The 72,089-nt window shown below is 42.6% G+C and overlaps 1 protein-coding gene across 4 annotated transcripts; it reads right to left on the bottom strand.

The window, feature by feature from the left end:
* Nucleotides 1–19,566: 19,566 nt before the first annotated feature.
* A1CF (APOBEC1 complementation factor) lies at nt 19,567–71,455 on the bottom strand. Of its 4 annotated transcripts, none has more exons than XM_044420581.1 (12): nt 71,339–71,455; nt 61,181–61,325; nt 59,617–59,751; nt 52,958–53,088; nt 49,759–49,997; nt 49,013–49,177; nt 44,283–44,380; nt 42,637–42,907; nt 38,894–39,102; nt 36,510–36,646; nt 35,298–35,428; nt 19,567–25,992 (listed from the first exon to the last, which is right to left on the bottom strand). In XM_044420581.1, the coding sequence occupies exons 2-12, from the start codon at nt 61,277–61,279 to the stop codon at nt 25,847–25,849; spliced, it is 1,761 nt and encodes a 586-aa protein (XP_044276516.1). In that variant the 5' UTR covers nt 61,280–61,325; nt 71,339–71,455; the 3' UTR covers nt 19,567–25,846. The 4 variants fall into 4 exon arrangements, with proteins under 4 accessions (XP_044276516.1, XP_044276515.1, XP_044276518.1 ...); XM_044420580.1 differs by lacking the exon at nt 71,339–71,455 and adding an exon at nt 70,971–71,007; XM_044420583.1 differs by lacking the exon at nt 71,339–71,455 and adding an exon at nt 70,971–71,007 and having other exon boundaries at nt 38,894–39,078.
* Nucleotides 71,456–72,089: the final 634 nt, after the last annotated feature.

Below are 72,089 nucleotides of genomic sequence, written 5' to 3'. Positions count from 1 at the left end.
TGCAGCTTTCCCCCACTTTCTCCCCTTTTATTGGAGATAAATCCAAGGAGACAACTAGTGACAGCCACTCCAAAGTGCACAAAAAGCACATTGAAGAAGTTGTTCCCTGTTCACCACTTTTCTTAAGTGCAAGAAATTTGTGTAATTTTTGTGTAAATCTTTTCTCTTTTAATTAGTTGGTCTTGAGTAAATGTAGAGGTACACCTTTGCAATGTGCTGAAATGGGAAGCTTCATCTAGGCAATGAACAAAATGTTCCAACCTCAAAGCACAAACCACAACAAAGGATTAAAAATGAAATGTTTCCTCAAGAAAGTAAAATGTCAATGTGTTATTCATTGCAAAGAACCCTGTCATGGCATTAAAAGGCTCCTGGTGTGAGGCAAACAAGACCGGGTTCATCAGAATTCCACACAAGGTAACAGAAATAGCACTTCAGCCCACAATGAGCATGCCAAAATGGATCCAGTTGGATCCTTCTAGCCATCAACTCTCCAAAGTGTCTTAAACTCTGCAAACATTTTAATTCGCTCAAAAATCAGTCATGTTATGCTCTGCCTAATGAAGAAATTGCTAGAGCTTAAATAAACAGGGAGGAAAATCAAACAAAATTGTTTAGCACAGTAGCTTCAGCACTGAAAGAACAAAGACTCTCCTTCCTAATCATGAGTCCCGGAAGAAAAATAAAGGGTGTGTTTATGAAACAAGGAAGGGCAGTCAAAGAAATACAAATCCTTTTAAATGTGTACATCAGTGAAACAGTTTTGAAGACCAAAAATTATACCCTGTATCGAAGCAGGATAAAAGAGGCATTGCCCTGGGTATGAAGGAAAACATAAGGACCTTCTTGAGTACTATTAATTTTAAGCAAAATGTAACTCTGCATATTACGTAGTTGGCACTGCTTATCAATTAGAAATAATTATACCATCTAAGCCAAAAACTAATTCCAGCTGCCATCCCTAGGATAAACACTAACAACACGTAGGTGTGTGAAGGGTTATCACTCAGTAAAGGGTTGTGACCAATTTCTCCCCCAGCAGTGGAGGAAAGGACGTTGTCCAATGGAGCAAAGCTCAAGGTACCAGCTTCAGCCTGGATGTCAGAAAGTACTCGTACCTCCTGATGGTTAGGACCCCTAGGATGGGCTTCCATGGGAGGTGGTGGTGGCCCCATCAGTGAAGGTGTTCAAAGAAAGAGTGGACAACCACATGTTGGGTATTACATGAACAGAGCCAGCTTGTGCCAGGGGTCAGACTAGATGTCTCAGGAGACCCCTTCTGACTCGCTATGCTTCTATGTTCCTATCTCGTGAGTGGTCTTCTCTTCTTCCTCTGCACAACCCTCCAAATCTGAGTCATAGGATCTCCCAACCCTTTGGGGCAGAAATGGCACATGTGGGGCAGTATGGGGTCAGGGGTATTTGTTTCTCAGTGTTGTCCTTTCTGTTGGCAGATGGTCACAACTGGATATGACCCATAGTAATAATGGAGAAAAGAGCGATCCTGTAAATGGAATTAAGTTACAAATGCAAATTCCACGTGCAACAGCAGCTTTGGGCTTTTTATTTTGGAAGTGATGGCTGTATTTTTTACACCTGTGGCCATGCCGCTGTGCAGGTCTGTGGCGATGGCTGGATGAGGTCCTGGCAGCCTGTGTCTGGGAACTGTAAGCATAAAAATTTAGCCGGAAGTGGTTGTCAGACTTGTGTCCATGGGAAACATTTTTGAGTGCTTCTGTGGTTTGATACCTTTATTTGTGCTTTGTATCTGTGTTTCAACAACAGTTCTGGCAGTGAAGTTTGCCTCTGTCTCCAATGGGAAGTAGGGAGAAATGTGGCTGAGCAGGATGGAGGACAAACAGAGATTAAAACTTCCTTCTTTTAAATGGTGTTTTGTTTATTTGCTTCTATGGGAGTGTATAACCCTGTATTGTCAGACTCCTGGCCTATGCAGATGTGTCTCGGAGCAGGTAAGGCTGAGGAAATTCAGCTCTAGATGGTTTTGCAGTAAAGCCCAGCCACCCTCCCTTGGTCAAGAGTAGTAATCAAAAAGCCATGGAGATCAAAGATGCCAGCATGACTCCAAACTGGGCTTCCCTTGTATTTGAACTCAAGGGGACTTCCACTCCTGATGCCCTTAGATTACAAATTAGTCAGCTGCAGTAGCACATTTCACAGTGACCTGGATGCCCTAGAGATGTAATTCCTCCATCTTTTCTGGCACGTGTTTTATCGTCTTTGCAAAGATTGCTTCTTCCTTTTTATTTTTTCTGGATGTATTTGCACTCAGTGCCCAATGGATTCTCCATGCACCCCACTAAAGTTGGAACCTAGGACTCTAGCAAAAGAGTACACCTCCATCTAATTATTAGATTGCACCATCATTAAGTTTTTTTCTAAACATACAGGTTCTAGTCTAAAAAACTACCTCAAACAAAGCAAGAAAGCTTTGTGAGTACCTAGAACTGACTGGACAACTGTGCACCGAATGTTTCTGGCTTCCTGTTGACTTTAGCCGGCATAACTAATGGTACAGACGGAAGCATTTGGAAGGCTGCAAGTTGTCCATCCCTGAGCTAGGCTGCTGCTGAACTATGCAGAACAGAATGGGTTGAATCCAGACTAAAATTGCAGTTCTATTTATCTATCTATCTATCTATCTGCAAGGAACACAAGACAGTTTATATAATCTGCCTCCTTCTTTCCATCTTATCCCCACAACAAACCTGCAAACACTCAGATCTCCTGAGCCCAAGCTAGGGTCCAACATTCCAGTCACTAGTTGCACTGTCTTTTCTGGGAGTAAACTCTATTAAATTCAATATGGCTAGTTCCTCAAAAGAAATGTATAGGATCCAGCTGCTAGTTATTCTTCTGTTTCCACAGAAATCAATGAGATGAGTTAGTTTTTATTAGATGCGGGATAAAGGATCCCAGCTCTGACATACGTATGTTAAAGAAAGATCATTAGTATATTTATAGCATACAAAGTTAAATGAAGCATAAAGGCATTGGCATTAAAAGTAAAATGGTACAAAGTGTTGCTAATGAAGTCTGAAGAAATTCTGTCTTGGTCACAGATCCATTCTGAATGGCTATCTACATATTGCCAATCAGCATCCTTCACCCAGATTCAGCACAGAAGACAAGCTGGTATCTGTGCAAGCAGAATCTCTGTGGATGATATTTCTCAACACCTGGTTACCCAAGATAAAAATTGGAATGCCATGTCTAATGTCATTTCTTTCTGTAAAAAGGGGATGGGCACTTCTTTCATGGCATGGGACACATTCGATTTCCGAGCAACCTCTTGGAGGCTGCATTTCAGCGGTGGGTAGGCCATAGGCAATCAACAAAATCACAGGCACTTCTTTGTTTAAAGCCCTTACCACCAATAGTTAAATCTCAGGAGAGGCATTTCAATCTTTTGGAATAGGGAAAAACTGCACAAATTCCAGCAAACAATCTGTGGTCAGTGGGGGATGCACTGCGGTTATTAACTAGGACTGGCCCTAGAGAACACATCATGCTGGTCCTCTGCCAGTTGCGAAGTGCTCATGTGAACATAAAAAGCCTTAAATAGCTTGGGACCAGGCTATCTAAAGGAACGACTGTCTCCATATATCCCTACCAGACCAGTCTGGTCATCAATGGAGGCCCTCCTGCATGAAGCCCCCCCCCCCTTTGAGGTGAGAGGGGTGTTGATGAGGAAAAAGTTCTCAGTCGTCACACCTCACCGTTGGAATTCTCTTGCAAGGGAGGTGTGACTGGCACCCACTTTATCTTGCTTTCAGCTCCCAGTTAAGACTTTTTTATTTGGTATCTGTTTTTAGATTAGATTTTTGGTTTGCTACTGGTTTTTTGTTTTATTGTTCAATTGGTTGTTGTTTTTTGGTTATATTATGCTTATTTTCCTCCTGTTTCCTATTTATATGGTTGCATTTATATTGTATTTTAATTCTATTATGTTTTATGGTTAGTTCATTATTGTTACTTATTTTTATTTGTTTTATATATATATATATATATATATATATATATATATATATATATATATATAGAGAGAGAGAGAGAGAGAGAGAGAGAGAGAGAGAGAGAGAGAGAGAGAGTACTGTGACCTGCCCAGAGAGCTATGGGGTGGCATACAAATGCAATAAACAAACAAATAAATAAATGGGATTAGAGAAAGGGTGCAAAGCCACTGGGGAAACCCAGAGGACAGATTTGGGCCACAGATCTGAGATACCCCAATCCTCTGTAGAACCTAGCTAGTAATTTGAAAAGGCTGGCGCCATACCCATGTTGTCCTTCAGCCAGGGCCATTGCTCTGCTATTATATCAAAGATCTGCTTAGAATTCACAGGGTCATTTTTTAAAGCCAGTCCTAATTTCTTCTCTACAGTCAGTGGTAGAAGTAATTAACGATTCGCATTAAGGAGTCTATGAACAACAGGAACAACATTCATTTTTTCGGCCACCTGGTCATATACATCTGCAGAAGGAGCCTTGCTTAATGCTAACATCACAATAGGGAAAATTGTGCCCCTTGTGCTTATGTATTACACGCCAGTCAGATGTGGAAATCAGAGCAGGATCTCTGATGTGTTGGTAGTACTGCTCAGGTTGGGGCAGACAGGAGGAGATGGCTCTGGAAATCCTCAGAGTATCAGGGCTTTTGGCAGCTCTTAGGAAGTATACACAAGCATGATGTTCCTCTCCCATGGTTTTTCCTCCCTGACTGATATCCAGAAGAATGTTGCCCTGATAGCATACTGCCAACATGGCTAGTAGCCATTGATACTATTTAATAGGCTTAAAACCACCCCTATGCATGTTTAGACTGGGAAAAGACCTACAGTTCCCAGCCTATGGTTCCTTTTTGTGTCTAAACATGTGGCTTTATCCTTCTTGAATTTGTCTGATCCCTTCTTTAAAGATATCAAAGTTAGTGACTGTCTTCAAAGTTGGTAGTGAATTCCATGGTTTAACTATTCACTGGGAAAGAACTGCCTTTTATCTGTAGAGAATTTTCTGCCACTCAGATTCAGTGAAGTGGAATGATGGATTCTCGTAATCCTGAGTGACCCATGTGATGCTGAACAATGCTGTTGGGACAGAATGAGACACAAACTCTGGTCAGCCCTGTGCGACCAAGCAAATTCTCCAATGTGCTGGGTGCTGACAGCAGCCTGAGCCTTCTGCTTGCCAAGTTGAATTGATTCTCTGTCTTCTGTTTGATCCTTTACATTTAGTTTGCTGCTGATTTTCTGCAATGTATTGTTATACACCTGCTTTAGTGCTTAGTAGTTGTCTTATTACATTTGATAATTTAAATTTCTCTCTGCCCCCTTTGATTGTGGTTAGCCAATCTGGGTACCTTACTCCCAAAAAGTGAGGTAGGAATCCAAATAATAGCGAAGAAAAAGATAAAACCCATTAAAATACTGGCAGGAAAAAACAAAAACCAGGGGACAATTTAAGACTGTTTTTAAATGTAGAAATAGCTACACAAATGGATAAATAAGGTCTGGCATGTTGTTGTATGATGTAGCTTCTGCCAGAGTGCTTTTGGAAGAGAGAAAAAGATCATACTGTTTAATATTTACTTATTTATAAAACATATATCCTATCAGCAATCCAAGGTAGCTCAGAAAAAAAGTTTAAACATATAAATATTACAAAACAAGCCCATTCTAAAGTAGTATTTGAGCTAGTCAGTTGCAGTACAAACAACAAAGAATCAAGAGTCTCCTTAAAGATTAAGGCTACAATTCTATTTATGTGTCAACAGAATAAAGTCCTACAATTTTCAGCATCCGTCAGCTGGCCATGCTAGGGCATGCTGGGAGCTGTAGGACTTCTGTCTACACATGCATACAATTGCATCCGAAAACAATTATGGCATAAACCTGCCTTCTTCAATCTGGCCCCCTCCAATGTTTTGGAATTCAGCCCCCATAAGCTAGCATGGCCAACAGTCAGGAAGGAGGGCAGCTGGAAAACATCCAGAGAGTGGCAGCTTGAATCAGGCTGTGCTAATTCACATCATTAGCATAGACTAAACATTCCAAATTCAATAAATAGCAACAGCCTAAAGAAATTAAAACAAGATTGCATAAACTTTTTCAGCCTGAGGGGCTGAATTCCATTTAAGGTCCACATACTAGTGCCGGGTATAGCTGATAGCAAAAGGTGACAAAGCTCATACTGCCATTGACTATGCCTTAGAAGAGGTATTTCAGCCATCTATGGCGGGAAAAATTGTACAAAATTCATGGAATCACCAAATAAGTGGCAGTTGGAGAAAGTGAGGACAATGGGAGACAGGAACCATATGAGAAATCCTTGAGGGGCTGGTTTAGGCCCCATGGGCCTTAGATTCTATATTCCTGTGTTGAAAGTTAAAATCCCTCAGAAATTAAAATCTGTCTGACACTGAAATGATGATGAATTTGGTGCCAGGCATGTCGTTGAGGAGGTATTCTGCTGACAGGACGCTCCTCTTGTGTAGGCTTCCCCCCTCACTGTCACTCACTCCTTTCTTGGGAGTGGAAGCTGGCATCCAAAATAGCTCTCTGCACATGGGTAGCCTGATGCAGTTCAGCAGATATCTGAGTTCTAAGACACTGGGCAGAGTCACACAACACAAGAAGCCACGGTGAAATTTTACTGTTCTGGGCCTGTTGTGTCATCCCGACCAAGTTCCAGAGTTCCTGCTGTGGAAGGATCAGTTTTCTGAAACCACAGAGAGAATCAACAGTCTATATTAAGGTTTCCACCCTTTCCCCTGGCTTTTCCAGTTGCCCAGATCCAGGATCACCATTTTACCACTGTTGGTAAGGGAACATCATTGAGTAGCCTGCCAAAAGTGGTCACAGAAATGGCTACTTCTAGCCTTCAGTCTCTATGCCCTCAGTTCCCCCAAAAGAGATGCATCACCACTTTATTTATTCCTATGGGCAAAGCAATGTGTCCATCTCTGCGCTTACTTTGAGAGACAGAGAGACACTACAAAAATGCACAGATGGAGAAGGGGAGAAGCACCTGGGAAGCACTGCAGACGTTCAGGAATGGTTACGTGTGAGGAATCAGATGCACAAGTAGCACCTGGCTTCTGCATCTCATGCAAAAGCGTTTGTGCAGCACACGATGTGGAAGAAGGTTGTTGGTTGAACAACCCTGGTTGCGTGAGCACTTGTGGACTTCCTCTTACCTTTTCTCACTTTCTAAGACAGGGTCAAGCATGAAAGGAAGGGGTGCATTTGTTAGGACCCTTCATCAGGAAGAGGAGGGGGAGTCCACCTCAGGTCTGCAATGCACCATTCCAGAGGAGGCTGCCACAGTGCGTAGGGAAGAATAGGGAAAGGATGGAGATTGTGGGTGCTGTTGGGAGGCATGGTGAAGCCAGGAGGACAGAGTGGGAAAATTACACCTCTTGCACCAAGTAGCAGCTTCTTGTTGTTTTGCCCCGCAACTACAATAAGGCCCAGCCAGCATGGCCCGTGACCAGGGACAAAGGCAGTTGTGATCAGGAGAATTAAAAAAAAAAACTCCTTAGAAGCTCCTAAAACAAGCTAGGAAAAATACAATCAGGCAGCAGTTTGGGATGAATGTTGTTGTATCTCAGAAACAAATGAGTGAAAAAGTGCCAGTACTGGAGGAAAGGAGCAAGCTTCTTCTGGCATGCAAAGATGTATAGACTTGGGAAAAATGGCAATGCTGTACTGAGTCCAGTTAACCACTGGGTGTCACTGGCATTCTACATAAAACTCAAGTCCTTCCAGAAAAGGTCCCAAACAAAGTTCTCACCAGAGGGGCACCCTTGCACAGTCCTTTTCAGATTCGGAGCAGGAAAGCCTTAAACTCGACACTGCCTGAGTCTTTTCTCTCAAAGCAACTCAGAAGAATCCCACAACAGGCCATGCAATAAGTCTGAAGAAGGAAAGTGTGGTGTTAGAGCTCCTTTGACAAGCCAGTCTACACGATCCAGAATCATGGACAGTTAATGGATACCTTTCTATCTGATATGCTGGTTTGCCATACGAGAAAAGTACATGGGCCAGTTCTCCTGCATCTTTAGGTCTAACATGGTGCAGATCACAAGCAGAACGAACACATCAGTGATTTGGCCTACGAGTCTCCCTTCGATGCACGAAAGGGTTCTGAGCCACAAGAAGAAAGTTGTGGGATGGAGTGTAGTAATGAGAAAAGAAAGGTGATGTTTGTCAAGCTTCTTTCCAGTTATTTACACATGGGGCGCCCACAGCAGTGGTTTTCCGGCTGTGTCCTTGGATGCACCTAGCTGCCTACCATACACGTGGAAGTGGTTTGGGCAGGTTGTACCCTGCTCCCTGGCTTCCTTGGCACCAGCTGAAACTACCTCCCAAAAGTGGGGAGCAAACTGCATAAGATGTAAAGGAGAAAATTAGCTTCCAGCACAATAAATACAAAGGTAAATTAGGAGCAGCAATATCTCCACCTGGATGGTCCATCTCTGCTCCATTTTCTCTCTTGCAGGTCAACACTGTATTTGTCTACTGAGCAAGAAGTCCCATTGAGTTGAATTGAGTAAGTATAAGTGAGTATAAGATTGCAGTTAAAGGCTGTAACCCAATTTGCAGCAGTCGTATTAAACTTAATGCCTTTTGGGTAGACATGTATAGGCTTGTCAGTTAATGTAGCTTCTGCTGATACCTTGCATGATGGCTAGAAGGCTATGGATGAGCTGATAACCCTTAGGATATGCCTCCAACTGTGCCACTGCATTTTCTGTCCCCAAGTAAGCCTCTTAAACAGGACACCTATGCTATATAGGCCAATAGGGATGGAAGGACTTTACTTATTTCCTAGCGTTGTATTTTCAACGTAGAATTAAAATTAAAAATCTGCAGGCAATTTTAATTCTGTGTCACATCATGCTGAAGGCATGATCTGCACAAACTACCCTATTGAGGAAATGTGTCTTACCCTTTTCTTAACCTGTATAATCCAAATTGAAACTAATGCTGTTTGGCAGGATAGAAATGTGAGAGGCTCCATCCCACAACTATTTTGCCCAAGTATTTGGGCATAGCTCGCTAAATTGCCAAAGGCACAAGAGACCATCAGAAAAATGTAGATCCTGGATCAATTCTGTCAGAAATTCACCTGTATGCAAAACTGATAAAACTGAAGCCGTCACACTTTGAGACTCATGAGGAAAGGCACTTTTAAGACTCATAAAGACTCATGAGGAAAGGCAATTTTGCTAGGAAGAATGAAGGGCAGAAGAAGGGGAAGGCCAAACATAAGACAGTTCGATTCCATAAAGGAGGCCTCAGCCTTGAGTTTCCAAGAACTGAGCAGGGCTGTGAAGGACAGCAATTTTGGAGGGTGCCATAAGCTGAAGATGCGTCAACAGCAAGCAACAAACGAAACAATTATGATTTGGTCCAGAATGTCTCTGCCTCTCCTTGAGGAGTGTTACGAGACCAAGGCGGCTTTGGATTCTGCCCAAACTATGCACCCCCCCCCTCCCCTCTCCCTACATCAGAGCTCTGACACTGGGGAGTTGAGTAAGGCGGGACTTTTCACAGGAGCTGAAAGAAGAGGGCAGATCTGAAGTCAGAGCTCACTCTGCAGGTTCATAGACCTCCAGCCTGAATCCATTTTTACTTTTAGAATTTGTAGGACTCTTTTTGGCAAAACTTCCCCAGATTTTTTTTTAAACTGTCATGTACAATGTAAATTACATCAATATGTAGTCCTTATTGAGCAAATCGCATTGCATACATAATCTAACAGTGCAACTCTGTGCATATTAACTTGGAAGTCAATTCCACTGTGCCCAATGGTGCTTACACCAATGGTGAGAGGAGGCGGCGTAAGAAATGCTTATAACAAGCCTTATATATGTAGGCTGCTGCTGCTGCTGCCTCATCCTGTCCTGCTACGTCACGCAGGACAACTGAGGTTGACAGAGGCCGACTTTTCTAAGGCCGTCTAGTATACTGTTGACTGAGTTCACACTTCGTGGCTACATTGCACCAGCCCTCATTTAAACAAGGGGAGGCTGTGCCCATGTACCAACAGAACAAAATGAGCAGAATAAAAAATCGGACAGAACAAATTATTAGCAAAGGGAAGTAATACACTTTGAGCTTTCCCATTTGCTTCCCAGGTAACTTGGTTCTAAAAGCATTTGCTTGTAAGATAAACTGGCTACAGTTCATAGGGAAACCTTCCATGTGAATCACATTAACCTGAACAGGAACAATGGGCGAATGTGGCTCCTCCAAACTCAGTGTTAGGTAGTTCAGTGGCACAGTAAGAGGACTTCAGATCTTGGGCTTAGTATGGTCCCACTTTAGATGATTTCCCCAACTGGTGGCCCAGGTTTGCAGCCCTGTTCTAAAATATGTGACTGGTGATGAGGTGGAGGTGGGGGGGGGGTGGACAAGCAGGAGGTCATTCATTCCTGCCTGGTGGCTGGTCCCAGTTCCACAGCCTGCTCTTGCTCTCAGTAAACTGTGGTGTAGTGGTGAAGAGCTGGGGCTGGGACTCAGACGATCTGGGTTCGAGTCCCCGCTCGGCCATGGAGCCAACTGGGTGACTTTGGGCCAGTCACAGACTCTCAGCCCAACCCACCTCACAGGGTTGTTGTTGTGGGGATAAGATGGAGGAGGAGATGTAAGCTGCCTTGAGCCCTTTGCAGGAAAAAGGCAGGATATAAATAAAAAAAAAAAATAAGTGGCACAACAAGGTCAGGTTGGCTTGGCTGCATACCCCAAAAGAGAAGGCAACACAAACTGCCATGATGGAACGGAGAAAGTGTTGGAGGAGAGAGGGGGATGCTAGCAAATATTCCTGCATCACCTGCCTTGATAAGGTCACAAACTTTCTGGAGACTGAGGGAGGGTAAACAGTTCACATTGCAGTGGGGCAGCTGATCCAAGTCAGGAATTGATCCTGTAAGCTCCTCAGGCATTCTGACCGGGTCTGTTTGGAACTGAAATCCAGAACTTCCAAGGTGGGTTTAGATTGGGAGTGGGCAATTTGTGTCCCTCTAGATGTTTTGGCCTAGAATTTCCATCCTCTCTCACCATAAGCTATGCTGGCTGAGGTTGGTAGGTCAAAACATCTGGAGGGTCACAAGTGTTCATCCCTGCAGACACATACCAGATGTTTTCATTCACAGAAAACTGTGCTGTATTTGAGAACTCTCCTGTCCAATTCCAGGTAAGGCAGAAGTTGTATGAGGAAGATCCTAAGATCTGCTACCCATCAAGAGTTTGCAACTGAACAGCAGACTCACAAATGGGCACACAGGTCTCTGCCATTCACACCTGGAGGAGATGTAGTGAGCAAATCAGAAGGCATCTTTCTCAATCTACCCCTATACACAACTAACTTATGAACATTTTATGCCAATTTGCACATTTTAGTGGTGCATTTACTCCTTTTTGGCAATTCATAAGTGGCCACCCTACCAGAAAGTTGGTGGATATGTTGAAACCTGGCAGAGTAAAAATATTCATCATAAATAAAGATACTTCATTAATGAGGCAGCGAGAACCTAATTTTAATGCTACCCATTCTTCCCACTGGGAGACAAAACACTTGGCTCACTGCAGACTTTGGAATTAATGCAAGGATGAGAAGCTGTAAGTATTCAGGCAGGTTAGAACATTCCTCAGCCTGTTTTCCTCACTTAGTTAAGTACAGGGACAATTAAGCAGAATTTACTTGCGATTAAATGGGCAAAACTCCCAAACGTTTATTTGGAATTATTTCAGTGGGAATTTGCTTCTGTGTCTTGCATTTCTCATTTATTTTGTGCATTAAGAGTGTTGTTTGGCTTCTCCATGATCAGCAACTTACAGTTAGTGGTGAAGCTCCCAGACTATCCCTCTGAAGGGCGGAGGCAAAGGTTACAATGAAATACGGAGACCTGTGAGACCACTTTTCTAATTTGCAAGTCTTGTCAAGAGAGTTCATTATTAGACTCTCTCTGTTGCGAATCCAGGTGGTAAGTACAGACAAGTTCGGAAACAAACAGGGACCATGAAATACCATGTAGCCACCTGCTCAGGAGAACTCCACGATTTGCAGAAATACAAGCAGTCTTACAAAAACCAAAGGGTGTCGCTCCTTTACTCAAAACAACACAGTCAGAGCATGTTCGGTAGCTTTGGAATCTTGAGTGGCAGCTGGAAAAGAAAAGCAGGGAGCCTGGGAGAGGGGAGGCGGAAATGCATACCGTTGGCTGGCTGGAAAACTGAATAAGAGCAATGCCATGAGGTGGCGTGGATACACTGCTGCAACATTTTGCTGCTGGTCTCACCTGTATCCTTTTAATTCAAGAGACCATAACTCAGGGGTGGAGCTCATGCTCTGAAGGTGAAAGTGTGACAATTAGCATCTAACTTTTCCAGGTAGTGGTTCTCGAGTAGCAGAAATAGAAAAGGCCTCTGCCCTGGAGGAGCTGCTGCCAGTCTGAATAGGCAACACTGTACCAAATGGATGGATGGGCCAATTCAGTGTGCAAAGTTATTTATCCTATAAGAGTAGAAAAGGTAGTACAGTTTTGATGTCTCTGCCAATGCGGGAATGCAGGATTTAAGTGTCTGATGTCTCTGATGGTTGAGGATCAACAATCTCCCGTTTGATCTCAGGGACAGCATGTGCGTCCACTGTCAGTGATGCCTGATGCATCAGCTTTTTTTCTGAGCTTATTAGGAACTACCTAGTGCTGGACTCCATCCCCAAAATGCATCCATCACCATGGAGCACCAAGGATGGCCCAAATTAAAAATGCATGTTGAATATTTTAAAATGAGAGTAAGCAGAACACCACTGACCAGCCACCATATAGAGAAAGTTTCAGGTGCTATTCTTGTGGTGTTCGTATTGGAGGTAGCTGGTCCATAAAGAGGATACCTTTGCTAGTCGGATATGGCTAGGGTGGCCACTTTTGAATCACCAAAAATAGGTCATGTATTTCCTCTCCCCGCCCCCCCCCCCCCCAAAGCAGAAGACAAAAATGGTCATCATTTTGCATGATGACCTAACTATGGTGTCATGATAGATTTTTGTGCATATAATTGTACAAGTTACACTAATTGTAACTTTGGTGGAAATACACTACATCTCACCATAGTGTCATGTTTTAATTGTATTCTTTTTAGTCCCCAGGTTATGAACATCTGGATTACAAACAGGTGGTACTTATGAATGTGTGGACTGCCGTTAGTATTTCTAGAAAAAAGATGTGAATATCTCTAGGGAATTACAGAACATGTTTGGGGCTGCATCATCAGTGGTCACATAGTTCTCTAGAGTTATTTTGTTAGAGATATTCACAGCTTTTCACTAGAGATAGCCATGGTTATCTCTAGTGAATCTCTATTTCTAGAAGCTAAGTGATGTATCTCTAGGGAACTGCACAACTGCAAGCAACCAGTGGAAGTTCCTCCAGTGGTAATCTATCCTCCACACTCTCCAGCAGCACAACGAAACCCTGACTTTCCAGCACCAGGCTCATCTCTGTCATCCTCCAGTAATGCTGGGCTTAATGTTACCTCAAGAATGTTCTAAACTGTTTTAAGAACTTTCTTTTATTTGCTCCTTACAATACTGTATACCTACACACACATACAGATTCTCTCTCTCTCTCTCCCTTTTCAGTACCTGTAGTTACTTTATTATCACTGTATTAGTATCATTATTACAATGCTGCATTGTGTTTAAGATTTTTTTCAGTGAGTATGGAAGTGCTTCTTAAATGTTTTCTATGCATAGAAAGGTAAAATATATACATGTAAGGCAAGCATTTCACTTACTCATGTGATCCAACTTGCATACACTTAAGGATGTTTTCAGGAACTGAGTTTGTACTTAACCTGTACCCGTAGTATAAAACAATTCAGATAAACTGTAAATATATTATGAAGCAAAGAAGACTTATCAACAGCAAAATTCATGCTGAATTAGCTGTGACAGAATCAGTAGATTCTGTGAGAACATTTAATCAAGGCCCTTCAGTATTTGAATATCATTTAGAGTTCATTGCCTTCGTTGGCTCAGTCTTAGTAAACTGTTTATTTCCATTGTATATACCCCTTCTGGCCAAGTACTGGTGTTTAGTTATACCATTGGTCAGTGATAGATGGCACCCTGGCTCATGTTCCTCCTTTCTTTTAATATTAGCCAATTAGCCAAGTTGCTTTTTTTGTTTGGCTCATTTGTCTGCTATCTGGTTTCTTTCCTAAGTTAATGTTATTGCCTAGCTAGATTGCCTCTCCAGAACGACCTAATCAGCTGCCATTCTCCCAGGGTGCCGCAAAGGAGAGGGGAACCGCCAGCTCTGCTGAAAACCAAGTTCCACCAAGCTCTTTCTTTCCCTGAATGAACTCCAGCTGGTCATAGGAAGACCTATTGCCCTTTAAGAATTGGAGTTTTCTGCACAAGATATTTGTTGTGCATGTGTGATTCCTGTCTCATGGCTGTTTACAATGGGGTGATCCTCCAGCTTCTCTTCTGTTCCTCTCCCACCAGAACATTCCCCTGGGTTTCAGAGGTGTTGATAGCGGGTGATTCAGAACAGCTAGAGATTGGATCCTTAAGTCTTTGGGATACCACCTGCCCCGGCTCTCTGCTGTCCATGGGCACTCGCTAAAATAAAGGTACAGCAGCTGTGATTGGGCTCAGTTGCATTGGTTCCCCCAGAATTAGTTGGCCTTTTGTTTACATGCTTTCATCCTCTTTGCCCCCCACTGCCTTGAAACTTTATTTCTGAGGAGTTTTTTTCCTGAAATCAAATACCCTCCTCTCTCCTGTCCGCACATCCCTTCTTACAAATCGGATTGACCTTAGACATCAAGGTCCTCTAGGAAACTTGAGGGCATAGGTAAAGTAGTTTAGGCAAATTCATGCCATGTTTTTGTTCTGAGAGCCTAAACCATGCATATTTCCCTTACCTAGCAGTGCTCCCGCTGAGCTTTTTTGAGCAGAAAAAAAGTATTAAATTACAATGGGGAAAATGGTGCTTTTTCTCCTGGTGTATTTATACTATTTTGCTACCATGCAGCCTCACCTAGAAGTTGCATATCAGAAAAGCAGGAAAGGAAAAGGTTTTTTGGGTAGAGCTCTTCATGCTATGGCAAAAACAGAAAGTAGATACAGAGTTAACAGACTCATATCTGAGGACAGGCAGTATCTTGTTTACATGGATGAACTTGGAACACCTTGTGACTCTATGCTCTTTGTACCTCTTGGTATGTTTTAAAACAGCACTCCCCAGCCTTTTTGGCAACAGTGACTGGTTTCGTAGAAGACAATTTTTTACATGGACTGGCTAGGCTAGGACTGGCTAGGATAGTTTCAAGCACATTACATTTATCGTGCACTATTTATGTGATTATTACAGTGTAATAAATAATGAAATAATTATACAATTCTCCATAATGCAAAATCAGTGGGAACCCCGAGCTTGGTTTCCTGCAACAAGATCGGAGAGCATCAGTAAGGAGCCTGCCACAGAGATCCCTTGAATGTGCAGTTTACAGTAAGGTCTGCGTTCCTCTGAGAATTTAATGCCTGGAGATCTGGGCTGGAGCTGAGGGTACTTAGGGAGTTGGCAGGGGTTCTCTCACGCCCGCTGGCCTCCATTTTTGGGGCCTCGTGGAGAACAGGTGAAGTTTCAGAGGACTGGAGGGTGGCATCAGTGGTCCCAATTTTCAAAAAGGGTAGTAGAAGGGACATGGGGAATTATAGACCTGTTAGCCTTACGTCCATTGTAGGAAAAACAATGGAAAGGCTCATAATAGAGAGAGATCTAGTGATGCTAGATAGGGAAGGGAGGCTGACAGCCACACAACACGGTTTCCGCAAAAACAGGTCCTGCCAGACAAACCTTGTGGAATTCTATGACAAGGTTTCGAGATGGCTAGATGGAGGGGATGCAGTGGACGTGGTCCACCCTGGTGGAGAAACTGAGGCGTTTTGGGATACACCAAAGCACTGTCCAGTGGATTAGGGCACGGTTGACTGACCGAAAGCAGAAGGTGACCATTTATTTATTAAAACATTCATTTATTAAAACATTTTTATGCCACCCCATTCGCCGAAGCCTCAGGGAGGCTTACAACATTAGTGGGGAATCATCGGGATGGTGGCCGGTGACTTAGGGGAACAGATGGGGACTTAGAGGCACAGATTGGAGTCTCCCCCCCTTGAAGTCGAGGGACTCCTCAGGGCACTGGACATTACAAAGGCGCCAGGCCCTGACGGGAGCTGAGGAGGCGAACCTCGTGCCAGGGAATAGCAAACACAGGTGAAGCTTTGCACACTCGCATGCTGCTCACCTCCTGCTGTGCGGCCCAGTTCCTAACAAGTTGGGGACTCCAGTTTTAAAACACTTCTTTGTTCATATTTTACAGTTTTAGATGTTTTACCTTGGGGGTTGAACAGCCGAAAGTCTGAACCTGAAAGCCAGCCTGTGGGCCACACTTTTTCTATGAAAAAATCCATCTCCCCAACTTTTAGGAAGAAAAAAAGGTTGCATCCAGAGTGCTCTGGAGTGCTACAAGGGTCAAAGGCAGGTTGATTTTTTCCCCTGCCACCACTGAATATGGATGGAGATCAGACTACGTGTCGCACAAATTTGCTCCACATTTCAGAGTGTCACATGAAAAAACCCATCAGGCAACCAAACCACTCGTGTTTACAGGTTGAGGGGAGAAAATAAACCCATTTGTCCACTAGATGGCACAGTTCGTTTTGGTCATCATGAAGTACAGTAACAGATTATTAAGAGCCCAGAGAATTTCAGCTACTGGGTGGTATATGGATGATGAAGCTGATGATGTAGATGGAGAGTCTATGCTCCATCCAGTTGGGGCCTTTTACTCAGTTTATCTGAGCCACTTTTTTGCTGTTTTGCGGCGCATCAGAGCTTACAGTGGAAACACGCGTGCGTCCATCCAAAAAGGGATGTGACTCTTGCTGATGTTTGCAGATACATGACGCTTTTACAATGTGATAAACATGGAAGTTCAAATGTAACATTTGGCATTTTTGCTTTTTAAAACAATGTACGGGCCAGGCATTCAGATGGCCGCTAAGTATGATGAGGTGGCACACAGAGAAAATAGCCAAGAGACTAGTGCAGTCCTGGGAACAGGAAAAAGCTAATTATGCAAAACCAGAAATAATGCTACCAAGGGCTGTCTCTATTTTGAAAAGCTGCCCACTCCTACTCCAGTTTAAAGATAAAGAACTGTGAGAAGGAAGATGGAGCTTGAAGTTTCCTATAAGCAGCATTTGAACAGGTAATCGGTCCATAGCTGCCTACACTATAGTGAGAAACCTACTGCATTGCTATTTAAATTACCTTCACTATTTCTAAATTTGCATCTAGGCATATTAGAATATGCACATATGTGCATACTAGTGTCATCCTTTTGCTAAATACTAGGCAAGAGATCTGGCAGGGATGCCAATTCATCAGCAAGTGGCCCAGATCCTGAGGGCAGCCATCAGACTGAGGTGCTCTTTCAAAGCTTGGTTAGCATGCAGCCATGGTCAGAACAAGTTGTTTCCTCTCTCCGGGTCCTGGGCCATCCTTTCCTTCTCACTTACCTTCACATGGATAGGAGCAGCTGGGTCAGGCAATCTGCTCCTGGTCCCAAATGAATGGAATATAAACTCAACCACCACCACCGCCGCCACATCGTCATCATCTTCTCCTGACTTGACCTGACCTCCTGCTCATCACCATCATTTATATACCAAGCAGTAGCCAAAGTTCTCTGGGCTGCTAACAACCACATCATTTCATGATGAACAAAATGAACCTGAAGTGCCCTGCTTCCTCCAGGTTCCACTGTGGGCTAAGCCTTTGCCAGGAGTTTACATTGTACTTTTGCATCTTTCAGTTAGTCATTTTGTAGGTTTCAAACTCTTGGGTATAAAGTTTGCCTTTGACCTAGCAAACTTTTCCCTTTTCTCTTGTTTTGGCACCTGCTCTACATAGTTGTCAGGACAAAGCAGTCAACTCTGCCAACTCCTCATCACAATCAGCAGCAGGTTGAGTCCTGTGATGAACAGTCAAGTCTGTTATCACTTCTGCCTGTTTTGCTTCTGCAGACACTGCCTCTGTCTATATTTCATGCATTTTAGGCTGAAATCCTGTGCATGTTTAGGCAGAAAAAGGCCTACAACTCCCAGTATGCCCCCACTGTGCACGGGATTGATGCAAAAAAATCAAAGGTACTTCCAGATCTCATCGTAACACTAAGCTAAGTGAGCACTTGCAGAAAGCTAGTTCAACTAATCATGGCTAGTTCAACTAGTCAGTGTGGACATGGCTCTTTTCTCCCAGAGCCATTCTTTAGGGTTGGAGATGTCAAAGAAGTCTGCAATGAATTAAGATCAGTTTCACCTTGCAACATTCCAGACTCCCAGTATATTATATATACAGTCTTAAGAACTAAAATAAAAATCAGGAGAGCAAGGAGCCTGGTCAGTACTAAGAATGAATTCGATCGGCACCGCACTGGAGATCTCAAATGAATGGCTGAAGTGCTTTTCTTTAAGAAAGCATTTATAATCAGTTTACTAGCATGTCTGCACTTGCACATTCAGGTGAACTGAATACCACTTTTGCACTTTTAGCACTTTTCCTTTAGCACTTTTGCATGGGCTGGTATGCATGCAAGCTCTTTTCCATACGACCTGAAATCCTGAAAGCTTTTGCATTCATCAGGAGCCAGTTGTACAGGTCTTCCAGAGAGGTCCTTCAGAACAATGGCACACCCATAACATACTTTTGAGTGGTAGCTGTTCCATAGCAACTTCAATGAGATTGAAGGTGGCATTAGACGTTCCATGCAGGATTCCCAAAAGAAATTTTGGAAGGAAAGCTTTATGCTTTACTAGCACATCTCTCAAAGAAACCAAAGCAGTGTAGGCTATTGCAGAGTAAATGAATGCAGCATTTAGCAGGCAGAGAAGAAACTTTAACTACATATAATGGTGGACAGGGCAGTGAAATGAGTAGATTAGAAATATACAAGAATTCCCATTGTCCTTGGTGAAGTGCTGAACTGTATGGTTTGAAGTGCCAGGACAAAGGAAAGCTATTAATATGCAGATAAACAGAAGCAAAGATGGTTACCATGGAATTAGAAGCACATGTTAAGTGTGTGGATAGAATAGGCATGGTAGAGACACTCATTTAGCTTCCATTTTGAACAAACCAAGCTAATGTGCGTGTCCCACATTCATTCAAAATCCACTGATATGTGGATTGGATCATAGTTATGCTTCAGATTGAACACGTCTCCAAATTTTTCCTCACAGTTTTTAGACCAGAAACTGCATACATAATGCACACATTAGGGAAAGTTGCACACAGAAATATATGCATTAGGTCAAGCTGAACAATAAGGTACATCCTTAAACTGAAGATCTTGGAGAATGGATTTAGGATTGAAGATATGTGGAACTGATGTGGAAAGGAAATAAATTGATTCATTTGTCTCTGTAGGCTCTTACACAGTAACATTCAGGCCAAACACTTTGATGTTATTTTAGAAAATTTAATAAATTCTTAACATCAATTTGATCACTATTGATTTAACAAAAGAACTTCACAAAATTTAATCTGATTTATTTTTTTTTCTTAATTCATGATTCACAATTCAAGAGTTGCCAACCTAACAATGTTTTCAAAACAACTCATTGTTCCAAATAAAACTAGTCATCTATGATTTCACAGTGCTGTAGTTCTGTACAAAGACTGTATTACAAGTACGAAAAATATAAGTGCTTTTAATGCACACACTTCTTAATACTGCTCCTGGGTCTTTGGCACCTGTTTTATCTTACCATCTATAAATAGCTTGTATGGGGGAGGGAGAAGTATAATGCAGGTAAGAAATGATTTCAGCCAAAGCAAATCATTTTCAGTTAACATTAAACACGTAAATGCGGTGATTCTGGGCAACTTTTACAAAAGTATAATTAACAAGAGTGACTGAGCCTGAAAAAGACAGACCATCAAGGCAGACCACATGTGTTAGCACATTTTCTCCATGCTATTGTGCTGGCTTGGAGAGAAGCTTGCTATCTATGCTGTGTTTCCACTGTACACAAATGGATTAATTGGGAGTAGGGGAATGTCCATTGTACGGTCAGAACAATGTGGGAGCTGAATAGGGAAGTGAAAATCTGTCTGTTTTGTTTTCTCCCCACTTTTGAATTTTTTGAATCTCAAGTTCTTTTTATCCCAAATATGGAGAACTTACTGAATTCTGTAAATTCTTACAAAAGACTGAAACCAAATGCTCACCTGCCTGCATAGGCTAAATTCAAGAGTACACTATTCCCAGCATGGAGGGGACTGTGATGTACCTGCCTGCCATGCAGCTGTAAAAGATGAAAAGCCTGCCAGAAATAAGAGTTGGCAACATTAAGGTAGCTAGTATTCACTTGGCTGAACACACAGGGATTCAAAGCCAGACTTTTAAGAGCTAAGCTATCAAATTCCTGGGCCTGGGTAGATGTATGAATCAATTTCAGTTGCTCCTGCATCCAAAATTTTAAAATCTCAACTTCCTTTTTTCTTGGACAAGGAGAAAATGGTGATTTTGTCAAATTCAAATCAAAACTGGACAGAAACTCAATCTTCATCCATCCCTAGCATGGCATGACATAGGGCTGGGGCCAATGTTTTAGGAGAAGGGCACATGCTTTGCTTTTTTCTAAAGATGTGGTATTTCCAGTTGGGGAAAAAAGGAGAAAATCTAGGATCAGACTCTAGATGACCATTGTCAATTGAATAGGCAAGTGGTCTGGTTTGGTAATTTAATATGCTTAGACATGACAAGGGAAAGTAGAGCTGAAGTACTGCAGCAGTGTTTAAACCCCTGAGTACAACAGCTTTGGTTTAAAGATTTTTCTCTGCTTTGTGACAAACTGGAAAAGTTTTGAAACGTATGAAAGGGAGCCAGGAAGGGAATGTGCACTAAGTTAAATTTGGTTCTATCTACCAAGTCTTTACTTTAGAATAAGCTTATGTAGCTGACATAAGACAAAGTTAGGTTGTTTTAACAGTGGTGGAATAATGCTGAAAACGCATATTATCACTCCTGAAGCTCTGGGGTTGGTTTCTGCTTGCCCCAAGAAGTATCCAGAACTACAGTATTGATTGATGTTGGGACTTTAATGTATTTTTGTATTCTGCACTACATAATACATCTTTGGGTTATATTAATTACATGGGCCCACAAACACACTACTTGAGATGCCTGGATCTAAATATAGATTTCTCCTTGTATTGCTGGGTTATTTACTGTGCTTATGAAAAGCTGGACAACTGAAAATCCCTATGTCTTTCTCCTTTGGTTTATATTTTACGCTTTCTTTTTCAAAATATAGTGATATACTTGGCAAACTTTAAATAGGGCTTAAATAGGTGAAGAGAGCCCTGCCTCTCCTTCATAAGTGGCCCATGCACTGAGCATCAAGATGACGAGTGCAACCTCAGAAGGCATATTCTTTTAACAAAGTGGTTAGCCTGGAGCACAGACAGGCCTTCTGTACCCCATCATCCTCTATGTTTGCACACCTGCATCCATCCATGCAAACCATTGTGGGGGAAACCATGGGTCTGGAGGAAACCATGGGTGGATTATGTTCTGCAAAATTCCTATGCACACAGTGGACTGTTTTGAACCAAACCCTAACCCTATCTCTGACATTTATAATAGTATTTCTTTCAGTAAGGTTTTCCATATCCTGCTGAAAAGTACTGCAAGGATATTACAGGTTCTCCCAAAATACTCTTTCTGAGAATGTACTCTGCCACCAAATGTTAATAAAAGTTGTTTGTAGCAAAGCACTGCATATGCTGTGTATTTGGGGAGACTAGTTATGCTTAAATGGTCTTAATTTGGATACAGGCAGCATCCTTTATTGTGGGAAATAATTGGGGGCAAACTATGTGGCAGCAATTAAGCTTGCTACGCACCATGTAGGAAAGATCTCTGGTGGCTTTAATGGTTGTGCAAAAAAAGAGCAATGCAGCAGGTGCATATTTTCTTCCCTGGGCAGTGTAAACACATCTTACTAAAAATCTCCTAAATAATTGTAAAAGGTGGATAATTGTCTCTTGCGTACTGCAGACTGTTCAGATGGATTCATCTGATTGTGAGAAGGAGGCAGGGATAGCAGAAAGGACCTTGAAATGCCAGGGTTGCCTAGTGAAGTTTTTCAGCCAGAGCATGAGAATCGGCCTGCTTTGGAAGGGGCAGAAAATCCGAGACCCAAGAAGAAGGTGATGATAGGCATTAGCTGCCCATTTAGAGGGTCTTTGTCATTCCTACTGGCTTGCCCTCGATCTGCTAGAGCCACCCTGAAGGTGATGTCAGAAACGTTACTAAAATGGAGAGACAGTTTGGATTCCACTCTTTACACGGACAGATGCTTCTCCTTCAACTTTGGTAGAAGTCTGTTAAGACTTTTCTGTAATTGGTTAAGTTTCAGTAAAAGAACTGCACTTCAAAGGATTGCCTTGAATTTAATAACAAGAGAAAAGAGGGAAGGGAGCAGTTCATGACAGCAAGGATACAAGATGCAGGATCTTATATAGCATCTGTTGAGTCTAGGAGCCAGCAAGGTTCAGCACTCTGACCTTGTTTCTCACCAGAGAAGCAAAATAAATGTGGCCCTTTTTATTTGTTGTGCACAAAGGAAATTTTACAAGGGAGAGACACCAGTCCCAAGACGCTCTTGGCACAAGATGCATTCTAGCACTCTGGTTTGCTTCTTGTCCCTGGTACTTTTCAAGGAAGAAACAAAAACAAAACCTCACCCATTGTTATTACAGTGGTAGATTATACAAGAGGATTTCCCTGTTTGTTATTAGAATTAAATTTTAAGTTTATGGCTGCACAGGCTTCTCAGTGACAGTCTTTGTGGATCATTGTTAAAAGTTTGAGTTGATACTCATCATCATATAGTTAATAGACTGAAGAGCACTGAGGATCACTTGAACAGTTATTATCTTTGGACCATGAAAGGATTACTTTCAAACGGAAGCTCTTCAGAATCTGCTGAAAAACACCTTTACTGATTCACAGCCTTAGTAAAAAAAATTAAAAATAAATACAATTAAAAATTAAAAATGCTAGGATGTTTTATTCAGTCAGTAAGGCCATTCATTTGAAAGAACAGCAGGCAGATGGGAGCCAAGAACATGCTGGATACTCAGTAAATGGCACATTGAACCTGGGCCAGAAAAGCAATAAACAAGATTGTCATTGCTTTGACTGGAAAATCGCATTGATATGTCAGAGTTGCTGAGCACTCTTTCTTCTCAATCAAGCTCATATTTCTGTTCTTTTGCAATGCAATCCTACACTTACTGACCTGGGATTAAGATCCATTGAAGTCAATGGAACTTGTATCTGAGCAGATGTGCATAGGATTGTATGGTGAGTTATTTGCAGCAGGACATGGGAGAGGGGCAAACTGCTGTACTTTCTATAATGTGGGGTCTTTCAAGAATTGATTTTACAAACAAGCAAAGATGACAGAATTGGCCATGTTTGCCCTTTTCTGGAAGTGACATGACTAAGTTGTAATAATGGAACATGGGAGTAGTTTGTGCAATGGAAGTAATAGTGTTAGCTACTCCCATTCATTGCAACAAATCTACTCTAAGTAGGACTTACACTGGACACAACCCATTGTGTCCAACCTTAGCCTTAATTTCTTTTTCACCAAATCTGCTTTGATTTTCTTTTTTTAATTTTTAATTTTACTGCTTTGATTTTTTTCAAGCTACATTACAACAAAGTCTTTGTTGTTTTTGGTTCTTTTGGCTGTGTAGAAAGGAAACCCATATAATCCTTGAAGCCCATGTACAAATCAATTTGCTTAGGGACATTTGTGAAGATGCTAAGACCACTTTTTGCTTTCAAAAGATAGAAGGCAGAACCATTTAATATTATATACTACATTCTAGTCTTTGTAGCATGTTCATGTGGTTCACCAAAGTTTCTAAAAGCTACAAAACACATATTGAAACCCAGTTAAAACAATTAATCCAATCCAGTCCAATCCTGGAAGTAGGCATCACTAATGGGTCTTGCTTCTAAGTAAAGGTGCACAGGATCAGGCTGTGTAGCTTGCTTGAATAATTGAAGCAAATAATTCCAAATAATTATGCACAAGTGTGAAAAACCACAAGTGTGAAATCTGAACATGAACACGGGGACCAATAGATTTATCCTGTTTTCATGATTCTAACCGCTTTCCCTTCCCTGGCCCAGATAAGGGACAGAACACTGTTTCTTGTACATTTTTAAAAAAATACAGTTCTCAAAACTTTAAAGGAAACTAACACTTTGTAAAGGCACATTCCCCATTGTGCCTTTGAAAGTATTCCCTGTTTTAGACTGTAGTCCTACAGCTTATCTAGGAGTAATTCCACCTAGGCTGGTGGGGCTTACTTCTGAGTGGACATGTCTAGGATGGCACTGCTTGGGTAATGTCCGGTGTTAGTCCTGCATAGGCTTGACATACTGGAATGAGGGGGATAAAAGATAAGTCTCATTCCTTTCAATGGACCCACGCTATCCAGGACTAACACTGGATATGGCCTTTTGGTCCTTTGTGAACAGTGGTTACATTCATACAGAGTAAGTATTCTGTGGGCTGAAGTACATGGACTGCAATCTGATGCATGCCTACCTTGGATGATGTTCTACTAATATGCGAATGTTGCTCTCGGTTGTAGTCAGTGGATATGGCTATAAGGGTTAATAGGGACCAAACGAGACAAGACACTAAGTGTGACTTTGTATTGAATGTGCACATTAAAAAATATGTGAGCATAGTTTTTGGGAGAACTGATAATTATCGGAATTGCAGCAGGTATGGAGGCTTTTAACACTCTCCTGACAGCTCACCTCCAATAAAAAAGCAGCTTCAAAGACATGCTTTCATGAGGATTAAATTTTTCTTCCCTGCTGGAAGCCCCTGAGTGGCTGCTATTTACATTCTTAAAAACATGCAGTAAATTCATCCACAGATTTAACAGCACATCCAAATTAGGTCCTAAAAGGGATACAAAGGGATGCAAAATCCAGCCCTGCTAGGGTCCCACCATCTTCCCTCTGACTGCCAATTGCTTGTCAGTTTCCCAAATTGTGCAGCTTTCCCCCAAATGCAAAGGCTGAAATACCTCTGCTGAGGCTTAGTTACTGGCAGAATGAACTGTAAGCTCACAGATGCTGCATTTTCCATAAACTGGCCCCTCTCCTTTTGTATCTGGCCTTGCTCACCACTGGATGTGATCCCAAGAGAGTCCAAAAGGGAATATGGTCTCTGGGTTGAAAGTCAACACCCCCTGGATTATGGCGATCAGGCAATCATATGCACAACTCATAACTATATTAAAAGCTTTACAAGAAGATCCAAGCAATATAACAACGTCAACTCTTTGCACTATTAAAAATACTACTGAATATTGCTACAAATTATTATTGTTCGTAAACACAAACTAAATAATGTGTATAAGACATTTTCACTTCCTTCTGAGTTATGGTTATTTTCCTACTGTATCAAAAACATACATTAAGGCTTTTTAAAATATGTATAAATTGTTTATCATCATTTACCATTACTAAACTGCTAATTGATAAGCAAAGAATTCTGTGCAGAGCAGAATGTGTCCATCATTAATTCAAAATCATGAGATCCAAGTAATTACTAGCATGAAGTATCACCTGCCACAGCTTGAGTACAGGAAAAGCATTTCTTTAAATAAAATGGGAGGGGGGAAGGGGAGAGAGAGAGATTAAAATGCTCCATATCCATCACTACGAGTAGCTACTGCAAATGCTGGATAAGGTTCATATGTTGTGTAGGTTGCCAGATCGGGTCCGAGAGTTGCTGCTTGCTTCAGCTGAGTTGCTGGTACTGTTGCTGCATTAGCAATGTATCCTGCAGAGAAATGTGAGAGCAAGCAAACAAGTAAATAAAAAGAAAACACTACCTTACTGTACATCAGAGGGTGTCAGGAATGTGTTATTCTTGCTTCATTTGAGAATAGCATAAACATTGGTTTCCAAGTACTCTAATTTAATTAAGAATGTAGTTTTGGGCATTCTTGTCTTTCTAATAATAATCTGAATGGGCACATATCTCTAGGCATAAACACTCTAAGGAAAAAACACACCCTGTACTTGGTTCAAATAGGTGACCATTTGAGTTTAAGCGAAAGAAAGGATTGTATCTATATTGGCCTGACTTAGACCTGTTAATATGAATAGGACTCGACTTAATGAACTATGCATACACTCCACAGTAGATTACTAGTCATCTAGTCTATCACTTGGGGTACAATCCCATGGCCTTCTCACATTGTATGGGGAGAGTGAAAGTATTTGGGGTCCCAGCTCCAAGCCCTGTGACCTCAGTGCTGGGACTTCAAAGGCCAAACCCCTCACAGCCAGTGCCAAGGGTACTGGGCCACTGCCTCTGCAAGGTTGGAAACTGGACTTGGAAAGGAGGAAAGGGGGTGGCTAGGGAGAGGGAGGGAGGTTCCTGGACCCAAGAACTTACCCTGAACCCAACAGGGCCCCAAGCTCCTTCTCTCCTCCTTTGTGATGCTTCATCTAGATGGCCCAAGCTGGCGTCTAGATGGAATACAAGGTGCAAGGCATGGTGGCCATGAATATCACTGCCATGTGCCTTGCACCATGCCTTGGATGCACATAAGCTGGGAGGCATCCGAGCATTGAGGGTGGGGGTGATGGACGGCAGCCTGAAGGCTACAGGCTGAGACCAGTTTCTCTGCCACAGGATGGGCTGCAGAGCAGTGCAGGCACACGAGTGTCGTGTGCCAAAGGACCCAGGTACAGGCGCCGGCGTCTCCAGGCAGAAGAGGAAAAATGGCTGCCGAGAGTGCTGGAGCCAGTCACTGCCAACAATATCAGACTGGGAAAACCGAAGGTCTGACTCCACAGAAGGCAGCTTTCTGTGTTCCCATTGATGTGCGATCTGAGGAGACATGTGCAGGAGAAGGTCTCCCATGGTTAACCAACAGGTTAAACAAGCCAGGCTAACCCGTGACATTTTCCTGCCGTGGCCACAGTGGCAGCCTGCACCAGGTCAGGGTGGCTTCTGTCCAAAGGTCATTGCAATTAAGCTTTTTTGCCCCAGAAGCAGCAGATCCTATGGCTGAAATAAATGTTAGAGCCAACAATTTGCCACACGCCCCGAAATCAGGGACAAGACGAGGAACTCGGTGAAAAAGAAGGGCTGGGGTCCAACAAAGATTGTGGGCTGGTGGGGAGTGATTTAATTACGTATCACACACAGCCCCTTGATCTTCTGGTTTAGGAACTGGAGAGGGGATGTGTACAGCCAAGCAACTCCCTTTCTGCAATGACCTTGACTACCAGAAGTACTTCTGTCTTTCCTCTTATGGGCGTGGATTGAAATATAAGGTTTCCCTAGGTATGTTGCATCAGGAATGATCTGAGCAACACTGCAATGAGAATCTAACATATGGATGGCTTTCCTTTGTTGTTCAGGGGCCCACATACGGCTAGAACATAGACAAGTAGCTTCCGAACTGGATTAGTCAGTGGGAAATATATTGGTAGCCTTGCTCTGTCTGACTTACAGGCGTCTTGAGTTCTCTACATAGGCAAGTGTCCCATACCAGGCAGTTCACAGCTTTCTCTGATAGGCAGCACAATCCTTTATTTGATTCGCTTACCTGCAGTGCTTTTAAGCACATAGGATCACACTGTGCTGGCACTTTATTGACACACTACAATCCAATACGAGTTCTGGGAGGATTGGATTGTACTGTGACAGTAAAGGACTTTTCGGCCTGATGTCTGATGTATATTTGTGGCCCCATGCAGCCACCTGGGACCGCAAATATACCCCACCACCAAAACCACTGCCACCACTGCCAGATTACTGCCCAGTGGCCTTTTGGGGGTGCTGCACTGAGTTCAGTGGGACCTATTCCCATGTCATATGCCCAGGACTGCAGCCTTAGCTTATGTTATTTTGCCATATATTTATAAGACCCTTCCTTACATATTTTATATAGAAAAGTGGCAAATAAGTGAAATGTAAATAGATTGGGTCTAGATAAGGCAAAAGCAACTGTTCCGGTGATACAGCCCCCTCCCACCCATAGTAGCTCCTCCGCCCCCCCCCCCAAATGCTTTGGGTTGGGGGAACTTGCTCAACAGGGTGGGGGATTGCCAGAAATTAGCCAACAGCCTTCCATGAGCTGAGCTCTTTCCATTATGCCAGTTGCCCAGACCTGAACGCAGAGCCAACCCAATGTAGTTATTTAGCCAGCACTGCTATCAAGATAACCTCTCCCCCATTCGTACCAGCTCAAACACACTTTTCTGCCAGGAAGATGCAATGAACTCAATGGGCCTTTCTTCTGGCTACACATAGGGCTGGCTGGGGCATGCTGGGACTTATAGGCCTTCCTAAACTTGGATAGGACTGTGCCCTTAAATACGTTTTTCAATTAGCTTTGTTTTAACAACAAATATCTAGACATCTTCAGTCCAAGGAGAGGGGGGAATGGAGCCATAGTTCAGAATGATGCATTTTATATTAACTTTGGTGAGTATAAGAGACTGCATTTTACTGGATTAGCAGAGCCACCTGAATTGGAACAGACAGCTTCCAAGTTATAATATAAGGGTAGGTGAAGGTCATTGTAATTAAGCACTAAATGGTTCTGGGTTCAATAAAACATCAGTGTGTCTTACATAATGCGGAAGCTTGAATAAACCTAGACAAATTGATTTTTCTCTGTGGCAGGAAGCTGGATGGATTTTACATTTTTTAAAAAGCTCTGATGTTCCTGAATAATTCTATATTAATCAACTGTACTGATTGGTGTATATTTCCAGTAATGTAAAAGAAAGCAGCATTGTTAAAGTAGTCCAACAATGGTGCAGAAAGTTTTTGTTGCACCAACTGTAAATGGAATTGATGTCTTGGTTCTATATATCCCTTTGTTTCCATATTATGCCTTTTGCACATTGCTGAGACTGAATAAAGGCTAAGACTGTATAAATTAAGTTAATAAGCTATTCTAATGGATTCATTCTTATGGGTGTTATCTTATGTATGTTTGAACAGAAAAATACATGTCCAGGATTTTTTTTTGCTTGTACATGTATAGGATTTTGCCCTAATTAGGATTATGCCCTAGTATACTATCAGCTGGTCAATATGCCTACAGCATGTAATTCCTATGGTTGTTTCCTCCCCGTGAAATGACTCGAATTTTGAGTTCCGAAGAGACTGTGATACTGAGCTCCAGAATTCCTTGCTCTCTAGAGAATTCTTTCCATATGGGCATTCACTGGACCACTTTCTTTTTGGATTATCTTGGGTGAGGTAGGAGATCTGTACTAGTCAGTGGCAGCTCCGAATCATAAAGGTCTATATTAGAAAGCTGTGTTGGAAAGTAAAACCCTGTGGGATGCATTCTTCAAACAAACATCGGGATTTGTTGCATTCCAACACCCAATGGTTTGGCTTCACGTCGTCCATGTGACCCATCCCTCTGGCCATCTTTGAGGGTTCAGAATAGTTCTGGGGTCCCTGGCGATGTGCTGCTGTTCTTGTTAGTAACTGCTGCTCTCAGGATATGTGGGACTTCGCATTCCATCAGCCCTGGACAGCTTGGTCAATGGGCAGGAATGTTAGCAGATGCAGTCAAAGCATCTGGGTGACAACGGCCTGCAAAGGGCTGCCATCAGGAGAGCTGTGCTGGATCAGGCCAAAGGTCCATCCAGCCCAGCATTCAGTGACCAACCAGAACCTCCAACTCAGAGCTCTTTTGTTTCAGCATGGGACCAACTTATGGTCTCTCACAATTGAGTTCTTTTTGCTGGGCCCAGCTAGCTGGGACCTCAGCACTGAGTCCAGGGATCGGGACCTCTTGTGTTCTTCTTCTCACAATCAGGACTCCCTTTCCCCCTCCATCTTTCCCCTTCCTTCTGGATTTCCTCACTGTCTCCTCTCTTTCATAAATTCTGCAACTGTTGACTTCATCGTTTGTTTTGGTTACCTTTCACTTTTAAGCCTTGTCTATCCTCTGCAATTGCCTACTAGGGCCCCTGGACCACCTCCTCCTCCTCCTCCTCCTTCTCTTCCTCCAAAGACAAGATGCCTCCCTGGCCCCAGCAGCCTGTGACATGAACAGAAGCCTGCTCAGGTAGGCAGATAGAAGCCACATTAACCCTGGTGCAGCACCAGCACTGGTGTAGATACTGGTGCAGATGCGGCCTGCCACACCTGAGGACAGCAGCCTGCCTTGGAGCACAAGTTGGGCTGTGCAGCACACACAGCCCCAGAGCCTTCTCACTGATGTCTGAGCGCTATCCACTGGGCAGCACCATCATGCCCCTCCTGAGCAAAGCAGTGAATGTAAATGAACTCAATGGATTCTTCTCGGAATGTGGCCCAAGCCAATGTGGCTTCTTCTGTTCTTTGCTCGCTTGCATGACCAGAAGCCTTTCCCAACCACATTCCCTGTGATGCCCTCAATGGCTGGATTCAAGGCTCACATCAGAAAAATGGGAGGAACTGGTGCAGGTAGGGGCATGGGCAAGAGAAATGGCCAGGCTGGATTCAGGAGGAATAAGTGAGGGAGTATTTTCCATCCCTAACATCTACAGTCCAAGGTATCCAACCCCTGAATGCTAGGGCTGGCCTGGTCCTCATCCTTGACTTCATCCTGGACCACATTCAGGTCCTCTCTTGGATGGCTCTCTCATCTCACCTCCCTCACAGGATGCTGGGGTGATGCTCAGGTATCCTAATTCTTTTGCCTACCCTAATTATTTCCCAGGAATGTAACATTATTTGCCTTTAGCTGATAGACCCCATTCCTGCATTTAAACAGTACTTTTGTTCATGACATCAGGGAGTCTGAAACATGCTGAAATAGTCTCTCTGTGCAAAAATCTCTCTATGCATGTCTATTGGAGAGTATTTTTTACAATCTAATCTGTTTCTGTAAGCTCAAAGAGCACAGCTGTCCTGCTTGGGTTGGCTGCTTTTTTCTGTGCTCTGTGGCAGGGAGAGGCATGCCATCCTAGCAGCAGCCAAAGCAGTTTGATGTTGGTGACACAACTGCCAGCACAACAGGCGTGCTTTTTCTACCCTTCTGTGAGGTCTTTTGCACAGGTGCTGCAGGGTTTCGGCATATTTTCAATCTCAGCAGGGAAAAGTCGTTTTCTCATTTCAGGGACAGAGATGACGGCAGACACAGCTGCAGTGCGTGTTTGCACTGAGATGGAAGATGAGCCATTTGCTCCTCAGAACAATGTTGCAAATGAATTTAAACATGCCTGATTTAAAAAACCACAATGAAAAACACATGAAAAATAAATGCATGTGCCTATTTAGAAAATGCACACAGTTCAAGGCTTCCCCTTCATCAGCATTGCTTCTTAAGCTTGTATGTAAATACATCATGCAATGAAAGCCATTTGAGTTGCATGGGAGAAACTGCACAAAATTCCAGTGTACCTACCATCTGAGTTGCTCACCAACTTCAGAAAATGAATGCTTTGGATGTGAGTGCTCAGCCCACATTGAGACGGTTTATGGTAGTGAACAGAACCTGTCCATGAGTCAAACAACTGATTCACCACAGGTAAATAAGTGCCACAAGCAGTATGGTTTGCGCATTGGCTCTAAACTGAGACAGTCTGTAATCTTTGCCTTTCCACCATTTAAACATTGGTAGAGGAGCAAAATGCCACCTTTCACCATAATTTTAACTACCCTGACCACATGACTAGGATTATATGCCCATACCAGAACTATAATAGATGTGCTATTTATGTTTTGCCTCAATGAACAGAAATTTCATTAAGTTGTTTTCCCCCACCCATCCTCTATCCCCTGGGCCAAAATACATATTACATTGCATCTATAGTGCGTTGGTGATCCTATATATTTTTTAACATTTGTGTAAGTGTATGGCACCCTGATTGTGCATGGAGAGAATGCTAAGCCCCAGTCACTTACTTCATTCTTCTTCCTCCCTCCCCTGTGCATGGGGGCTAAAGAAAGACAGACAGAAAGACAGACCAAGGTCTGTTTGGATCAGAGCCCCATATGCTTAGGCAAGCCTAAAACAAAAAGTGATGATTGTCTACATGTACATTTAATGCAGCATGTACTTCAGCTTCCATTTGTGGTTCAGGGGAGGCACCCTGGAGATCTCCCTTGGCTCGAAAGTGTCACCGTTTGAAGCCCAATTTGTTCACTCAGTGAAACTGCCATGCAATTGACTGCTTGAAATGCTCCTACATGTGTCAAGTCACTAGTGTAAACAGCATTCATGTGTTCATGCTCATTTCTGGCTCTATGATGGCACCTTGCGAGGAATGGAAGCTGGCAAAGGAGTGTGTGCGCGGAAATTGCATGTCTGGCTGCTGCGCATGGACTCTTTGCCAAGTGGAGGAGGCACCTCCATGAGGTTCCATGTTTAAGTGATTCTGATGTGCTTGACTGCATCTGTGAACTGGGATTTAGTTTCTCTAGAGCACTTTGCTCAGTGTTGACATGTTCACTCTGTGATCATGCCAACATCTGGTTAATTATGCCAAAGACATGATTTACGCCTCCTGTGTTAAACTATGTCAGGCTCTCAAATTTTACCTTTAGTCTCAACATCAGAATACTTTCACTTTTGTTAGTTTACTTGTGGTTTAAGCCAAACCTGCCAAGTCAGACTCCTCCCATCGATGGGAAATTATGCCCATTCAAATTTCCATTCCATGGCTTAGACAAATCATTAACACTTGTTTTGAATAAATATGCCTTCTTTCAAACCACCTCACTTGAACTTTTAATGATGCCCGTGTGGTTAAGCTGTTAGACCATCAAATAGTTACCAAAATAAATGGGGGTGTATGAAATGAAGACTATAAAGTGAAGGAACTAAGGGCCAAATTAAATGTTCAGCTAATGACACATATTGTAAATATACAGGGATCGTTCTCCTTGTTCTTGGGTGAGTGGACACAGCCCCATTTGGATTCAGGCCACAGTGCTCTGGTAGACTTTGCTTCCCTTGCTGTATCAAATCTTACATTTATTCAGGGCCCCCAAAAACTATAGCAGCTTTTCAGGGCAAAGGAAAAGCTGGCAGTGAGAAACTTTCCTTCTGTGAACTTCCTTAAGTTAACCTAGCTTAACTTAACCTCAAGGCTAGAGCAGACTTTACCTTGCTGTCTAGCAGCTGCATTCCACCCCCACCTCCAAGATCCAAGAGACTTTGCCTCTCCCCGGCCCCACACCATTCCATCCAGCCATGTTATGTGCACGTGCATTTAAATAAGGGGGGAGATCCTATTGGAGTCAAGAGAGATGATACCTCATTTTTTAAATCCCTGGGTGGATTTTTTTGTGGGGGAGATGTGGGAAGGAAGCTTTCCTTCAGCTTCGGCTGATTAATCAGCTGCGCCCCTACCTGGAGTACAACTGCCTGGCAACGGTGACACACGCGCTGGTGACTTCCCGCCTTGACTTCTGTAACGCGCTTTATGTGGGGCTTCCCTTGAAGACGGTCCGGATACTACAATTAGTTCAAAATAGAGCTGCCAGGTTGCTGACGGGGACGGGGCGTTATGTTCACATGACTCCAGTCCTCCGACAGCTTCACTGGCTTCCCATTGAAGTCCGGGCCCAATTCAAGGTGTTAGTTATGACCTATAAAGCCCTAAACGGCTTGGGTCCTGGTTACCTGAAGGAGCGCTTACGTCCATATATGCCCACCCGCCCCCTGAGATCTGCGGGAGAGGCCCTTCTCCAGGAACCCTCCATGAAAGAAATTAGGAGGGTAGGTACTCGGAGGAGGGCTTTCTCTGCAGTGGCGCCCAATCTATGGAATGCGCTCCCCAGAGAGGTCTGCCTGGTGCCGTCGTTATTTGTTTTTTGGTGCCAGGTGAAGACCTTTTTATTTAAACGTCATTTTAATTGCTAACAATATTTGCTTATTTATCTGGCCAGGGCAACTTCTTTTATATTTTATATTTTTTATTTATTTTATATTGTTAATTTTAATTTGATATTGTTATTTTTGTATTTTATTGTATTTTATTGTGTTGTAAGCCACCCCCAGGCTTCAGCAAGGGGCGGCATAGAAATGTTCTAATAAATAAATAAATAAATAAACCTCCTCCCTGTCTTGGAACACTGCGGTCCAAATCTGAATGAGGGCTGTACATGCTCATGAAAGAGTAAGGTGTAGCCATGCTATGCATGATCAACCGAACATTTGGTTTGGTCCAGAAATACCACTGAAGATAGAAGAATTAAAAGTTGGCTTACTTAGGTGCCTTTAATAGGAAATTAGGGATATAATGCTACACACCAGAGTGCTGAGCAGGGCCGATCCACCCCAGCTGTAGCCCTGATCCAGCCTTCCAGGTTTTGAGGTAGTTATTTGATAGTTTTCCAGCTTTTGCAGTAATTGTGCTATTCTAAAAAGGGTGAAGTACATCTCCTATGGCAATAAAAGCTGCATTCCAGTGGCAGCAAATGGAAAAGTCAAAGGCAGGGGGATGCCAACATTCCCAAAATATAGAAATATTTCAGCTTAAATCTCTCACTGCCAGTAAGTGAGCTTTAGTCACAATTTTGGAGATGCTTTGGTAGAGTGTATTTGGTTCCCAGGCTGAAACAGGTTTGATACACAGTTACTTAGAATTAACCAGCATTGACAACAGAACTACATCTGAGTAGACATAACATAGGATTGTGCTGTAAACAGTTTTAAAAAGAAAATTACACAGATCCCAAATTAAGCTAATTCAAGGAAGTTCCTGAACTAGATTTGCTTCCCTTGCTGTATCAAATCTTACATTTATTCAGGGCCCCCAAAAACTATAGCAGCTTTTCAGGGCAAAGGAAAAGCTGGCAGTGAGAAACTTTCCTTCTGTGAACTTCCTTAAGTTAACCTAGCTTAACTTAACCTCAAGGCTAGAGCAGACTTTACCTTGCTGTCTAGCAGCTGCATTCCGCCCCCACCTCCAAGATCCAAGAGCAGGTGAAGGTTCATGCACATTTATCAGGATTCTAGTATGATCGGTTGGGGACATGATTTTAAGGCCTGAACTGAGCCCCCTACAGTTGCTTTAGTTTAGAAATGAGTGATGGGGGAATGTAGCTGTTAGATGCTGATGTAGGACACTGCCTCTCTGGTCAAAGCCTGTATAACTGGTACATACCTGGAAACGCTGCTGCAGCAGGGGTGTCTGCTCCCTCCACGGGAATGCCCAAGGTCTGAAGAGTATATTCTGCAGCATAGGTTTTGGCTTCATCTACATAGGCACTTAGCTTGGGTGGTGTGAAGGGTTGCCTATGAATCAGTTGTATTATCCATATATAAAAATAACAAGAAACAGCAGTTAGCCACTGACACCGTGGAAAATACTACCAGTTGGCAAAAACATGTTAACAGTGGAGTGGGCATGACTGTGGGTTAGCACAGTCTTGCATTAAGGATGCTATTCTAAGCACATTTACTAGGAATCAGCTCTGTTGAAAGCAAACATCTGCTTTCAGCATTCATGGTGTGATTACAATATTTTCTCTCACTGCACACAAATTAGTAGCCCAGGGGAGAAAGTGGTGGGTTTGGGACTAGCACCGAACAGTAATACCAGCTCTGGAAGAAGTGGCACGATCTCCAGGATGCCCTGATCTGCCCTGTCTCAACTCTGAGTTCCCTGGGCGGCTGTGGCGTTCCCTCCATGTGCCTTTCATACGCTTCTGATCTTCAGGCCAGGGAAGAAATGGGCAAAATGCATGGGCCCCATTGCAGCCCCCACTACCCAGTGCAACAACCAATAATCCCCCCACTCCACACACACACACCTCACAAGAAAAAAAAAATTGATGAAAAGAAGGGGCCTTTGGAGCAGTACAAGGAACCAAAGCAGTGAAATCAAATTTGATTGCAAGCCAGAGCTGACCCTTCTAGGCAGCTGTGACACCTGCGGGAAGGACACATCGAACAAGCACAAAGCCGCAATGTTGAAGCAAACCAAATGATTAAAGCCAAACATTCTGTTGTCGTCATGTGCCATCAAGTCATCTCGGACATACGGTGACCCTCCCAGCCTCCTATAGCTGCATATGGTTTTCATGGAACTACAGAGGCATAAAGTTTGCTGGGCCATTTTGGCTCGATCTCTTCCCACCTGCCCAATCAGGGCTGGTAAGCAGAATTCATATCCTGATAATAAATAGCATTTAGTTCCTTACATATTGCAGATACGTATCCATGTCACTATAGTTTTCTGGTTGCTGCCAAGTTGGAAGGATGGCAACAGTATGGCTGTGGGACTGGTAAACACATTGAATAAGTGCTTCCATCCCTGCTCTCCCCAAGGTGTCCCAGTCCATGAATTAAACCCAGTAAAGCAACAGTTACGCACAGAGTATGGTTTTGACTGGCAAGAGCAGGAACTGTGATTTTATATAAGAACAGCTGTCTTTGGTCTTGTCCAATAGCAGAATGAAGCTGGTAGATGGGCTGCCCCCAGTTATTCTTCTGGCAGATCTCTTCTAATACCTAGAATGAATATTGCATTCTGTGACGATAGAATATATAATTGCAGTATTAAAGTTATTGCCTACTATTCCTTCAACAGAGTATACCAAGAGGGGCCTGCTTCAGTATAGAATCTGCATTTACAAGATAAGCATCTGATGGTCCAATTTGGTGCTTGTTTCACCAGTATTCATTGTATATATTTGAATAACAATGAGGGTAGGGCTTTTTCTGTGGCGGCTACCTGACTATGGAATTCCTTCCCAGGAATACCTGTTTGGCACCCACTTTTCTTATTAGGCTCTGGAAAACTGAACAGATGAAACTATCAGAGTTACAATGGACAAGTTCATATGTCATGCTAATCACTAACAATCATTTTTTGTTTGCTGAGATGATTGGGCTCACCATAGGTTGCCCCCCATCTTCTACCTCAGTTCACGACCTTTTAACCCAGGGTACTTGATAGCGAAAGTTGCCTGAACTCTTCTCCTTGCTGAAATTAGAAGTCCTTTTGGGTTGCCATGGTTTCCCCTCTTCTTTCTCCCCTCTTTTTGTCAGAGATCATGTTTTGCAATCTTCACACCAGCCATCAGTGACACCCTCTTTAAAGTGCTCAAGCAAGACACCAGGGAGACTGTAACTGGTTTGCCATCCCTTTTTAAATTATTGTAAAGTGCAATAAATCTGCACACTTTTTGTACCTTAAAAAATTAGCCAGACTTGTGTAAATGTAAAGGTGTGCATTTGCAGGGGTCCCAGTGGGCAGCCTCCCCTGGACAATGCCCTGGGACAACAGGTTTTTGCTCTCAAAGTGGAGCAAGCATCCACCTTGAACATTGATCCAGAGAGGATGCAAAGAAGTCAGTGGTTCACTTTGATTTCCTCTGACATCTCGCAAAAGGTGAACTGTCAAGGAAGAGCAAACCCCAAGGGATCTTTGGTCACAAAAAGGAATGGCCAGTAGATTAGTGAGATCCTCTAGTTTTAGTGGTAGATCTGAGTGTCATCACACGTTTTCATCCATTCCTCAGACACAAGGTGCTCAGGAGAGTGGAAAGCATGTGCCCTTCCATCTATGGGAGGACAGAGTTTGACAGCTAGCTGTCAGAATTCAGACTTCCCTTTAAAACAGGGGTTTTGGCAGGGTAGCCAGGATTTCTTGCCAGGGACGGAGATATATATGTATGCATATCTCCCTGACAAAAGACGCTGCCCTGTAAATGGGGTGGCTCACAGTTTTCTTCTTTTCCAAGCACCCAGTGTGTTTGGAAGGGGTAAAAAAGTGCAAGGACAAAGGAAACACTCATGTCCATTCAAAAAAAAACCTAGAGGATCTCACTGAAAAACTGATGAACTACTGGCCATCTCTTTTCATAAGCAAGGTCTCAGGGGTTGTCACTGGCTTTCAGCCTGGAAACCAAGGAAACAGCCATGGCAAATAGAACATGATGGCTGCTCCATCATGTCATTTGGGCATTGGTGGGATGGCTGTAACAGGTTAGGTCAGAGCAAAGTCAGCAAGAGTGGCATGTGGTTTTGGTTTTGGTTTGTTTCTGCTGCTTGTTAACCACTTCCCACAGCGCATGATGAGACTAATTTTCCTGCATTTGGATGACACAACAACTTATCATGGGTCCAGTAACCCCTGAACTAAATAATGGGTTTTTAGGGTAGATACATAGAATCATAGAATAGTAGAGCTGGAAGGGGCCATGAAGGCCATTGTGTCCAACCCGCTGCTGTTGCAGGACACCAAGTTGCACCATCCCACTCAGAGGGCTGCCCAGCTTCTTTTTGAATGTCTCCACTGTGGGAGAGCCCACCACCTCTCTAGCCAGCTGGTTCCACTGGCGTATTGCTCTGACAGTGAGGATGTCCAGCCTGAATCTGGGTTGTCACAAATTGAATTGATTATTCCGTCTCGTACACTCAGGCATCCTCATGAAGAGATCTTGACTTTCCTTTCTGTGACAGCCTTTGCAGTATTTATAGAGGGATATCATGTTCCCCCTCAGACTAAAAAAGCCACACTTCAGGAAGGGGTCTGAGTTCACATGACATGACAACCCACTGTGGCTTGTCACCCATGATAAATCATTGCATTATTCCCACCCAGCCAATATGTAAAGGATGTGCCTGTGTGTATGTGTGTATGCACACACACACATTATATTTACAGGGAAGACACAGATCAACTTCAGGAATGATTTTTCTGTGTACCTCCTTGCAGATCTAGAGCTACTGACAGTTCTGTCTTCTACCCACCTGTGAAGCAAGCTTAATTCCTTGTGGCTTTAAACTGACATGATTCATTGGTGTAAGTTCCATTCCTGGCAAAAGGTCATACAGTTTTTCTTCCCCACGTTTTTCTCCTTTGAGCTGGTATCCACGCCCCAGAGCAGGGTTAGCCAAGTAGCCACGGCCTCCTAGTCCTCTAACTCCAGCAGCCCCTACAGGTACATTCATGTAAATTTCTAGGAATGTAAGAAGGTATTAAACTGAATCAAATCACATGAAAATCTCCCTGATTCTTATTGTATTGGAAGGCTTGAATCCATATACTGATACTTGATTCAGAGATTGAAGGGGGAATTGGCCCAGTTCAGGCAGGCAGATTTTGGCAAAATTTGGCATTTTTTCCTTAGACAATAACATTTCTTGTGCTGTCTCTGTTGCTTTATGTTTATGGAATATAATTCATTGAAAAGTAGCAAAACACAGAGCATACAATCCCTTTATTGTCTTTCAAGGGGATGCTTATGGATATGAGCAAGTACCAATTGGGTATAGGGCTGTATTGTTCCAACTTCCATTGTATCTCGTGGGCTTTTTGTTATTTTAGTATCTGCAGTTTTAGCCTACAAGCTTCAGGCTCCCTCCCCCACCCTCCACTTTTAATGTTTCAGTTTAGAAAACATGGCGGACCAGGGAATTGCAGTCTACTTCAGTGTATATTCACAAGGTTTTTACCCACAATGTCTAACAGTATTGCTTTTGAATTTCAGCAATGCCATTATTAATATCAGCCAAATCCTCATTTTGTGAAATTCATGAGGATACTTTGATTAGAGAACACAAATTAATTTGAAATTACCATCACTACTTATCTTTTCTGTTTGACTTAATATGATGCTTCCTTTTTCATTGAATTTGGGCTCAAATTATCATGTGTGTGTGTGGGGGGGGGCAGTGAATGGGGACACATTTCTACATAGATTTATATTCAGTGGATAACATAGAAACATAGAAAACAGAGCGAGTCAGAAGGGGCCTCCTGGGCCATCTAGTCTGACCTCCGGCACCAGCCGGCTGCGATCACAACATGCCCACCATGTGGACATCCAGTCTATCCTTGAACACCTGCACCGATGGGGCCTCAATGACCTCTTGTGGAAGCCCATTCCACACCCTCGGGGTCCTGACTGTCAGGAAGTGCTTCCTGGCATTCAAACGAAACCTTGGCTCCCTGAGCTTTGCTCCGTTGGAGCGCGTCCTGCCTTCCTCTGCAGGGGAGAACAGGTCTCTACCCATCTCCATGTGACAAATGTGATAAATATCAATAGCAACAAATTAGGGTGATCAATGTTCACTGGTATAAAATTAAACTTCTCATTTTTGGTATATGTATCTGATTGACCCCATTCTTACTAATACTGAAACAGAAAGCTTTGCTCACTATCAACCCCATTCCTATCACACATTCTAGCTAAGTCACTCCAGATGAAATTATATATGGTAAGGGATTAAAGAATAGTCCATTTGTATTTCACCTCTGAATTTTTCAACACCTAATGACACACAACAGAGTGAGAAAGTTCACACGACACTTCAGCTTATTAAGCTGTACATTCTGGCATCTTTGTCCCAGGGGCCTCAATGTGCCCAACAGAATGAATCACATCACAGTTGACTGAATTAGTTAAACCATAGCTTATATGCATTAGTTTAAAACAACAGGCTCATCCACAGTGACCTTCTAGCCATCATGGCTTGGTCTGTTGTGCAAACCTAGTCAATAACTCAGTTCCTACATGTATTTATTTGATTTCTATCCCACCTGTTTAAAAGAACTCAAAGCAATTTACATCACTGTCCTCCTCCTCTCAATCTTATCCTCACAGAAACAACCCTGTGAAGTACTGGCCTAAAGTCACTCAGTTGGCTTCATATTTCAGCAGGAACTAGAACCTAGATTGCCCTGAGTTCCACTCCTGCACTTTTAAATATTACATCACACACATGACAAGCCAAGATTTTTTTTTACCATTGTTGGGCTGTCTGAACCCAACATGGTATTTCACCATGATAAGTTTGGCCTTTATGAACCATGATTAAGAAACAATGATTTGTTCCATGGTTTCTCCCTACCACCATGGCTTAACATGTTGTCTGAATCCAGGATCATGGTTTCCATGATCCTGCTGTGCAACGACTGCAGATTTCCCTGGGAAGAGCAGCAATGACATAGCCATCCTGCCCCTATGTACAGACCAATAAGGAAGAAGCAGAAGGCTAGGCAAGGAGTGACGCACCTTGGGATTTAATTTCAGGCATAGTGGCTGGGATACATGGCAACAGGGGAGATATTAGAGGGAAGGGCGAAAACTATTATAAGATAGAAAACACTTGATTGTCTGTCAGGTAGATCATGGTAAAAAACCATGATGAACCATGATAACTACACAGGGTGGCTTGACGTGTTGTGGAAAGCCACCAATGTGTGATCTGATTCCACTGAGCATCATGAGGTTTGAGATAACATGAATGTTCTGTCCATTATGCTTGATCTGTGGTGACATAGTTACACATTAGGGTAACCATTTGATGCTGTAGTTGCAGTATGTATGAATTTGCAGTTGTTTACTTCATTTGAACTTCTTAAATCTTTTCCATCAAAACACATCAGTGGAATTTAGAACTTAATCCTATTGGCTACTTAAAGTAATAGGATTACAATCTGAATGGGGTGCAAAGAGAGTGAAGAAAGAGTGGAAGTCTCCCTGTATAGATTACACAAGAGTAAAACCAAAAGAAGCTGAAATGATTATCCAGCTGTGTCATTCCTGAGATGAGCTATTTGTACCCAGATTGCATAATCTCAGATTCTTCATGCAACTCTATATTCATTTGGCTAAAACTGGCCCATACATTAAAATGTGTGGAATTAGAAGAGTTATAAGTGGAACTGGAAATATTGATGACTGTGTGTTTGTGCATGAGACAGAGAGAGAAAGGGAGATAAATTTAAGGGGAACCACCATCCCTTGACAAATCATTTAAAAAGGAAGGATGTGGCACAGGTCAACTTAAAATTGCTTTTGGCACATTGCAGAAATACAAAGCTGCTGACTGCCTCAGTGGCTCATTCCATCAAAATAGCAATTCATATGGTTTAAGGATACATGGGGCAAGCAATATATGCTACATGGTACATTCAGGGCAGGACTTTGGAGCATATGTCCAAGGCCACACTGAGCAAACTGAGCCAAATTGTCCTATTTTGAAAAAAGTAGAATAATAAGCATTCCCACCTAAAGTGCTGCCCCCTGCATCAGTAAGACCAATGGGCCAGACTTTAAAATTATGTAGCTTCACCACTGCTCTCATAATGTGGTTCCACAGTCTGCTGGGATAGACAACTGTGTAAAGGAAAACATTTTAGAAAGACTTAAGCTCCGAGACCTTCCATATCGGTCTGCTTTCAAGCATGATTCAAAGTATCGCTGCTTGCCTTTTAAGCCCTGTGTGGCCTGAGTCCAGGCACTGGGAAGAGGGCTGGTTCCAACCCGCCTGTACACCTCGGCCATCAGGGGAGGCTTTCTTCTGGTGATCTTCACATTCTGAAGCAGGGTAAGTGGCCACCAAGGAGAAAGATGACATTATTTTCCTTCAACGATCACCCTACTTTCAAGCCATGGAAGATTTAAACAAAACTCCCCCAGACATCCATTGTATGGCTGGCTCATAGTCTACATTTGCAGCAAGCAAGAATAGCTTAGTATATTTACCTCGAATGGATGGAGGCCTGATCAGGCCCCTGTTGGTGAGATGTCCTTTAGCAGCAGGAAAGTGAAGGTTGGGAATAGCAGCATAAGCTTGAGGTGCGTAGAATACTGGTGCTCCCAGGTAGGCTGTAGCAGGGTCATACACATGCCCCAGAGTATACGTATACTCTGGCAGCATGGCTCCTCGGCCTCCCGTGCCCCTTGTGTATCTGACATAGCTGTCTTTGTCTACTGGCTTGGCCAACGTGACCTCAATGGGAGAGCCATCCAGCACCTTAAAACAAAAAAGGAGTAGAGAGAGGGAAAGGAGACACATGGGTGCATGCACGATGATGTAGAACTATAGCCCACTTTTTAATAGAGCCCTCAAAGTAGCTGCTGGTATTTGCTAAATACAACAGCTACAGCGGAACTGTATTGTCAGTGCAACTCCAACTGCACAGGAGCTGATCTGATGTTCCTACAGAGCAGCTGATGTCATTTGGGCCTGGGGAAGGCAGCTGTCCAACTGGAGCAGGCTGTTCTGTTCACTGCAGTCTGCATTTTTATGTCAGATACTGAACTCCCCCAATCCGGGACAAGAGAACTTGAAAGAATGCCTCCTCCTCCTCAGTAATGCAAAGTCCCAGTAATTCAAGGTCATGGGGAAGCCTTTTCTCATTTCCCATCTCATTTCACTCATGTAGAAGGTCACTTGCTCTGCATTCCTGTAACAGCAGATACATACAGGTATATACCAAAAGGAATGGAAAGCAAGTCTCAGGATGTTGAAAGGAAAAGAAGAGTTTTATTCTATGCAGTAATCAAGTATATTTTGCAGGATTCCTTTTGGAGACAAACCTTGCAGAGATCTCTAGAAGCATTATTTGGAGAACTGTCCTCTGAAAAAGGCCCAGTTATATGATACGAGGCTCAAACACATCGGGCTCTTTCAAACAAGGAAACAATACGTGTTTCTTTACCCTCTGGAGAGATAATTTCATTCTCTTGGGTTTATTTTAAAGTCTTCCAGTTGTTGTTTTTTTTTAATGGTGGCATTGGAGTAAATACCCTCTGGAAGCTCCTGTCATATGGCTGTGTGCGCCGCTGCCATGCCAGCCCTGTGCTTCTGATGTGCACATCAGGCACATGACGGGGTCGGTCCACGAGTCCGGTGGCAGCCCAGTGCTACATGACGCCATCACCACTCGAGGGAATGCCTGGGCTCACGAGACAAAAACTGGCCTCCCACTATTTCCTTCAAGCAGACCGCACACGCTCGAAGTGCAACAGCTTAGGCTGGTGCTTTGCTGTTTGAACATTTATGAAACTATAAATAGCAAGCACGCTTTTAGTTTTACTATAATGGTGTTCCAGACATCTGAAGAGCCAAGCTTTAACAATGTATCACAGATTTCCATGGCCAGAATATCACTGCAGTGCAAAACCCAAACATTCAGGTCAAACCCTCTGGCCAGCCTTTTATTGTTGGCATGTGTGCGCTCGGGCGGGCGTGCACACACACACACACACACACACACACACACACACACACACACACACACCCCCCAATCACATACATACCTACCAGCATCGTGAAACCCTATTGTGCTATATACAAGCAACCTTGTATATGCCTTTCAGCAAATGCTAAACCAGTCCAGCCTTACCTTCCCATTTAAGACTTTCATGGCTTCCACTGCATCTTCTCGGTTATTAAAGTGCACAAATGCATAGTCTCTGATTTTCTTTACTCGCTCCACTGCCCCTGTAGAACAAATTTGGAGGTTAGGTCTGTCATGGATATTGCTTGAATGGAAAGCATGTGCTTATGTTCTGTCCTTGGGCATTGATCTTTCACTCTAATTCAATTATTTTTTATTATTCTACAGTAAATAAATATTAGATCCTGGCACTACAGACCATGAACCACTTGGCTGTTCTATTTGTATTTATTTATACTGGCTTAGTAATGTGCACTTTTGAGTTTCCTTTGGTCCATTGCGGTCTGATTATGGCTGCTCTGGGATTTGGAAGTAGGTTACTAAAAATTAGTATGATAAACCCCTTTGCACATGTCCTATTCTGCAGAGTGAGAGGAAGTATCATGCAGGCATAAAGAATCCACAAAGTGCATGTGCAAACCTATCTGTTGTGATTCAATTGTTTGTGGTTTTGGCCTGGGCCAAGTAACTTAAGGAAGGCCAGGTGTTTTGTTTTGTTTTATTTTTAAAATATTTATAATTTTCACTTGATGTTTACAACCCCCCAACAAAACCAACATCTGTGAAAAACTGCTGAGAATAAAAAAGAACGGTAGAACCACAAACACATACCCAGAAAAAAGGGGAAAACAAAAGAAGCAAAACACCAGCTGCAGGTTAGACACAAGGAAGAACTTCCTAACGGTCAGCAATAGGACGGTGGAACCAGCTGCTGGGAGAGGTTGTGGGCTGCCCCACACTAGAGGCATTCAGGTAGAGGCCAGACAGTGATCTGAGTGGGACGGTATAACTGGTGTCCTGCACCAGCAGGGGGTGGGATCTGATGGCCTTCTTGGCCCCTTCCACCCCTACTGCTCTCCGACTCTAAGAACACAAAAAAGAAAACCATATCGCTGCACAGTGACAATCAGGGATACATTGAACCGGTCTTGCAAGCATTTCTAATAATATGGATGCATACATACATGCTGACATGTATGCATAGAAACGGTCGAAGTTCCTGTCCCACATCACCATTATAGGTTGAGGTAGGTTGACAAAATATTGTAATGAGTGTTGAGATGAAGTTGTCACTGGTAGATTATGCCCCCATAGGATGCTGCTGTATCCACAGGTTCTCAGTCCACTGTGTGGGTGAAGGAAATAATTTTTCCTTCCTTCCCTTTAGTACGAACTTAGCCACCATGAGGGCTCATATGTTGCAGTTGCCTAAGGATGGCTTCCAGGAAGTGGGAATGTAATTCAGCAATACATTAATATCTTTCAATGAGAATGAGGTATTTAGCACTGCACTGATGTTTCAAACAACTGCTGTCCAGAGGGGAGGGCATTTCCACACCATGTACAATGATGATGCCTCTGTCATCCCACATCACCAGCATTTATTAGAGGGAAGTAGTTTTTCTGAAACAGGCACTGGAGTTCAATATGCCCGATAGAGCAATTTTTGCTGTATAAGGCACAGTTCCAGGGTTTAATTTAAATGCAAAATATGATCAGATTCACATGGAATGACAACCCACAGCATGACTTGTTGACTTATTCAGCATTTATCCATGATTTGCTTGCCGTATGATTGTGATCAGAATCACATAACATAAAAACACAACTTAGGAGGTTTTATTTATTTTGGGTTGGTCAAGACATCTATATTCTGCTGTTTCAAGACTGGGTCTGGGACGCACTAGGCAGGGATTGCTTTGGAGGCTTGCTTCTCCTTGGTGACAGGTGCGGTCATCATAAATATTACAACAGGGAAGGGGTAAAGATACAACATGTATTCAAGGTGCTACTGTGATGCAGGATAGCAGAAAACCAATGGGAGTTGAAGTCTACAACTTCCAGAAATCTACCTTCTGCCTATTCCTGCTCAATTCATGGGCCACCTAGCCCATGTTTGGTTTAAAGTCAGAGAATCATAAGGAGGGAGGGCAGCACAGGCCCTGAAGGTGACCATCAATGGAGTATTTCTTACTCCTAGCTTTGGCCTGGTAATGAGCAACTGGAGAATTTTTGCTTTGACTTCTGTGCAGTGGGATTGAGGCTTTATGCCTGTTAATCTGTTTTGATGGCTGAATACAACTATAGCACATCTACTGTAATGTTTTATGAAATGACTTTAGAGGGTTCAGGCTGCTAAGATGCCAATTAAGCTACTGGAATTGCACAAACAAAGTGGTCTTTGTCTAGGCATGCACTATTAACTTAATGTAGGTTTCAGTGGGTTTCTTGCTTTCCTTTTAATTATTTGTTTATTTAGAAGATCTACTGCACCATTCCTTATGTAGATTACAAAAGTAATCCACTATAACTTCACAAATAAATAAAAGGAAAGGACAACAACAAACAACAGCAAGGAAGCTGTTTTAAAGTAACCAGAAGCTACCATACTTCAGACACATCATGAGAAGGCAAGACTCACTGGAGAAGACAATCATGCTAGGAAAAGTGAAAAGCAGAAGGAAAGGAAGACTGTATAAGACAGTGATGGTGAACATTTTGGAGACCGAGTTCCCAAATGGCAACCCAAAACCAACTTATTTATCGCAAAGTGCCAACACTGCAATAAAACCTGAAAACTGAGGTTTTAGTTTAGAAAAAGCACCTCACAGTCAGTCCAAGCAAATATATACATATATCCTTGGCAGCACACTGACCGGCCATCTGAAAGCTCAGATAAGTCGCGGCCAATGAGATGCGGCTCATGACATTATTGCCTGGTGCTGCTACTGCTTTCTGAGCATGCACATGGTCCCTCTATCTGATGCTCGGCTGCTGGGGCGCTGCTGGGGTGACTTGGCTCACATGCAGACAGAGAGGGTTCTGTGTGTCCGCTGTGGCACGTGTGCCATACGTTTGCCATCACTGGTATAAGACATGGATTGAGGTCATAAAGGAAGCCACAGCCTTGAATTTATTACAGATAAGCATCGATGTCATGGATGGACATTGTGGACAGCTTTCACTCATAGGGTCACCATAACTCAGAGACGACTTGATGGCACTATATGCAACTATGCGAAGCAGCCTTAAATAGAAGAAGCAGCCATCTTTTCCTCCCAAGAACACACCTGAGCTATGTGCTGCTTATTATTTTGCATTATATTGTATTTTAGACTGCAATCCTATGCCCAATAAAAAGCCACAGAAAAATTTGGAGCCCCAGCTCCAACCCCACCAAGGCACTCTAAAGTTAACACTGGAGTCTATAAACTTTCTCTATAAAGAGAAATATGGGCATCCAATGGAGGGTGTCTGAGTTGGGTCATCAGTTTCACCAGAAATCAACTGCAGCACTGCCAAGATTCCTCATAACCTATTGGAGCCTCACTTTCCCCCTCCCTGCACCCCAGAATGCCCCAGTTGTGCATGTGACTTCAGAGCTGCAGCTGGCACAGGAGGGAGGATACATGAAGAATGAGCTTCATGGCTGTGTGGGGACTGGAACCCTGGTCTCCCAAGTCCCACTCTCACCACTGTGCCACATGGAAGGGACAGAATTCCATGGTCCAGAAGCAATAGAGGAGAAAGCCCTAGCACATGCCACTGACAAATGCATTCTTTGAATGATGTTGTCCTCAAAAGAGTTGTTCTTAGTAAATGGACTAATTCGTAATGAGACATGCAGTCTCTTAGATAGCATGGCTGAAAGCTTCAGAGCATCAAAGGCTAAAACCAACACCTTAGATGGGGCCTAGAAAGCACCCAACCACTAGTGTTGAGCATCCAATCCCAAGGTAGCATGTTCTTGATGCAATGCGCTGGTTAACAGCATAGCTGCTGCATTTCACATTAACTGAAGCATCTAGACACTCGTCAACAGTAGCCCCATTGCATGAAATGGCATATCCAATGCATGGGGAACCACTGCCAAATAAGAGCAACTCAGAAGAGTTTGCAGGTGGCTCCTGAAAAGCAAATGCACTCTTTGCCACTGCCACCTAGTTCTAGAGACCCCTTCGGAACAACCTCAATCCCGATCTCTGAGCCAGACTTCCTGTTCACAAACAGCATTTCCCTCTCACCCAGCTTTAATTTATTCAACCTCCTTGAGCTTAGGCAGCATTTAAGGGTATCAGCTGCTTCCTTGATGTTAGGCATCAAAGAACAAGAAAGCTGAGTGTCATCAGCATGTTGGTGGCACCTCAGTTCCAAAGCTCCAGATGGTGTCTCCCAGCAATTTCATGTAGATTTGAAATAGCACAGGGGACCAGATAGAACCCAACAGAACAGCATAAGATAAAGGCTTCTGTACAATAGTCCTTCACCACTACCTTTAGGAGACAAGAAGATGAAAAAGCACTTATCAGCCCTCACTGATGGCCACTGCCAGTTTGTCCCATGAAACATATTTATTTTGAGTTTCTTTCACCAATATTAGGAAATGTATTTTATTATGATTACTTTAAAAATCTTTTTATCATATATAAAGACAAAGGCTTTCCAAGTATTTAGCCTTATATCTTGGTGGGGAGCGACTAGCATTCCCACGGTTGCATCTAAGTTGTGAAAAAAAATCAAAACTTTCATGAAAATAAAACTGCTGCATCATCTCTTTCCTTGCATTCCCAAATGTTAAAAATATTTCACCCAGAATTAAATTTTTCCAGTTTATTATGCACCCTCTAATGGTTTGCTGACAAACTGAAGAAGCTGCCCTTTTTCCTTTTTGTTACCTGGTTTAACATTGTTGAATTCTTTTTCAATTGTCTCTTCAGTGGTCGATAGCATAAGGTTCCTCACATAGAGGATTTTAACTGATGACATTGTATCTTCATCAACCTCAACCTCAGGTTCTGCCCAGTCTACAGCTATAGGATGTCCCCATAACTGGATCCTTCCTGTGAAGTAATCGGAATCCTAGAATTAATTAATATATTTCTATTATATAATTCATATAAATATAATTACTCACTGGTTTGGGAAAAAGGGGGAGGAAAGAGGGCTTTATGGAGATGTGTGTCAAAAATGAATTTGTACTTTGCTACAGAGATGCTCAGACCTATTAGATTCCTGTTCATGTTCAGTTGCACTTGGTAGTTTTTCCTGATATTTTCTTGACATCTTGGCCCCAAGGCCAAGCAGCTGCATGGAAAGTTGCCCAGATAATGCCCTGGATTGTCACTGCAGGGCTATGTGATTGTGAACATGCTTCTTCCATTGGTTAGATTACAGGGAGCTGTTCCATGGAACTATGGGCACATGCGAATGCTACCAATCCAGTCCAGAGGCTTCGTGGAATATATGGCCAATCCAGAGCCTGAGGGGAAATATGTCCCAACACTGGATTGTGTTCCCTTAAGTCTCTCACACACACATGCTGGTCACAGTATATCTGGTTGTGTCCATTCTGGAGTTTTGGCCACCTAAGTTCCCTTTTTATTCCGAATACTAGAATATTACAATAATTTAGGCCCATTACCCGGTAACAGTTTCCGTCTTGCCATGGCTGCAGCCCGATGACTTTCATATTCCACAAAAGCGAATCCACGGTTTTTTGCTTTATCAGCTGCACTGGGATACACGATGACATCAACAACACCATCTGTAACTTTCCTCATCTCTACTAAAATTTCTTCCCTTTTCTTGGTTTTAGGAATTCCTCCTACAAATAAACGGCAGTTGTCTACACTGGCACAAACCCCTAGGAGCCGACCATTCCTGCATACAAAGAACAGTTCCATTTTTGTGGTGAAACAGGCTTAGTTCTGTAAGAAAATATCACAGTTTAGACATTTCACCGCCACATCAGACTCTCCAAACAGCTTAGGAAAAGCTGAATGTTATGCAAACCAGCCCTTAAAATATAAGGGGCTTCCGAAATTGCTTATCATCAGATTTAGATGTGTGAAGGTGGGGATCTATCTCTATATTAATGGGGTTATTAAAATTTTGCTTATACAAGTTATTCCCACTTATATATTTAAGTGCAGTTTTTCTACAACAAATTAATCAGGATTTGTTATACATAACTATTGTGCATGTATTTTCCAGTTATAATAAATTCTTAAAGCACTTACTTTCAATTAGGTGTCATAATTTCATCCTTATCCTAACAGTAAAGTCCTAGACACCAATTCTGTTTGTGGATATGAGAACTGAGACAGAGGCTAACTTCTAACACTCCCCAGGTGGCCTTCTGGAAAATCCGTGCACAACAAACGCCACTCTCCTCATATAGCTTCTTGCCTTTGGCTCTGAACTGTGGCCCTTCGCGTGAATGGGCCCAGTGCCTTTCCATTCCCGATCCCTGACATATACTCTTGCTATGCTGGGTGCGTCTGGGTGGGCTGGCATGGAGAATCGTGCTATGATCACCATGCGCAGGGCTCTGGGGGGTTTTCTGGCGGACACGGCTGCTGGCTGCCCCGTCAGAGCTTTGGCCGCTGTTTGGAATACAGGAATGACCTGGGCGGTTGCCACAGTCGCTCCTAAGCACCCTCCCTGTTGTAGAGCTCATATAGTCCCATGGTGTACTCCAGAGCTGAGAGTGTTGAAACAAGTCAAGAGACCGCTTGGAGAACTCCTGTTCTCGGAGAACAGGTGCAAAACTCCTGTTCTGAATGGAACAGAAACCTGGCATGTGAGTACAATTGGGTATATATCACTGCCTCTATCCAGTCCTCACTTTGCCACCCAGCAGAGCTTTTCAAGGTTGTCCAGGGCTCCATACACTCTGACCCCAGAGATACCTTGGGACCATCTCTGGCATGCTGAAACTACTCTCTGGGAACTTCCAGGAAAAAATCTGTTGCACCCACCAGGATATGGACTCCAGTGATAACCCCTGACACTCCAGAGTTACAGCACTGAAATTGATGGAGCTATCCAGAGCACGGTCTTGTCCAATTTTTATTGGCTGTTTTTCAGCTTGAGGATGTGGACAGGTTCACGCAGCTACCTCTGTTCTGGTGCCTGGCCCCTCCTGGCTTATAACAGCCAGAAAGGAAGGAAGGACTGGCTAAGTCAGGGAGGTGATCAGTGCCTCTGTGCAAGAGGGAGTGCTCCCATGCTGCCTTAAAGAGGTGGTGGTGAGACCACTTCTCAAGAAACGCCCCCTTGACCCAGAAAATTTGGGAGTGACTACTCCTTTCCTGGGCAAGGTCCTAGAGAGGGTGGTTGCCAATCAACTCCAGGCACTCTTGGATGAAACTGATCATCTGGATTCACTTCTACTGGGGCTCAGGCCTGGTTTTGGCACAGCCTTGGTTGCCCTGTATGATGAGATGTGCTGGGTGCAAGAAGGGGAATTGAGACTTGGTAAATACTGGTCAGCCCAGTGGATTCTTCAGCATGGAGTCCCTCAGGGGTCTGTTCTGTCCCCCATATTATTTAATGTCTACACAAGACTGCTGAGTGGGGTCATCTGGGATTTTGGAGTGTGTTGCCACCAGTACGTTCATGACACGCAGCTCTATTTGTCCTTTTCATCACTGGTGAGGCTGTGGATGTGCCAAACCAGTGTCTGGCTTCAATAATGGACTGCATGAGCATTAACAGGCTGAATTCAATACAGACAAGACTGAGATGCTGTTTGTGAGTGATTCCTTTGACCTGATGGGGAGTGTTCAGCCTGTTCCAGATAGGGTCGCACTCCCCCTGAAGGAGGAGGTTCATAGCATGAGGGTGCGCCTTGATCCATCTTTGTCACATGAAGCTCAGGTGACTTCAGATGTCTAGTGGCATCCCTACCTGGACAGGGACAGCCTGGTCAGGAATTTGTCTTCTGATCATCTCTAAATTGGATTACTGCAACACATTCTATGTGGGACTGTCCAGATTAATAACTGGGACCTGGAGGTCCAAAAGGTGGTTCTGGCTTCCTGCACTGGCTGCCTGTATGCTTTTGGTCCAAATTCAAAGTGCTGGTCTTAACCTGTAAAGCCATACATAGCTCGGTACCACAGTATCTGTTGTCATGCCTCTTCCAAACCCAATCTACTCAGACACTATGTTCAACCTCTGGGTCCTTCCTCAAGAGGCTCAGAGGGTGGCAACTCAGAAGAGGACCTTTTCTGTGGCGGCCCCCATCTCGGGACCATCCTCCCTGCTGTGTCCTGCCTGGCACCAAATTTGCCATCTTTTCAGCTCCAGGTTAAGACAACCCTCTTTGCAGAGGTATATAAATACCTCCTTGGTCATTCTGGGGCCAGATAAATTTAGTCAGGTGCCTTTTATTCCTGGCCAAGTTTTTTTAAATTGTATTTTAATATTCTTTATATTATTTTAAAATTCATGTTAATGTTTTTATATATTTTATTTTATTGTTTTTATACTTCACTGTAAACTACCTAGTAAGCTCCAGCTATGGGTGGTATAGAAATAAAGTAAATAAATAATAGAAACCAATTAATACGGAAATATCTACAATTTCTGGGGAAGGAAACTGCTTTTCTAATTTGGTTTGACTCTTAGTTATATAATGCCACTGTTCTTGGGGAAGGAGGGCAGCCGAAGTATCTGTACATCACAGGGTCACCTACAAGCAACTGCCCTGTGGGGAGAAATGTGTTTTAAGAGCAAAGTTTGTAGCATGCTTTAATATTAGGAACCAATTTCAGAACATCAGTCAAAAAGTGGGACACAAATCCACTAAATCAAAATAAGCTAACTAGGCTTACCTGATTTCATAATTGTTCAGTTGCTTGATTGCATTCTTGGCCTCCTGTTTGTTGGAGAACGTTACAAAAGCATATCCCCTGTTGTTTCCATTGAAGTCCATCATCATCCGCATTTCATAGATTTTGCCAATCTGTGAAAATAAAGGATAAGCTCTGTAAACATGCTAGGAAAGGGAAGTTTTCACAGAAGGTCTCTGGACAAAGCCCCACTGCTCTTGCAACTCTGCCTGTGTGCCTGTTTCCCTACGGGGTAGCTTGATCATTGTCCCTGAGCATAAATCTGAGTATATTTTACTTCAGATCTGCTTTCTGACCCATGTACAAAGTTGAAATAAAAAGAAGCAGCATATGTCAAAGTCCAGCCCATGCTAAGCTTGTTATCAAGGTAAATGACCTCTGTCAACATACTCTGATAATGCATTGAGTTTCTGTGCTTGTCTCAGGTATCTCAAAGTGCACCCATTTAAATATAAACAATGATGACTTACAATTCTTTCTTTCTTTTTTTCTTTTAAAATCCTATTTCTGTTTATAGGTTCAAAAGCTTCCACATCACTCACAGCCAAATTACATGGCAGAAACTCAGCTCAGCACAGCTCACTTCAATGAAATGTATTGATTGGGTTCACACAACATGACAGTCCAGAGTGTGGGATGAGCCTGGCTTGAGCACAGGCTGTTGTTTAATCATAGAGTGCTGTGCTGTGTGACCAAGAATGCTTTTACATTCATGCTGGGCTCAGTCATAGCCTGAGAGTGCAATACTGGGAGTTCTTTGGACAAATGGAAGGAGCGAAAAGAGATTACTTGTGTGAGTACTTCTCTTCATCCTCCTTCATGATGCAGATATGCCTGGGCATTTGGTTCAGTCAGAACCTCAGTTCAAATGGTACATTTTGTACGGTCACTCCACATTTATCTATATCAACTTGTGTTCAAAGATTGGTTCAAAACATATCCTTTGCTTTTACTTATGGGAATTACTTCCTGTTCATATTCTTAAGGTTAGTAAAATGGAGGTGCCAGGTGTTGTAAAGTGATGGAAGTTGGAGCAAAGAAGCCCAGTGTTGGGTATAAGCTGATGGGATCTGAGCTAGCAGCAACTGACAGAAAGAGGTTAGCAGTGTGCTAGGTGGCTTGATAACAATGTCAGTCCAGTGCATGGTGGCTGTAAAAAAGACAAATTTCACACTGAGCATAAATAGGAAAGAATGAGGAAATAAAACTGCCAATATCATGCTAATCTATGGTGCAACCATTTGTTGCCATTCCATACACCGACTGAACTCGATTCCATTCCCCAACTTTTCCATTTTGTTCCCTTCCTATCCCTTCATCCACATTCCATGCCTACTGAGCATGCTCAGTCCTCATTAGGTTATTTGGGGTCCCCTGAGCCTTTAGGATTCCTCCCTAAATACTTTTTTTCACTTCTGCAAACCTTGGTCTCCTGTTTGCTACGTCTTGTGTGTCGCTGCTGCCATGATGCCATTGAGCTGCAGGACTTGGAGATCACAATAAACATGGCACTAATGTGCTGTTACGTTTCCTCGCAAACACAAGGCATAATCAGCAGCTGTAGTTTTTGGCTTGCTTTCGGGCAGTGCAGCAAACACACTGCAGTTGATGACTTGTCAGATTTCCTTTATGAACGCATGACCAGCTTGGCTTTTTAATGGATTTGTCTCTTTGCAAAATCCTTTGACCGCTCTTACCAAGGCTTGCTCCTCTAGGCATTACTATCACAAATGGTTTCACTGATGTTAATGGAAGTAATGATGTGAAAAAGACTATAAGAATGTTCTCTCAGGACAGAATTCTATTAATTCATGTGAATAGAGCTCACTCTACAAAGATTCTGTGATGACAAACTCGCCTGCAAGAAACGGCATGTCCTGGCACTGATAAGCAGAAATGGAACACCCTTTCCAAAGGATGATAATAATAATATGGAATTATCTTACTACTAGCAATATAAGATAATTTCATTTTAGGTTGCAAATCATGGGAACTTGCCCTGTGGATGAACCCAAACACAAATGTAAATACATTTTTGGAGGGGGATACATATTCATATGTTCCCATATTGTGACCACTTTTGAAAAATGCATATTTTCTGGAAAAAAATGTGCTCTTTCTAGTGCACATGTTGCCAACAAAGCAAAACCCCACACATTTTCACATTTAATCAATGGGGGAAATGCACATGCGTTGAAATGCACACTACTCGCCACTTGTTCAAACGAGAACAGGCTGCAGATGAAAACAAGGCAAGCCAAGCACTGAGGAAGAATCTTGGTGGAAGTGGGCACCCGCATCTTGCATCTCCACTTCTCCGTGCTGAAGTGGTGGATTTGGATGTGCAGGACCTCACCGTGATAGTGGCTGCGGCTCTTGACCAGACCCGGCTCTCTTAGTAACATTCTTCTCACCTTGGATAAGGGTATGAGATGGTTCTTAAATTATAACATTATTTTATAATAATGATTTTCATATAGGACAGGGTAGAACTATTTTAAATAAATAAATACTATTATATTATATTATATTACATCATTATAGGCTATTATATTGCAATACAATATAATACTATCATTGCTTGATTTTATTCAGAAGATTACTGTGAGAAGAAAGCTTCAGCTTTTTCTACACGCATATCTAAGAAATGGTAATCATGATATTATTTGATCACTGAAAAGGATCAATTTGTGGCCAAAATGCTTTTGATATCTATTATATGTGAGCATTTCCATAAAATTTGCTTTGCAGATACACCATTACTTGCTTTCAGTTTTGTGACATGTCTCTCAGTAGTGTTCCTGGAATATTATTCATTTAATACCACCTATTCCAGGTTTTAAGTCCCTGTTGCTGTGACTCCAAAGTGAATTTATAGTGCTATCCTAGAATCCCCCACCCCACAATGCGCACACTTTATATCATTATTTATATTGTTCAAAATCAAAGGAGCTAATGCCCTGGTTGAAAATTCCACCATAACACCTTGACAACCAGACCTACAAGCAAGCCACCAATAAAATCTTAGCAGTAAGTTTATGGACAATATATCCAATATTCCATTCTCAGGCAAATGATGGAACATATGGTGGCTTCTCAGGTCCAGAGAGTTCTGGAGGAAATGGATTACTAGAACCATCTTGGGCTTGCTTGAGGCCTTGTTATGAGGCAGAGACTGCTTTGATTATCTTGGTATTCAAGCCATGCCTGGAACTGGTCAGGGGGACTGTGCCCCTGGATCTTTTGGCAGCTTTCAATGCCATCACCCAAGACATATCTCTGAGGTACCTTTTTAAAATAGGACTACTCAGGTCTTCTCAGAAGCTGGTGCTGGAGGATTCATGTTCACCATTGGCCTGTGCCCGTCTTATCTTTCATGCTACTTAACATGTACATGAAACTGCTAGAAGAAATTGTCTAGAGTTTTGGGTTCAGTAGCACCAGTATGTTGGCAATAATGAATTTTCCTTCTGTTCACCCATTCACCAATATCCATTCAGCTACTAAATTGGGGTCTGATATTAGTAATGTGCTGGATCATGGCAAACAATTTGAAGCTTCCAGACAAGAAAGAGGGGCTTTGGATTAGTTGAAATGCAGATCAGGGAATATGGACTCAACTTGGGCTAGATGGGGCTATACACTCCCGATGATTCAGGCTCACAGTCTGGGAATACTCTTGGACTCAGTCCTTTCCTGGATTGCATATTTGCATACCGAGGCTTGTACACCAGTCCCTAGAGATGTCTGATCTGGTCGTGGTCAGGCATGCCTTGGTTGCATTCCATTTGGACTACTGCAATTCATGTTATGTGTGCTTTCCTTTGAAACCTATTCAGAAACTTCAGCCAGTCCAGGGCCAATTGCAGGAAGTCCGGGACTCCATTGTTACAGCAGCTTCTCAATGTACAGGTTAGGAAGGCCTATACAGCTTGTGACCAGGCTAACTGAAAGACCACCTACTTTCATACCAGCCTGCCCTGTTCTTTAGATCTTTTGGAGAGGCCCATCTTTTGAGACTGTCCAGAAGTGTGGTTTTGGTGAGTGTGCTCAGGCTGTGGAATTCCCTCCCAAATTCCCTGGGTTTGCTCCTTTTTTTCTATCATTCTGCCAGCATGCAAAGATCCACTTGATTCAAGATGGCCTTGAATGGCATCTGTTGACGTGGAAGCTGTTTTTATCATTTGTGTGTGCTTTGCTTTGTGATCGTTATGTTCATATTGTATTGCATATTCAGGCTGCAACCCCAGCTTGTGCTGTCCAAGCTCAGGTGGCTGCAGTTGTGCAAGGGTTAAACAACTTTCACTGAACCCTAGAACAGGCCGTAGGTTAGGTGTGGGTTGTATTATTATTAATATTACTACTACTACTACTACTACTACTTTTTATATGTCAGCCTATAGCCCAAAGTGCTTCCTGAGCTGCTTACATAAAAACAATAAGAAGCATGATAAAAATGACAATTAAATAAAAACAGTAAAAAAAACAATAAAACCAATAAAACAGTACAAATCTGGCTATCATGCAAGGAAGAAACAACAAGGCAAGTAGCAATAATGTTAAAACAGTGTTAAAACCAGTTCAGCCACTAAAACACCTGTAAAATATGCAAGGCTTTCCCGGTTTAAAGGAAAGTTTCGTTGGCACCAGGTGCACCTCCCAGGGGAACATATTCCATAAGTAGGGTGCTACTACAGGAAAGACACTTCTCCTAGTCATTTTCCCCCTCACTTCATGGAGAAGGAGCTCCACTTAAGATCTTAGTGATCAGGTAGGGATTATGGAGACAGGTGTTCCCTCAGATATCCCAGCCCCAAGCCATTTGGGGCTTTACATGTTTATGTCAACACTTTGAATTGGGCCCAGACTGTAACAGGCGGCCAGTGCAGCTGATAAAGGACTGACTTGATATGTTCCTGAGAGCCAATCCCCATCCATAGCTGTGACACCCTGTTCTGAATTAGGACTGTTTTCAAAGGCAGCCCCACATTAGTAATCCAGTTTCCGAATGAACATAATTTAGTGAAGGTGGCACTTCATTGACAACAGGTTAACTACTGGCCTTTTCAGTGCATTTATAAAAGGCTTTAAGAATATGTTATATCGGATAGTTACAGAAAGATAGTTATTGTCTGCTACAAGAAAAACAGCAATGAATCCTGTGGCACACATTTATTGCATCATGAAACAATAGTCCAGAACTTCATTGGGCACAAGTTGCCAGATGTGCAAAATGTATTCAAATCTTTTATATAAAGTTGTGGAAACTAGTATAACTATGTGCCATTGGTTCCAGCCATGTGGGTGAAGGAGTGTCTGTAACTGTATTAGCTTGCCATCTGAGGCATATTTAGACAGGAAACAGTCCTTCAACTCCCAGCATGCTAGGTGTTGTAGGACTTCTTTCTGACTAAACATATATGGGTTACATGTCTATAGCTGAAATTCTCTTAACTGTAAATGAAAAGGAAATGCATATACCACAATTACATTTAATGAAAGACTTCTCTCATTCTATTTCTGTTTCTAATGTATAACACTTAGAAGTGTTTGAGACTGAATGTTATTTTTAGTCTCATGTGTGAACTCATCCTTAACCACGGTGTGTATCCTTGGTTTCCAAAAGCAGAGAATTTAGTTAAGAAATTGGCAAGCTCTGATAAGTGCTTCAAAGCAGGTCACTTCACTGGTAAATCATTGCAACTTGATTTCAATTTATTCTAGGGAAAGCAGGTTTGTCTGAGCTCAGCTGATTTCCTGCCCATCAAGTCCATGTGATGCCATGATTGGAAACAGGTGGACTTGAAGTTTCTTTTGCAATCAATTTACATAAAATCAGCATTTGTTCAAATAGCAGAATCTGCATAAATCCTACTAGAACCCCATGGGTTTTGGATGCTTATTTACACAAATTTCAATTGCGGTTAAAGAATAGTGACCAAATGGCAGTCTGCCCTATAGATGGTAGGCCACATACTGGCTCAACTGGTACGACAGTGAATTGGTGCCAGTACGGAGATAATGAACTGTACTGGAGTGAGTCCTCACACATCCTTGTATGTATCCTTCCTCCAAGCAGAACAGTAATACTTTAACCTTCCAAGAACTACATAACAGTGGTGAAGGTGAGAGATAGGACTTGCACAAGGAAACCTAATATCTGTATAGCTAACCAGGGAACTGACCCTGGTCTTTCTGTATACCCAACCATGGGCTTAACTCTGGACTTTCCAACCAATCAAGTCAAGACTTTGACCCTGGGCTTTCTAATCTGTAGAGTAAGCAGAGAGATGATTTTGGGCTTGTTGGTCATCTATTTAGCCAACCAGGGATTTCACCCCGGACTTCAAGAACAGAGAATAAATGCTTAAGCCACTAAGGCGCTCAGTGGCTGTTTCCCATACAGTGGCATCACTGCCTATGATATTTTCCATCACAGAAATCCTATTGTTTATTGACATGTATGCATAGGGCTTCTGTCATTTCAGACTTTTTGCCATCCTACTCCTGATAGTTGGATACTGAGCATAGCTATTCATCATTTTAACAACTTTTCCTTTTGACTTGAGATCAACATTTCTTGCAAATAAATTCTTAAAATATATGCAAGAGAAGAAAACCTACTAAATTTAAATCATTACTTTTTCACATAATGGTATAAGCTCATCTTCAAAGAGGTCTCGGGGTAATTTTCCAATGAAAATCTCACAGCCTCGTTCTGGTGGTGGTCCATCCCATCCTGGTGGTGGCCCTCCATACTTTCTTTGGCCATTTTCCTGTGTTGAAAAGAACAAAAGAGATGTTGAGGTGTGTGTTCATCTCAATATAGCATATCTTTTTAAATTAATCTTTAAGTTTCTTTGCCTGGTTCTATCTTTCTCTGCTTGTGCTTCTTTGGACATGAATAGAACTTCCCATGTAATTGTGGAGACTTTTTTCTTAGGGTTCTTGATTGTGAGATGAGTTCTATTACATTCAAGCAAATGTTTGTAAAACTCTCTTTTAGACTTCGCTGATTGAATATGGCAAGGTCTGAACTGAGTGGGGAAAGGGCAGCTTTGCTGGAGAAGGAGAAGGCTGGGCCAGGGTGCATGGCCTCAACGCTATACTTCCTTGAAGCCCTGACAGCTTCTTTATTTCCTTAGGAATGTCTCATAACTTCCACCAGAGGCAAAAAATCTGGTGGCTCCAAGAAGGATTGTGGAAATAGCATGGCATGAAGTGGTAGGACATTTAGCTGCCAGGATTTAATAGGGATGGGGGAAGATTTTATTAAATTTGCATTCTGGTGAGAAAGAACTTAGCCAATTCCAGAATCAATATGTGAGCCAAATTTTGCAACTTTTCCAAAACATAGAATGCATAGAAATGTGCATAGATAAAAGAAAATGTCAATGCACGTATTGGTAGAGAAAGCGTACAAAAAATAATAAACATAAGTATTGTTCAGTGTCTTTCAGGAAAGAGCCCTTAAAATGTCTATATTAAGAAAAGCACATACAAAAATGTATATGTTAGTAGATATGTGCATAAAATGCATATAAATTGTTACACAGGCTGTTGTCTGAAGTCTCAAACTGATGCAGAAACAGGATGGAATGAATTGAGGACTAGAAAAACAAACAAAATAAACTAAAATGGAGAGATTCATTCTTCTCAAGTATTGTGTGATTGCAGTAGCCCATACTTGAGCTGATGCCATTGCTCAGACTAGGTACTATGCAATGTTAGCCTATTCAGAGTAAATGATTGAAATTAATGGGAGTTGTTCGTCACAACTAATATTAAATACTACTACCGTTTCTCAGCAAGGTTGTTGAAGTGAAAACCCCCTGGAAGAGGCTAAGACAACTATCTGCGGGTTGTATGACATGTGCCAAAGATTCTGTGGGTTTCATGATGCACAGCACTGCAGCAAATCAAACGCCTATTGCATGTAGCACCATAACCAAAGGTGTCTAGGTTTTGAGCATACCCTGTAAAAGAAAGCCAAAACCCAATAATGAGATCATTTACTTAGGAAATAACAAGCTGTGGAGGATGCTGAGCAAATCCCGGCTAAGCAATTTACATGGGATCCTGTAAACATCTGCTTGGAAGTAGACCCCATTGAATTGAATGGGATTTGCCTGTAAGAAAATGTGTTTAGGATCGCAGGCTTAATTTACCTTCAAATGAGTAGTCACGTCACAGTGAAATTCCTACCTGAATCAAACTATATCCTGTGCGCTGAATTAATGTGCGGAGGGCAGCTTCTTTCTGTGTGCCGGCCAATCCATCCCTGGATTTTTGATTTGATTCCATTGTGAGTGATTATCACCAAAAAATCAGGTTAATTATGGGGTGCTCACTGCAATCAAATTTGAGATAAATTAAGTAAATTAATAGTTCTGTAAAGGAAAGCTCCATAATATCAGTGAAGTTGCTCTGCATGAATCCCACAAGCAAACTAGAAGGCCAAACATCTGCATGAAGCAAAGGGAATCAAGCAAGTGCCTCGGCATTCCAGAAGAGCTTTGTGAACTCTCATGCAAGAAATCATTAACAGACTCGGGGTGCAACTTACTGTGCAAACTGTAGGACTTGTACAATCTAGGAACAGTAGTACCACTGCTCATCTGCCATATTTCCACTCAACAGCTGCTGGCTGAGTGAATTTGTCCTTAGTGTTCAAAGACCAAAATCAAAATGAAGCTGAACGTTGTTTCACTATCTGTATTCTGTAGTAATTCCCCCCACCAAAAGAAGATGATGTGTTTGTGATTTTCATTCCCAGTGAATGGACACAAATTATTCCGCTTAGTGGTTCTTTGAATAGGTGCTTATTGCAACAGGATTGCTTTGATAAGCTAGCAGAATGACTGCTTTTACTTTAAATGACAAGTGCCATGTTATATTGTGACAGTATATTAGATAAACATGCCTGTCCTCAATATGGCTTCAGAGGAATCCAAATCACATATCAAGAGCAACAGAAAAAAGGGAATTAAAAAGGGAGTAAAGGTGCCACGATCTCATTCAAAGACAAGTCCACCTCTTGTAAATACAATCATGGCATTCTACTGCAGGTTAAAATATTTCGCTATACTGTAAACCTCATTTGTTGCTAAACATTTAGGTAGTAGCTACTCAAGGTATTTGTACTACAAAGTTCCATGCTAGAACAGACACACACAAAGGAGTACACATGCATAGGTCTTTGGAGGAAAATTAGAGCTGGTTTGCAGCTGTATCAACACTACTCTACACTCCTGTTTACAGGGGCCTTATTTGGGCTTTCTACTTAGGGTGTGCTGCAGGTTGGGGGAGGTACCACTCAGAATAGCCCTTTCCTCTGGTATTCATGTGCACAGTTCAAATGGCTAGAGAGGGGGGTCTTTGTCCATCCATAACCCTGATAATGTGGGCTTATATGGAGGCCTCTATGGCTACAGCTGTCCATGTGGATGCCGGGGAGGGGAGCTACGTAATGCTCATGGTATCAGGGCTGGAAACTGCTCAGCTCACATGTTCACCAAAGCCAAGAGTGGGCAACATGCAGCCCATGGGTATTGATGCTTGATGGGCCATTCCAAGGCCTGTTCTCCCTTCTTATTTATTTATTTTTCAATTTATATCCTGCCTTTTTCCTACGAAGGGCTCAAGGCAGCTTACATCATTCTCCTCCTCCATCTTCTCCCCACAACAACAACCCTGTGAGGTAGGTTGGGCTGAGAGTCTGTGACTGGCCCAAAGTCACCCAGTTGGCTCCATGGCTGAGCGGGGACTAGAACCCAGTTCGTCTGAGTCCCAGTCCCAGGCTCTTAGCCACTACACCACACTGCTTATGGTTCTTTGATTTTCAGTGAGGCATGGGCTGGGCGCCTATCGAATAAAGAACACCTCCAAACAGAGGACTGTCCCTTTCAGTTAGAATACCTGACAATCCTGCTCAGTAGGCTGCCTTATAGGTTGATATATTTAGTTAAAGGCTGGGGACAGAAACAAATAGTAGGTAGCACTGTTGAAGGACAAGCTGGGTCCAATCCACCTGCCATCTTTGCCTCGTTATCTTCTGACTCTGTGGGAATTTGTTTCCGAACTCATCTGCCCCAGCACTAGAGTTTGGCACCATCCCTATCAGGGCAATCAGCTTATCCAGCACTCTGATGTTCAACAGCTGCTTCAGACATGTATCTAGACCTCTTGGGTTATACCCCAAATGAATTTGCTGGGGTGAACTTGCCCCAAGCAAGGGGGTGGGGGCAACCTAGACTAGGCAACTGGCCTCTGTTCTAAGCAGATGGCAGTTTGGAAATTGCTACATCTTCACATTCCATTCTCAGTATTTCAGCTTTTGTCCTGTGACCAGAATGATAAGCTTAAGATCCTGAGCCAAGTCAAATACAGCATTGGTGGTCACTTGCATCATTAAAATAAAAATTAAAAAGACAAACGAGGATGCTGCTGTGGGCAAGCCACAGAAGTTTAGCCTCATGTCCCACCTTGAATGTGGGGATAACACTTATCTACTTCACAAGATCATTTTAATGTGCCAAGATAATGGAATGGGCTTAGACCCCGCTCAGGTGCTCAGCATTAAGCATCACAATCAAGAGTGACCAGGGTACAAGCACTCTGGGTGGGTTATCTATTGTGTCATTCTGACTAGCCTTGGCTTATTACCATTATCATAAGTCATTTCTACTGGCACAATTGTCTCACACTTTAAATTGATAATGGGCTACTCTGAAAGACAACAGTTGCCTGTAAAGTAGAATTTAAAAATACAGGAAATAAATGAATAAAAATTCTGGCAGTCCCCCATTTGTCCTCCCTAAATAATCTGTGGAAAATGGAGAAAAAGTAGGAATATCTATTCTTCAACACACATACACACACACACACATGAGGAGGAAATTGAAGTTTCAATTTTCCACTGCAAAAAAATGAAAACTAAACAACAAGGTGACACCAATCAGCTTACAGCATATGTATAATAGGTAGCATTTGTCTAATAGCAGCTATGTAAACCTAGGTAGTCTCTGAAGTTTCAGAGAGATATACATATAACCCCCCCCCCCACACACACACACACATTTGTGTGTGAGAGAGAAAAGGTAGAACAGCTTCCACTAAAGGATAATTTAACATGGTTAAACAAGGTTAGTGATTGTGATAGCTGTGGGTGGAGCAGGGGAGGCCAGGGCACCTTCTCCACTGAAGCTTTTCTTCTCAGCTTTACAGGAGGTTTAAAGAAGCCCTCATGGTGTTGAACTCCATCTCAAAAGTTCATCACTGTGGAGTACCATGGATTGCTCCTATCAATCCGAATGGGTGAGGGCCCCACCAACATGAGAGCCTCCAGGTGCCACTGGGGTGAAGCCAGGCGGGACAGAAGAGTCGACTCTCACTCCATGTGTAGGAGAGCTCTTGGCCAACATGCTTACAATGACCCCTCATGGCTCCTCGTGCCCCCCCCCCCCCCCCATCACCTTTTCTGCTGTCTGTTCATTTAGCTCTTTGCATGCCCAGTCTGAACCACTTTCCTGATGATGTGCAGGGTTATTGTTCCTTCTCCTCTCACTTGTCCCTTTGCCCAGAGAGGACAGGTGATTCAGGGGCCAACAACAAGAAGGAAGAACAGTGCTTGAGTGGGCCCCTGATAAGGAACGGGCCTTGGCAATGCCAGCTCTTGACACCAGCTTGTGTCAGCTAGATGGGTTCTGCATGTACCTGCCTGATTCAGGGAATGGGGATGTCCACTGTTTTTACACAAAGAGAAAATGCATGGTTAAGGGAGGAATTATGTCCCTTCACCTTCTTTACCTCACTGCATCCTTTTGCTTGAAGCTCTTTTCTTCTAGTCCAGCTTTGAGACAAGGCAGGAACCAGACTGAGGATTAAAGCATTTGAAGCTGTACAGTCCTCTCAGGTGGAAGCTTCCTCAGGCAATCTTTTTCATGGGAGGAATCCACACTGTTACCTCCCACTTCAACAGGGAAGGCATATCCCAAAACACACATTTATGCCTTCTTGACATATGGCTGCTTCCAGTTTCTTGGAGAGCAATGCTTCCCTCTCTTAAAAATCTCTCCACCCACCCCTTTGAAGGAGAAGCAGATTTTCAGGGAAAATGAGCTGGGGGAAAGGTTTTCTCCCCAAGTGCCACAGGTTATGCACACCTGCACAAGTCATCAAAGTCACCATGATTAGCAGATAAATGGAGTTTGGCCCTGAGAAGGGTATGGTGGAGGACTGGCCGTTTCTGAAGCCCTGCCAGCATATGCAGGTCAAAGGCAAGTGCAGATGGGCATGTTTTTGGGGGAACAGATTTGCCCCCATCTACTTCCCATTCACTACAGAAACACACTCAGTGGTATGCCTATTCTAGATGTTTTGAACTACAGCTTCTACAGTCCCTGCTGTCTGGGAGTTGTAGTCCCAGACATCTGAAGGACTTTCGGTTGCTTGCCCTTGTTCAATGCTGATGGAGTTTTCCACCAGTGTCATGGTGCCTACTTTGGGCTCTTCAGGGAGGGCAGCATCACCCTGCCCATGGAGTGTGTCCTGCACCATGTTGGAGGCTGGCTGGCAGAGTGCAAGGCTGAGGTCTTACTGAGTTTAACTCTTAAAAATTACCATGTGATTGTCATTCTCGCTAAAATCATTTATTCTAAGCCTGATTCTATCAAACTTTGGGAACTACCCATGTTTGTAAAACTGTTACAGGATAAATATGGGCCACTATCAGATGACTTAGAATATCTTGTTTACTAGTTCTATTACAGCTCTACATTGCTAGTGCTGTGCAATTAGAAAAGGAATTCTATTGGCCAGTTATATTTAGAGCACCTTTTCAAAGGCACTTTCAAAATGAGATTTTTAAAAAGATCACCATCACCATCATCATCAAACAGCTGTTAATCTTCCAGCTTTGTCATATAAATTTGATGCAGGCATAATCACTTCATGCACAGAATTTTAAAAAAATCAAATTGAAGCTACTTTTGTCTAGACATAGATTCAATTCCTTCTTCGGGAAATGTATCTCTAAGCTTTATCCAGCAGTGAACTTGAGACAATACACATAAATGAATCTAAATGACTGAGCAAATATAGCTTATTTGGATCGGCATGAGAAGGAGGAGCCCTGCTGAGACCATTTCGTTACCCAAAGCAACGTTTGCCACATACGCACAAAAAGTTGATAGCTGAAGCATACTTGTTTTGCAGTTGAAGTTGGTGACACACATTATCCCAATCACATTAAAAAATTATTTATACATACATACATACATACATACATACATACATACATACATATATTTAAAGGCCACCTATCACTGCTGAGGCCTTCCTAGGTGGCTAGGCCTTCCTATTTAAAACGTGTAAGGGTGAGAATTATTTCCTAAAGATGAGACATGCCATGAAAGAAGTCCAGCCCAGAACAACAAACTGTGCAGAGAAGCAGCAGCAGTTTCTTTTTTGGGTGGGCACTTTGCATTGGCAGCAGCCTTTAACGATTTAATTTACTACTTCTGAATCACAAACAGATCTCTTATGGGATGCCTTTTCATATAGTTCCTCAATAAATAGATTTTTTATGTATTCATTTAACACATTTGTACACCTCCCAATTGTGCCACAGCACCTCTGCCAATCTAAAAGAAAGGAAGCTTTATAAAAAGACAAATAAGTGGGGGGAGGGACAATAAAATTATGCGTCGGGTGGAGGAAGTGGCTAAGGATGCACCTTTCTCCCTCTCTCATAATACCTGAACCCAGGTCATTCCACAAAGCTGGGAGAGAAAAGGAAGCACTTCCCACAATGCATCATGGATCATGAAATTTACCACCACAAGATGTAGTGATGGTCACCACTCTGGATGGCTGTAAAAGGTGGGATTTTTAACAAAATCAGAGGATCTCACCCCAAAGGGGTTGAGCAAAGATCAGTTGCGGTTTTGCTTTACTTCAACAGCTTGCCTCTTGACAGCTGTCAGAGGGAAGCAAAGTATGCAACCTGTCTGGGTCAATGCATGTTGTTGGTGTGGCTGCTCTGGGACAACAGACACCTCCCATGATATGGCCCAAGGGGACTTCCCTCAAGGGCACCCTTCCACCCTTGTCTAAGTCTGACTAAGAAAGGAATTACAAAAGTATCTACATACATTTGGGTGCATTTAAAAAAAAAAAAGTGATGAAGCGCTGGTCACTGTTGGAAGGACTTTAACTGGCTGTCAGTTCAGAGATCATGAAAAGTGATCTCCATTCCATCTCACCATCAAGGGAAAAAGTGACGACAAGCACAAAAGGACAGGTAATCATTTTGGGAATACCCACAAGAGGAGCAAAGGGTAAGGAAGTGAGGTGGACAACTCACACATCACCAGTCAGGTGCGCAGGGTGCTGCTTCATAAACAACTCACACTGTGCAGATTATTTGCAAGGTGGGTTGTTGTGATGTGTGAATATGCCCAGTGACTGGCTGGAATTTCATGGTTGAGCATATACGTCAGTCTGGTACCGCCCTGTTGTAAGACCAGCACTTTTACCACTGTACCACACTTCTCTTTCTACTTATACACCCTCAGTGTAAAAGCATGCAGCTAGCAAACTGTGAAAAATGGCTTCTTATTCAGGGTAGCATTCTCCTACTTGCTGGGAGGTGGCTTATATTTTTCGCAACAATACATAAAGAATTCTGCATTTAACTGTTTTGTTTTATCCGTCCAGCATTGATTCATATCTGAGATCATTTGAATGGGAAAAGCCAGATCTTGAAACAAGGATCTCCTCCACACACTGCTATGTCTCTTCCTCTTGGGGCATAATTAGTTATTGACTCCTCCTTTTACTTTGCAGCACCATGGGCAAACAGTAATATCAGTGCCAGCAAAATTGCTAGCTCAATAAGCCATGCTGAATGTCACACCCTTATTTCCGTGGTTGGTTCTCAGTACCGTTTGACGATCTAGCTGAGACCATTCGATTCATCATATCTCACCATTAAATACCAAGCGGTGTCTTTCCTGCATCTGGCCTCATCTAGAGGCACAATTGTCTTCACTGTTCAAAGATCAGTGAACACTGCAAAGATAACGATCATGGAATTTCTTAATCTGATGGAAACACACGTTTCTAGTGTATCACCTTTCCCTCCAGCTGTGCTTTTGCTTGTGGAGGCTGCTTGTTAGCAGCACTCTCTGGAAGCCTAGTTACTGTTTCTATGAATAAGATAAGAAAAATGGTGTTTGTCTCCTGCAGCTCAATCCACCAATTCACTTTAAAATACCGAGTTGCTGGACACATTTGTAGCCATGTTGAAAAACTGTGGAACAATATGCTTGGAAACAAGTCAAGAAACAGGTCTTTCATCTTTCAGTGAACTGAATGTGGAACAGAAGTACCACAGGTGAACGATTTCTGAACACTTCATAGACTAGATTCCATGATAAATGGAGTTCTTACCACTCTAACTTCTCTGTCAATGTAAGTAAATAAATATTCATTGGTCTTGAGCAAAATTTACTTGGTTTCTAGGTTTTGTCTCAGGGTAAGACTGGGACCAGGCCGTCAGTTCATATCCATTAGCTCTGTCTTTTACCTCACTGCCATTTTCTTAAGTGCAGGGAGAAGTTAAGTTGGAAGTCAGAAGATCCCACTTGAAGAAAAAACATTTCTGATTCTGTGAGAAAGGTCCAAAAAGGAATTGCCTCTGTGTATCCCAAGGAACAGTATTCTATCTCTATTACACCTCTCTCTGTTTCGCTTTCATAAAAACGATTGTCACTATTGGTACTCTCTGCATTTAATTCCCTTTCAACATTACTGTTTAGTTACCCCACCTCCATGCATAGCTACTGTACACTCTCAGTAACGCTCATAGCATCTGGTGAAGTAGACTCTACTCCCATGAATACTTATGTCAGAAGAAATGTGTTAGCCTTAAAGGTGCCAAAGATCTCTTAGTTTTCATTGTTGCTGTTTTTCCTGCAACAACACAGAAACGAACCCAGCTGCTTCTCTGAAAATCACCTGTCATCTTTCTCTGTCACAGAGCTATGTGCAAACAATGAAAATTGTCACAGGGTGCATTTGATTCAGTGTGGTGAAATAAATCCCTGTATTTAATTCAGAGAGCCTCTGCTGAAGGTTTTGACAAGAATGGCTTTGGGCTTTGGTGCTTTGGTGATGGGATATCTGAATGTCGACAGCCTATTTCCACATTCCATCTTAAGGCTGTAACGAGATGCAGACCCCTGGCTTGGACATCAGCTGCTCTCCTCCCCTTTTGCTTTGCCTGCTTGCCTTCTGAAGAGTTCTGTAGAGCTCAAAAGCTTGCATTCTGTTTTGTGATCTTCCATCAACCTAATAAAGGTGTTCACCAAATATGGATGAAGGGATATTTCTCATGGCCAACATGGTCATTTCTGCATTTTCTTTTACTACTGTCACTACTTTTAATTAATTCTGATATTTATTGTTGCAGTGTTTTAGGTCTCGTGGGCTGCCTTTAAAGAGTCACCCCAAATGTGACCCAAAATACTTTAAAATAAAATCATGTACTCTGACTTTTAAAGGCATAATATGAGATAAATAAATGTAGCTTTGGGAATGGCATGGCTACATATTGTCTTTGGCTACCTCTGTTGCTACAACTTCAGAGAAAAATAATCTGTAATACAAAGAGGCAAGATTAAGACAAAGTACAAATCTTCTCTCATTTGCTCTCTCTCTCTCTCTCTGTGTACATGCACACACACACACCATCCAAAATCCTAAGTTATGTAAAATCAATTTTGTAGTGCTATTGTATCAGTCACACAAATAACTTTATTCTCTTCTAGCCCTTGCTTTCAAAGGGATAATATACATCAACCTCAAAGGGTGGCCTTGAGAGACACACTCATAATTCAACCGGACAACAATTAATTGTCTGAATAGACTGGCTGGCTTTAGGGTTTATGGCTCATTGCAACAATCCACCTTAGACCATTCTCAAAGCACAATCCTGTGCATTGTCTTGCTCCTTGTTTCTCAATTACAGGTATGTCTACTACTATCCCATTCCCAAGAAGTGCTGAAACATGGGTAATTTAACATGGATTATCTAGTGTATTTTGGTTTTACCTCATCTTTTTGAGATCTGAAGAAGACCTGTGTGAGGCTAGAACTAATCCTCTACGATTGAAAAAGACTGCTGGTTGCATCTTGTTTCACATTCCCTCCTTTTAAATTCAAGTGCATTGAATGCACTTGAATGCAACACTTGGGAGGGTAATATAAACCTAAACCTTGGCTAGCTAGAAGAGGTGATTGTTTGTAAACTAGATGGCTATGGATGCAGATATGAACTAAGAATAAGGTGCATTATAAAGACCAGCTATTTTGTAAGTGAAACATTTAGACACATGTAATGATTAGCCTCAGCAAGTTGTGCTTTAACAAATCCAGTGGGAATCGGAGGAAGAAGATGATGAAGAAGACAAGACACCTCCTTGACTTCCCTCTCTTTATAAAACAAAGCAACCATTTTTCCTCTCAGTGCTGTTTTACCTCACCGTCTTTCATCTAAACCAGAAGCATGATCTGAATTTGTTATCTTCAGTTATCAGTGAAAAACAAGAGAAGGCAAACCATGAAAACCAGTTAAGCAGTAAAAAGTCAACCCTCCAATAGTCGTCCGTCTCACAAATTGACCATATCAAAACCAGGATAAAAGCCACATTCCACTTTCTCCGACACAGCCTTACAGCACCAGCATTACAGAATTATTACCAGCACCAGAGAAACTTGTATAGCAAATGCACTATCACAGATAGTGTCCTCGTCTACATCCCAGAAGTTGCAAAACTAGACATGGCATTTTGACATTTCAAATGCCTCTTTTTGTTCAAAAGGAGCTGAGATTAAGACCCCCTTCACAAATTCCTGTGTAGGAAACATTCACAACCATATATCCTAGTTTTAGAAAATGATCAACAGGGGAAACAGTACAGAGAAACTGTACCTGAGCAATTTCAGACACCACCACCTGGAAAGGTTCTCCTTGATTATGCTGAATTTGCGACGTGTCACTCAGGTTATTCCCCAATCATCATATCAAACTCCAAAGGTTCAGCAAACCCAGGTTGGTTTACAGTTCTGTGGTTAAACTTTAACTGGCCCTATCTCTCTCCTCCAGGTAGCCCTTTGGTCAGATAGCTAGGTCATTGCAGCTCACTGTCTACACAAGTAACATATGTTTACAAAAGCCCACGGTGGACTTGAATAAATTGCCCAAGGTGAGAAGGATATCATTTCAAAATTGGACAGCTAGAATAATGTTATTTTTTCTTTTTAAAAAGAAGTTCAGCATTTTAACCCAAACTAATTTACCTTATCATTCGGCTGAATAGCACTTTGTGAATTGTCTGCAGAATGGCAGGATCTTCTGATTGCTGGATCTGTGCAAAGGGTGGATTTTTCTTTTTTTGGTAGAATTTGTTCCTGGATAATCACTTGTAAATTAAATTTGCTTGCTGGTCTATGGCCAGGCTTTCCATGTCGCTCACTATGGACCTGAAATATAAACAGAAGTGCATAATCAGAGTTGGGGTGGGGGGAGGAGGCACATAAATGGATCTTAGTATAACAGAATTGGATCGTTCTATTCTAGATGCATGCGAATGCCCCTTGGACAGCCTCTGCACTATCGACAGAAAGAAAAACCGAGAGAATAATTTCTCCAAATTTCTTGAGTGGGAAGGAGAAATTTTCAGGATGTAACTATTAGCAGTGGCAATTGTACAGATTCTTCCTGAAGTTTTTTTTTTCCTTTTTGCAGGTGGAAAGGGGGATGACATTGCAAGTAGCAGCAGCAGCAGTAGCAGTGATTTTGTTAGCATTAACTCCCATCAATGGGAGTTGGTTAACTCCCATTTTGCACTGCCCATAATGCCCTGGGCCTAATGCCACTTGGGGGCATTGTGTGTGCAGATGAAATAGCTGTTCCTATAGAAAAACAGGTGGACAAGTATTTGGAGAAACATGAAGGTGTGAGGAAATGAAGTATTTCCATCATTTTTTTTCAGAGTGCCTTCTGGAAAGTTTTAGCTGAACTCCAATTGATATGCTAATTTTAAAAAAT

The sequence above is a fragment of the Varanus komodoensis genome, unplaced genomic scaffold, assembly GCF_004798865.1.
Source record: "Varanus komodoensis strain SLA01 unplaced genomic scaffold, ASM479886v1 scaffold11, whole genome shotgun sequence".
NCBI classification, from domain to species: domain Eukaryota; kingdom Metazoa; phylum Chordata; class Lepidosauria; order Squamata; family Varanidae; genus Varanus; species Varanus komodoensis.
The sequence above is the reverse complement of the archived record's forward strand: the minus strand, read 5'-3'. Positions and strand labels throughout refer to the sequence as shown.

Excerpts from the sequence above, each read along its gene's own strand:
- A1CF (XM_044420581.1), bottom strand. The coding sequence starts at position 61,279 with ATGGAATCAAATCAAAAATCCAGGGATGGATTGGCCGGCACACAGAAA. Across the intron at positions 59,752-61,180 it reads CAGGATATAGTTTGATTCAG|GAAAATGGCCAAAGAAAGTA; the intron begins GTAGGAATTTCA and ends TTTTCAACACAG. Across the intron at positions 25,993-35,297 it reads TGCTGCAGCAGCGTTTCCAG|GATACATTGCTAATGCAGCA; the intron begins GTATGTACCAGT and ends ATTTCTCTGCAG.